This window comes from Coregonus lavaretus (genome assembly GCF_964263955.1).
Source record: "Coregonus lavaretus genome assembly, chromosome: 25".
NCBI lineage: Eukaryota > Metazoa > Chordata > Actinopteri > Salmoniformes > Salmonidae > Coregonus > Coregonus lavaretus.
In genome coordinates, this window is record NC_140012.1 from 6,735,497 (window position 1) to 6,796,444 (window position 60,948).

Here is a 60,948-nt window from a genome sequence, read left to right on the forward strand (position 1 = left end):
TCCAGAGGCCGGTCCGGTCCCCTGGTAGTGGCTCATCCACACTGCTTCACCCACCATGAGCTCAGGTAAATCCTGTAGTGATTTGTCGTAGATGAACTTGGACACCTGTCTTCTGTGACAAAGCTTCTTCAGCACGTCTGTCACCACACAGGGCTCCAGGAGAGTGTTGGCTACTGGCAGAGCTGCTTTTAAGCACCGAGCCATGAGGCGCTGGGCAGGGCTGCTATTCATGCCTTCTGTTGGGGTATTGCGCCACTGCAGGACCGCTTTCCAGGCAACCTTGCCCTATCTCAGACTTGTTTTGCAGAGGTTCTTCGCGATTTCGACTGCCGACTCTGCCTTCCCATTAGCTTTTGGGTGTCATGTCGATGAGGTGACACGCTTGAATTCCCATTCTGCAGCAAATTTCCAGAACTCAAAGTAGGATAATTGGGGTCCATTATCTGAGATTACCCTATCTGGCTGGCCATAGCAGGCAAACTGAGTCTCGCAGCGTTTGATCGTCGTCTCTGCTGAGATGTCAGGGAGGAGGTCAATCTCCCAGAATTCTGAGTAATGATCGACTAACAGAAGAAAGTCTTTACCACTGTGCTGGAAGAAATCAAGACTTGCTATCTGCCAGGGGGCACATCGGTAGCTCGTGGGACATTTTCTCTCTCTGTTGCTAAATGGCGTATTCATTGCAGATTGTGCATTTAATGAGTCTTTTATTTCACTCTGCATTCCTGGCCAATACAGTGTGTCATGTGCTTGTCTGCAACAGGCATCACCTCTAATGTGACTTGAGTGCACGTTCGCCAACATCTCAGGGCGCAGGGACCGGGGAATAACGACTCTCTTACCCTTGAATATCACTCAATTTTTTGAAAACTCTTCTTTGACTGGCCAATATTCTCTGATGGCTAGAGCAGTTTCTTCCTTACAGTCGGGCTAGCCCATCAGAATCACAGACCTCAATGCCTGGAGGTGCTTGTCCCTGTCTGTGTGCGGTCTGATTTGTAGAAGGCGCTGGTCAGCAACATTGAGGTAGTCTGCCTTGTTGATATGTTCAACATCCACTTGCTCTGTTTGTAAACTGCACACTGTGCGTTGTTCATGCATGGAGCGTGTGTGTGTTCCTGATGCAGTAGCCCTGCTGAGCGTGTCACTCGCATACATCTCCGGCCCTGGCTTATACACCACCTTGAGGTTGTAGTTTTGTAGGGCCAGTAGCATGCTTTGCAGGCGTTTCGGGGCGTTCAGGAGAGGCTTGCTGAATATAGCAATAAGGGGCTTGTGACCTGTCTCTGCGGTAATGTTGTCGCACCCGTACAGGTAGTGGTGGAAGCGTTGGCATGCAAAACAATGCTGAGGCACTCATTCTCTATCTGGGCATAATTCTGCTCTGTTGGAGTGAGTGTCCTAGAGGAGAATGCCACAGGCTTACCCTCCTGCATGAGGCAACAGCCCAGTCCATACTGGCTCGAGTCACTTTGAATCGTGACATGTTTTGACACATCATAGTATCGCAGTACAGGTGTCTGGGTGACCAGTTGCTTTATTTCCCTCACCGCTGCGTTGTGTTTTGGGAGCCAATGCCAGATGGCGTCCTTGTCTATAAGCCTCCTTAGTGGCTCACACACCTCAGAGAGCCGCGGCAGGAACTTGGCCAGGTAGGTGACGAATCCGACGAAGCGCTGCAGTGCCTTCACGTCAGATGGAGGGGGCATGTCCAAGACAGCCTTCACTTTCTCAGGATCCGCCTTCAATCCGGTGGAGGACAATATGTGCCCGTGAAAGCGGACCTCTGGCACTTTGAACAGAAGCTTTTTTTTATGTTTAGCCTTAGCTTGACCTGTCTGCATCTGTCCATCAAGGTCAGCAGCTTGGCGTCATGGTCACATTCTGCCTCCTCATCACTGTCCCCACAGCCCACTACAACGATGTAATCTGCTATGGGTTCCACACCACTGAGTCCCACCAGCAGCTTGTGCTGTTTCCGCTGATACACCTCTGGAGCCACGGAGACCCCAAACGGGATGCTTCCTGCCCCAGGGTATCCAAAAGGTGGTCATGTAGCTGCTGGGCTGGTCGAGCTTGCACTGCAGGAAGGCATCTCTGGCGTCCATGAGCATGAAAACTCTGGCCTTCGGGAGCTTGTAAAGAACATCCTCCAACATGGGTATAATGTAATGTGAACGTCGCAGAGCCCGGTTGAGGCGTTTAGGATCAATGCATATCTGTAGCTTGTCTGGTTTCTTTATGATAACCATATTACTTATCCAGTCTGTAGGCTCAGTGATGTGGCCATCTGCTTCGTATTTGTCAATCTGAGCCTTCGCAGCTGCTTTCATGGCCACTGGTACATTGCGGGATGCACACTGGACAGGCTGGTTTGCTGCGTCCAACTCAAAGTGAACTTCGCCGGGAACTGACTCGATCAGTGCGTTGAAGACATCATGTGATTTGCTTAGGAGTGTCTCTTTGCTCAGGGGCCCAGCCTGGACTTTGTCTATGTTAAGGTCTGCTGAGATGGTGAAGTTATTAAGCCCGAGGCACTCGCAAGTGGACCCTGACAGTAATGGCTGTTGACTAGCCTTTGGCACTCACTACCCCTATGCACTTGCTAGCATAGACATAATGCTCAGTGCTGTTGTTCTCACCATCTGTGTTTGTTTCAATGGAGTGCACTTTACCCTCCTTTCTCTTGCTTTTCATGCAGAACCTCACAAAGTGATTAGCTGTGCCACAGGATTTTCAAATTTTCTCATAGGCTGGACAGTGTTATTTTCCACGTCCATGAGAAATCTACGTATCTGCACATATTGGGGCTGTCTATTGCAGAGTTGGCTGTAGTATTATCATTAGCATTAGCCGTTGCAAATGGGAATTTCTTTACTATGCTGCCTTTCTAGCTCCATGGACCTTATCCGTATATCAGTAAGTTCTGCTGCACGGAAAGTCTCCACTGCCAAGACCAGCGTCAGGCCACGTTCTCTCAGCAAACTTCTGCGCGTGCCCTCATCAGCTATACCAAGCACTATCTTATCTCTGATCAGTTAATCTCTTAAAGCACTATATTCACATGTAGCTGCCTTTTCCCATAGCCTGGTGACAAAGCTTCAAAGGACTCCCTGTCCTCCTGTTTACAACAGCCGAAAACATAACACTTGTAGATAACATTCTTTGCTGGCTTAAAGTAATGTTCAAGAGCATCAAGAATAACTGTTGCGTTACCTTGCTGAGCTGCTGTTAGGTTCAGGTTGTGTTTGTATACGTGTCGGCATTCAGCTCCCATTATAGTCCTCAAAATGGCAGCCACTACATCATCATCCTTTTCCAGAAGTCCCGTGGCTTGTGCATAGTCCTCCCATTCACGTCTGAACGTATACCAGTTCGTGCTCCAATCTCCGCTGAGCTTCATAATGGTGGGAGGGGGAATTTTCACAGCCATGTCTATCCGATGCTAACAACACTGAAGCTAACTAGCAAACTCACTGTAGCTAAGGTGAAGCTTAACTGATCAGAGATAAGATAGTGCTTGGTATAGCATGAGGCCCCAAAACTCTGAACCAAACCAATGTGCTAAAAATCTTGATGATGAATGAGTTGCCATTTTTTTGTCTGTTTTTTATTTTATTTGTTAAAGACACCTTTATGACAACAGCACTATCATGCCATGAAAGTGAAATTCATGTTTTCTCTTCCAAAAAAAATCATAACTTTGTAGCTTTCGGCCCTGTGTAGCTCAGTTGGTAGAGCATGGCGCTTACAATGCCAGGGTTGTGGGTTCGATTCCCACGGGGGGCCAGTATGAAAATAATAAATAATATGCACTCACTACTGTAAGTCGCTCTGGATAAGAGCGTCTGCTAAATGACTCAAATGTAAATGTAAAATGTGAATTCCGGCAATATTTTACTCATGGACGCATGTTTTGTAAACCCGAACAGTTTGCTCTGATTTGCAGAAGTCATGAATAGTTATGCCACGTCTGACAGCATGTTTGGACGTTAAATGACGAGACAGTCATTGATGCGAGTAACCAGTCTTGTTCAGCACATTTGTATTTGTATTTATTATGGATCCCCATTAGCTGCTGCCAAGGCAGCAGCTACTCTTCATGGGGTCCAGCAAAATTAAGTAGGGACACTGTGTGCCCTTAGGCCCCTACTCCACCACTACCACATATCTACAGTACAAAATCCATGTGTACGTGTGTGTATAGTGCATATGTTATCGTGTGTGTGTATGCATGTGTCTATGTTTGTGTTGCTTCACAGTCCCCGCTCTTCAATTAGGTGTTTTTTAATCTGTTTTGTAAATCTAATTTTACTACTTCCATCAGTTACTTGATGTGGAATAGAGTTCCATGTAGTCATGGCTCTATGTAGTACTGTGCGCCTCCCATAGTCTGTTCTGGACTTGGGGACTGTGAAGAGACCTCTGGTGGAATGTCTTGTGGGGTATGCATGGGTGTCCGATAGTTCCAGTAGTTCAAACAGACAGCTCGGTGCATTCAACATGTCAATACCTCTCATAAATAGTGATGAAGTCAATCTCTCCTTTAAGCCAGGAGAGATTGACATGCATATTATTAATATTAGCTCTCTGTGTACATCCAAGGGCCAGCTGTGCTGCCCTCTTCTGCGGCAATTGCAATTTTTTTGTGGCACCTGACCACACGACTGAACAGTAGTCCAGGTGTGACAAAACTAGGGCCTGTAGGACTTGCCTTGTTGATAGTGCTGTTAAGAAGGTAGAGCTGCGCTTTATTATGGACATACAGTTGAAGTCGGAAGTTTACATACACTTAGGTTAGAGTAATTAAACGAGTTTTTCAACCACTCCACACATTTCTTGTTAACAAACTATCGTTTTGGCAAGTCGGTTTGGATATCTACTTTGTGCATGACACAAGTAATTTTTTCAACAATTGTTTACAGACAGATTATCTCACTTATAATTCACTGTATCACAATTCCAGTGGGTCAGAAGTTTAAATACACTAAGTTTAGTGTGCCTTTAAACAGAAAATGATGTCATGGCTTTAGAAGCTTCTGATATGCTAATTTACATCATTTGATAGACAACAATAATTTTTTCACCTCTTCTACACTCACTTTACGGAATTCAAAAATACAACGATTGTCTTTCATAATTTGGTCAGATATACTTGGATGTGTAGTGTCAGCAATTATTGCCTGCATGTCATGCCTACGTTTGATAATCTTGCCAATGAAAACCTAATTAAAGTAGTTGGTAATATCAGTTGGTTTTGTGATGCAATGAATGATGGAGCTGAGTTTGCCCCTTTTCCCAAAATTTCATTTAAGGTGCTCCAAAGCTTTTTACTATCATTCTTTATGTAATTTATCTTCGTTTCATAGTGTTGTTTCTTCTTCTTTTTATTCAGTTTAGTCACATGATTTCTCAATTTGCAATACGTTTGCCAATCGGTTGTGCAGCCAGACTTATTTGCCATTGCAATACATCCGCGTATACTGGTGTTGCAGTAATTAACATTTACCAGCAGATGGCATCAACGTGCCATCTTACACCCATAATAATTGGTATACACAAGTGAATGTCAGGACGTCAAAGTTAAGAGCGCAAAGAGTGTTGTGCGGGACAATGCCGCTTCAGCAATTAGGCTACATATCATACTAAGCAGTAGGCAGAACTTAACCGCAATCGTGATTAGGTCGGTCGGCGGAAATAAAAGTACAGGTTTGTCCCAGACAATACCTTTCAGATATAAAGAAAGGTCTGCAAAAAGTTGGCAGGATGCTAAAGTTGGCGGGAAAACGTCTTGGTTGAAAGGGATCCACAGACCAAAATCCCACTTATTTACCATGCCTGTATGTTTATACCAGCTTTTCCGTATATCTGAAAGGGGCACGGGGGTAAGAAACATGGAAAAATAAAAGCCACCTAAATACCTCGTCAGTATTTCTGCATTTTCACAGACCCTGTAACCAAAACATTTATGTGTGAATGGTTCTCTGCTTTTTTGCAGGTAAATTCATTAACACTTAAATTGTTTAACACCTCCCTAATTTGAAATGCAAACCGCCCCCATGGTTTAACAACACCTCCCCCCCCCCCAATTTGCTAGTTACCCACTGATATGTATAAAATGGATATTCCTGCAAATAAGTGTTAAATAAGAGGTGGTTTGAAAGGGGGTCAGATAAACATTGACTTATATATATATTTTTTACAGGTAACATACCACATCTTCTGTCTTAAATTGGTATAACACAAGGGGCTCAATTTTCGGCTGGCATTATTCCAGCGCAATAGTGGAGGTGCATAAAGATGGCGGCTCCCATGTACTTACCAAAAATTCATTTTTCTAAGTTAACCATATTGTACATAGCTCTCCGTTACTTTTTTTGTATGGTCATTAACAGAGTATACACAATCCCAATTTTAGCTTCAATACACAGGCATTTTGAAAAACCCCAAAAGTAGATTATGCTGATTTATTGGCACATTGAACCATATCACACACCATAGTTTAAAAACTCAGTGGATAGTTTTAAAACAATGACATCATATCTGAAAACTGCCATTTAATGCACGTTCGCCATTGTCAAATGCACGCTTGTTTGCAATTTCGACATGTTGAAGCTGGCGCTCTTGTATTTTCAAACCCTAGCGCCAGAATTGGTCATTTACCTGTTTTATATGAGTTCGCTTGCGCTGAGGTGGGAGGGGTGGCAATATCTGAGATGTGTCCTTAAAAATGTGTACCAAAGTGCCAATTTCAGTATGGGCTGGTGGGGATATTTAAGACCAACCGAAAGCGGGTCTGGTAATGGGTTGGTTGTGGCATAGATTTTGACAAGAGAAGCACAGCCTACCCAGCTGTGATGCACAGCGCCCATATGCACATGGAACAAGAGAGATGTGCTTTTTCCCTTTTCGTTTGATTTGATCAAAAACCAAGCATAGCCTCCCCTCCGCTCAACGAAGGCTGTTTTTTTTGTCCTGCCCAATGCATTCGCCAAGTATGCATGTGAGCTTTTATCTATGTAGGCTATTGTACATTACTTTAGCCAGCTCTTGTTATTATTTTGGATGTGTGTAAAAAAAAAACTCCATGTAGGCTACATGCCATCATGAAACTAGAGATAAGATCATCTGGTGACACTGGTATTTAGAAACATTTCAGTTATTTTCCTGTAACAATTGCTTGTTTTCTGTTTCGTTTGATAAAAAACAAACCCTTAGTAGGCTACCCTTACCATACTATAACGAAAGACATACTGCACCAGACAATGCGTCTGGTATCTTTCATATCCTGGCCATGCATTACCCACGTAGCCTATCCATAAAAGGTTTCTAAATGGTCTAATTGTGAGGCTTTTGCAATCATGCTTTTGCATTATTCACAATTCACATAGGTCTACCTGCAATGCATTGGCCTACTCCATTTGGCTTGGATCCATCCCCATTTCCAAAGAGTGCTTCTTGTCCAGTTACCAAAGACACGTTCCTCCAAACATATTCAAATGTTCAATCCTAATCAACGGTAGGCCTAGATTATATCTTGCTTTTTGAGAATGTGCCTCACACATACAGTACAATTTACGGACGCCTAGTATTTTTTATTTAAGGAGAAGTGTGATGCATAAAGGCCTAATTGAAGCCAATTACGAAAATGTCCAAACATATTGAGCAAACAATGGATGTGTTTTTCACTGTTGCTCTCACTCTTTACTGTAGCCTATGCTATTTAATAAACTGAAGTATCAATCCACAATGGACTAGGATGAGAATATTCCAACGCAAGACCGTCATTAACCTACAGAACTTGAGACAAACACATACAGTAATAAGCCATGGAACGCCTTGATTTGCCAATGAATGGCCAAGCCCTCGTCACACCTACAACTTGTTTATTCATTCAAACCCAGCCCTTTCGTGCCACCGCCAGCTATTGCGCCCATAATTCTGGCTGTGAAAATATTTCTGACACACCTACGGACCTATAGTGCTACCGCAATGCTTAGATTTACCATTGCGTTAGGTTTGTTATAATAGAACCCAAATTGACAAATGTCTATGTACTGCAAAATTGACCAGCCAAGGTACGCACGCACACACATGCACACACACACAAATAAAAAAAGCAGACCTTGTTCACACATGTGAATCCTGCTGTCAGTCTCACTCACTAATTAGCTCCCATTCTAAGGCACTGTCTCCTCACACACACACACACACACACACACACACACACACACACACACACACACACACACACACACACACACACACACACACACACACACACACACTGCTGTCTGTCAGCCTTCTAACTAAATAATCACTCACAGGGCTCTCTCTATCAGTTTCCTCTGTGTCTCCCACTCTCTCCTGGCATCTCGGAAGCGGCCCCTGACAGCTAGAGCGGCGCTGGCCTAGGATGAGTTGGGCTGAATGATGGCCAGAAACAGCGAGAAGAGGACCACTGAGCTGAGAGAGAGAGGAGAGTTACAGCTTTTCCCAGCCTCTCTCTCTCCTCTCACACACCTAGTGGAAGGGAGAATTATGGCCTTTTCCAGTCAAGTCAATGTTTTTGTGTGTTTGAGCATATGAAGGGTCTGAGTGTGTTTGTATATGTGTGTTGGAGTGTCAGTGTAGTATGTGTGAGTGTGTGGGTAGAGTCCAGTGAGTGTGCATAGAGCCAGTGCAAGAATGCCAATGGTAGCCATTTGATTAACTGTTCACCAGTCTTATGGCTTGGGGGTAGAAGCTGTTCAGATTTGTCCCAGATTTGGCGCTCTTGTACCACTTGCCGTGTGGTACCAGAGAGAACAGTCCATGATTTGGGTGGCTAGAGTCTTTTACAACTTTTAGGGCCTTCCTCTGACACCCCCTTGTATAGTGGTCCTGGATGGAAGGGAGCTCAGCCCCAGTGATGTACTGGGCCGTACGCACTACCCTCTGTAGCGCCTTACGATCGGATGCCAAGCAGTTGCCATACCTAGCGATGATGCAGCCAGTCAAGATGCTCTCAATGGTGCAGCTGTAGAATCTTTTGAGGATCTGAGGACCCATGCCAAATCTTTTCAGCCTCCTGAGGGGAAGAGGTGTTGTCGTGCCCTCTTCACGACTGTGTTGGTGTGTTTTGACCATGATAAGTCCTTAGTGATGTGGACATTGAGGAACTTGAAGCTGACCTCCTCCCTATAGGCTGTCTCATCATTGTCGGTGATCAGGCCTACCACCGTCGTGTCGTCAGCAAACTTAATGATGGTGTTGGAGTTGTGCACGGCCACGCAGTCGTGGGTGATCAGGGAGTACCGGAGGGGATTAAGCACGCACCACTGAGGGGCCCCCATGTTGCCTACCCTCACCACCTGGGGGCAGCCCATCAGGAAGTACAGGATACAGTTGCAGAGGGAGGTGTTTAATCCCAGGGTCCTTAGCTTAGTGATGAGCTTGGAGGGCACTATGGTGTTGAACGCTGATCTGTAGTCAATGAACAGCATTCTCACAAAGGTGTTCCTTTTGTCCAGGTGGGAAAGGGCAGTGTGAAGCCCAATAGAGATTGCGTCATCTGTGAATCTGATTGCGTAATCTGTGGATCTGTTGGGGCGGTATGCGAATTGGAGTGGGTCCAGGGTGTCTGGGATGATTATGTTGATGTGAGCCTTTCATAGCAACAGATGTGAGTGCTACGGGGCGATAGTCATTTAGACAGGTTACATTGGTGTTCTTGGACACAGGGTGGTATGCTTGAAACATAGTGGTGGTCTGCAAGAAACATGTAGGTATTACAGACTGGTTCAGGGACAGATTTAAAATGTCAGTTGGTCAGCACACCCTAGGGTTCTTATGCATTTACACAACTTTTCAGAATTGCTGATGGTGACACAGACACATTAGGAATGCATTGTACATATGCAAACATCATCTACCCACACACAGGGGCGGATTGGTCATCTGGCAATTCTGGCAAATGTCAGATGGGCTGGACAAATTCTTTTTTGGGTGAGCTGATCGAAATTGACACACACACAAATATTTTTTTATATAAAAAAAATGAAAAATGTGACATGGCCAGCGGGCCAAAGGAGAAAAAAACATAGATGTGCCAGCCCGGTTTTCTGATAGGCTGAGCTGAGGTCATGCAGCCAGGGTGTGGTCCTCTGTAGCTCAGCTGGTAGAGCACGGCGCTTGTAACGCCAAGGTAGTGGGTTCGATCCCCGGGACCACCCATACACAAAAATGTATGCACGCATGACTGTAAGTCGCTTTGGATAAAAGCGTCTGCTAAATGGCATATTATTATTATTATATTATTATTATTATGCACACTCACATTAAAAGTCAAACACGGCATCAGCAGAGAGACCTGCTCCGACTCTGTCATCAGTTAGACATCCAAGATCATAGATCGTAAAAAACAGAAAGGATGCCTATAAACATAGAAAGAGCATATTCTACATTGTCACCTCACTCAAAACGTAATATTTTTTGGGCAGCTACAACCATGATTTGGGCAAACTGTAAAGTGCATTATATATGATTCCTTTAATGAAAGTGTCTTCCTGCCCCTGTGCATGTGCCCTTGCTGGGGCCTGCTGCTGTGATAAGCTTGCCACTTTCAATCTCCCCCCATGCTCTCAAGAGAAAAATGATTTCTGATCAGATTAACATTTCAAAATGCAATTGTGGGAAAATCACAGCTCTGGAAGCTTCGTCCCCTTGTCCCTGTCGAAGAGAGGATGGTGTCAGTTTTCTGTAGGCATAATTGTTATTTCTCAACTCTTAATATTCAGCTCAATAGAAACTATTTTACAACCAAAATATTTGATATGGCTTTGAGATATGGAGCGGCGCGCGCATAAAATGCGCACCTGCCATTACGAGGGCATAGGTCTAATGGGTAGTAGCCTATAACTGCAACGTTTTTTTAGGACATTAAATGTACTGTTGGATGAATACATGGCTACTAGCGGTGGGTGTTATTTTTTTGCGTTAGCGATCTAGTTAATGTGTTTTGAGTTTGTACTTCCTCAGGTGTTGAACCCCAAATGAATTAGCCTATGATATTAGTTAGTGCACATAAAGATGTATGTAATTCATCTCTATTAAACAAAAAAGTCCTATTTCGACAGTAATATATAGCAACTATAGTGTAATTGTCAACCCAAAATTCATGACAATCTGGATCAGGTGCACATAAAGATATATTGAATCATGCATTCCTGCTAGGACGTGTTAGATTAAACAACTTATTTCTTGAATACCTCAGTATTTATTGTACCTCACTATGAATGACTGTATAAGATGATTACTCATGATTTGAGTCTGACCAAATCATGGACTGATGCCACCAACTGTAAAAGTTTGTGGCACCAGTGACACCAGGGGAAATGTTAGTCTGGAGCACTGTAATAGTAATGAACACTTAGTGTCACGCCCTGGCTCGGGGGACTCTCGTATGTTGAGCCAGGGTGTTAGTTTCTATGTTTTGTGTTGTAGGTTGTGGGTCTAGTTTTGCTTTTCTATGTTGGCCAGGGTGGCTCCCAATCAGAGACGGCTGTAGCTCGTTGTCTCTGATTGGGAGTCATACTTAGGTAGCCGTTTGGCACTCATTCATTGTGGTTTCTTGTTCTTATTTGGTTTGTGTTCAACCGTAGACATCACGTTATCGTCTGTTGTTTTGATCGTGTGATCATTCTCTAAATAAATATGTTCACCTTCAACGCTGCGCATTGGTCCTCCTCCTTAGACGATCGTGACAGAAGAAACCACCACAACTGGACCAAGCAGCGAGTCGAGGAGCCATCGCCAGGGAAATCCCTAGCAGATCTCCGTGGCAGCCTCGACTGGGTCAAGCCGAGTGAAGAGCAGAGAGAGTGGACTTGGGAACAATGGAGGAAGAGCTTCGACTGGGTCAAGCCCATTGAGGAGCTGAATAGCGGGAGTTGGAGACAGAAGAGCGAGAGTTGGGCGAGAACTATAGAGGCCTGGCCCACGGGGAGGAGAGACCCCCAGAACATTTTTAGGGGGGGGCTCACGACGTCGGGGCAGCAGGAGGCCGCGATAGAGCGGTCCAGCGGGTTGGCAGAGGAGGCCGCCAGGTTACGGGGGCCACTGGTCGAAGAGGGGATGGAAGGTGGAGAGGCACGGCGAGAGGTACTGGGGTGTGTTACCAGTCCGGTCCGGCCCGTTCCAGATCCCGGTGTAGGGCCAGTGGTGTGTGTCCCCAGTACGGTCCGGTCTGTTCCTGCTCCCTGCACCAAGTCAGTGGTGCGCTTCGTCAGCCCGGCTCGGCCCGTTCCTGCTCCCCGCACCAAGTTAGTGGTGCGCTTCGTCAGCCCGGCTCGGCCCGTTCCTGCTCCCCGCACCAAGTCAGTGGTGCGCTTCGTCAGCCCGGCTCGGCCCGTTCCTGCTCCCCGCACCAAGTCAGTGGTGCGCTTCGTCAGCCCGGCTCGGCCCGTTCCTACTCCCCGCACCAAGTCAGTGGTGCGTTTCGTCAGCCCGGCTCGGCCCGTCCTGCTCCCCGCACCAAGTCAGTGGTGCGCTTCGTCAGCCCGGCTCGGCCCGTTCCTGCTCCCCGCACCAAGTCAGTGGTGCGCTTCGTCAGCCCGGCTCGGCCCGTTCCTGCTCCCCGCACCAAGTCAGTGGTGCGTTTCGTCAGCCCGGTTTGGCCCGCTCCTGCTCCCCGCACCAAGTCAGGGGTGCGTTTCGTCAGCCCGGCTCGGGCCGTCCCTGCTCCCCACACCAAGCCAGTGGTGTGCGTCGTCAGTCCGGCACAGCCCGTGCCTGTTCCACTGGTGCCTGGTTCGGCACGGGTCAGCTGCTTCACACCGGAGCTAGAGCAATCCGCTCCACCAGTGTGCAGTCCAGCTCCGGTCAGCAGGGCCAGACCGGACCAGGGGTACTTTGGGGGGTTAGAGAGCGAGTGGGGATAATGCCCGGAGCCGGATCCGCCGCCTAGGCGGAGTGCCCACCCGGTCCCTCCCCTGTTGTGTTTGGTTGGCGCGGTCGGAGTCCGCGCCTTTAGGGGGGGGTACTGTCACGCCCTGGCTCGGGGGACTCTCGTATGTTGAGCCAGGGTGTTCGTTTCTATGTTTTGTGTTGTAGGTTGTGGGTCTAGTTTTGCTTTTCTATGTTGGCCAGGGTGGCTCCCAATCAGAGACGGCTGTAGCTCGTTGTCTCTGATTGGGAGTCATACTTAGGTAGCCGTTTGGCACTCATTCATTGTGGTTTCTTGTTCTTATTTGGTTTGTGTTCAACCGTAGACATCACGTTATCGTCTGTTGTTTTGATCGTGTGATCATTCTCTAAATAAATATGTTCACCTTCAACGCTGCGCATTGGTCCTCCTCCTTAGACGATCGTGACAGAAGAAACCACCACAACTGGACCAAGCAGCGAGTCGAGGAGCCATCGCCAGGGAAATCCCTAGCAGATCTCCGTGGCAGCCTCGACTGGGTCAAGCCGAGTGAAGAGCAGAGAGAGTGGACTTGGGAACAATGGAGGAAGAGCTTCGACTGGGTCAAGCCCATTGAGGAGCTGAATAGCGGGAGTTGGAGACAGAAGAGCGAGAGTTGGGCGAGAACTATAGAGGCCTGGCCCACGGGGAGGAGAGACCCCCAGAACATTTTTAGGGGGGGGCTCACGACGTCGGGGCAGCAGGAGGCCGCGATAGAGCGGTCCAGCGGGTTGGCAGAGGAGGCCGCCAGGTTACGGGGGCCACTGGTCGAAGAGGGGATGGAAGGTGGAGAGGCACGGCGAGAGGTACTGGGGTGTGTTACCAGTCCGGTCCGGCCCGTTCCAGATCCCGGTGTAGGGCCAGTGGTGTGTGTCCCCAGTACGGTCCGGTCTGTTCCTGCTCCCCGCACCAAGTCAGTGGTGCGCTTCGTCAGCCCGGCTCGGCCCGTTCCTGCTCCCCGCACCAAGTTAGTGGTGCGCTTCGTCAGCCCGGCTCGGCCCGTTCCTGCTCCCCGCACCAAGTCAGTGGTGCGCTTCGTCAGCCCGGCTCGGCCCGTTCCTGCTCCCCGCACCAAGTCAGTGGTGCGCTTCGTCAGCCCGGCTCGGCCCGTTCCTGCTCCCCGCACCAAGTCAGTGGTGCGTTTCGTCAGCCCGGCTCGGCCCGTCCTGCTCCCCGCACCAAGTCAGTGGTGCGCTTCGTCAGCCCGGCTCGGCCCGTTCCTGCTCCCCGCACCAAGTCAGTGGTGCGCTTCGTCAGCCCGGCTCGGCCCGTTCCTGCTCCCCGCACCAAGTCAGTGGTGCGTTTCGTCAGCCCGGTTTGGCCCGCTCCTGCTCCCCGCACCAAGTCAGGGGTGCGTTTCGTCAGCCCGGCTCGGGCCGTCCCTGCTCCCCACACCAAGCCAGTGGTGTGCGTCGTCAGTCCGGCACAGCCCGTGCCTGTTCCACTGGTGCCTGGTTCGGCACGGGTCAGCTGCTTCACGCCGGAGCTAGAGCAATCCGCTCCACCAGTGTGCAGTCCAGCTCCGGTCAGCAGGGCCAGACCGGACCAGGGGTACTTTGGGGGGTTAGAGAGCGAGTGGGGATAATGCCCGGAGCCGGATCCGCCGCCTAGGCGGAGTGCCCACCCGGTCCCTCCCCTGTTGTGTTTGGTTGGCGCGGTCGGAGTCCGCGCCTTTAGGGGGGGTACTGTCACGCCCTGGCTCGGGGGACTCTCGTATGTTGAGCCAGGGTGTTCGTTTCTATGTTTTGTGTTGTAGGTTGTGGGTCTAGTTTTGCTTTTCTATGTTGGCCAGGGTGGCTCCCAATCAGAGACGGCTGTAGCTCGTTGTCTCTGATTGGGAGTCATACTTAGGTAGCCGTTTGGCACTCATTCATTGTGGTTTCTTGTTCTTATTTGGTTTGTGTTCAACCGTAGACATCACGTTATCGTCTGTTGTTTTGATCGTGTGATCATTCTCTAAATAAATATGTTCACCTTCAACGCTGCGCATTGGTCCTCCTCCTTAGACGATCGTGACACTTAGGGTAGGTGTTGATTCAGGGGAACACTAATTAGCAATATAGCCTAAGCCGTTAGCATGGCTTTTATAACGTACAGTTGAAGTCGGAAGTTTACATACACCTTAGCCAAATACATTTAAACTCAGTTTTTCACAATTCCTGACATTTAATCCTAGTACAAATTCCCTGTCTTAGGTCAGTTAGGATCACCACTTTATTTTAAGAATGTGAAATGTCTGAATAATAGTAGAAATAATTATTTATTTCAGCTTTTATTTCTTTCATCACATACCTAGTGGGTCAGAAGTTTACATACACTCAATTAGTATTTGGTAGCATTGCCTTTAAATTGTTTAACTTGGGTCAAACGTTTTGGATAGCCTGCCACAAGCTTCCCACAATAAGCTGGGTGAATTTTGGCCCATTCCTCCTGACAGAGCTGGTGTAACTGAGTCAGGTTTGTAGGGCTCCTTGCTCGCACACGCTTTTTCAGTTCCGCCCACAAATGTTCTATAGGATTGAGGTCAGAGCTTTGTGATGGCCACTGTGGTGTCGAGACAACGATGCTGATATGCTGTGTAGACAAAAAATCCGCTGACACTGTACTTGATTATAAAGGTTTATTATATCAAAGGTTCCAGCGTCAATTTACAGATTTCTGCAGAAATCCGGAGAACAACTAACCCAATCTAAAAATGATTATTCTCTCAGTCCTTTGTTCAAACATGGTATTTATCCTATGTAACATAATATGGGTGTTTTGAATAGACCAATCCCTGGCTTCCACATATCCAAGTCTCCTCTGTTTCAGGGGGCCCCTATAGTAATGATTTCCAGATGTTTCAGCAAGGCAAAGTAAAGTTCATCTAACACACCATTTGCAAACGTCAGCCAAAATTATAAACTGTTCAGATACTACACCACTCCAATACCTTGACTTTGTTGCCCTTAAGCCATTTTGCCACAACTTTGGAAGTATGCTTGGGGTCATTGTCCATTTGGAAGACCCATTTGCGACCAAGCTTTAACTTCCTGACTGATGTCTTGAGATGTTGCTTCAATATATCTACATAATTTTCCTTCCTCATGATGCCATCTATTTTGTGAAGTGCACCAGTCCCTCCTCCAGCAAAGCCCCTCCACATCATGATGCTGCCACCCCCGTGCTTCACGGTTGGGATGGTGTTCTTCGGCTTGCAAGTTACCCCCTTTTTCCTCCAAACATAACGATGGTCATTATGGCCAAACAATTCTATATTTGTTTCATCAGACCAGAGGACATTTCTCCAAAAAGTACGATCTTTGTCCCCATGTGCAATTGCAAACCGTAGTCTGGCTTTTTTATGGCAGTTTTGGAGCAGTGGCTTCTTCCTTGCTGAGCGGCCTTTCAGGTTATGTCGATATAGGACTCGGTTTACTGTGGATATAGATACGTTTGTGCCTGTTTCCTCCAGCATCTTCACAAGGTTCTTTGCTGTTGTTCTAGGATTGATTTGCACTTTTCGCACCAAAGTACGTTCATCTCTAGGAGACAGAACGCGTCTCCTTCCTGAGCGGTATGACAGCTGCGTGGTCCCATGGTGTTTATACTTGCGTACTATTGTTTGTACAGATGAACGTGGTACCTTCAGGCGTTTGGAAATTGCTCCCAAGGATGAACCAGACTTGTGGAGGTCTACAATTTTTTTTCTGAGGTCTAGGCTGATTTCTTTTGATTTTCCCATGATGTCAAGCAAAGAGGCACTGAGTTTGAAGGTAGGCCTTGAAATACATCCACAGGTACACCTCCAATTGACTCAAATGATGTCAATTAGCCTATCAGAAGCTTCTAAAGCCATGACATCATTTTCTGGAATTTTCCAAGCTGTTTAAAGGCACGGTCAACTTAGTGTATGTAAACTTCTGACCCAGTAGAATTGTGATACAGTGAATTATAAGTGAAATAATCTGTCTGTAAACAATTGTTGGAAAAATTACTTGTGTCATGCACAAAGTAGATGTCCTAACCGATTTGCCAAAACTATAGTTTGTTAACAAGAAATTTATGGAGTGGTTGAAAAACAAGTTTTAATGACTCCAACCTAAGTGTATGTAAACTTCCGACTTCAACTGTATATGGCTTAAGCATACAGACAGGCAGACAGAGAAGCACAGAGTGAAAGAAGATGTTGAGACAGATAGATAGCACAACAAGTAGGCAAACAAAATGGCTAGAGCAGAGGCACAGTTTAGTGTTGAGTTGTATCTCCAGTGGTGTTTTTACAAATTGTATTTGTTTTAAACATGAGCTGGTTAAAAGAGAGGAGGAGGACCATGTCTCACCAGTCACTGGTACAGAAATGGTTGAGAAACGCTGTACTGTTCTGCCAATGTTATGTGTCAGCACTAGTGCCTGTGTCTAAGTAGGGTGTGTAGGGTGAGGGTATATGTGTGGGGCTGGGGTGTGTGTATGGCTGGTGGCCTGCACAGTGATGTGGGCTGGTTTGGATACAATGCCAGGATTCTTGTCCCAGTCCACCCCTGCCCACACACATACATATACTATATTTGTAAACACAAATTACTATACAGATGTGTAATTCAACACTTACAGAGTTGTGGGGAGCAGCAAGTGTGGTCCTCTGTAGCTCAGCTGGTAGAGCACGGCGCTTGTAACGCCAAGGTAGTGGGTTCAATCCCCGGGATCGAATACACACAACAACAAAAAAAATGTATGCACGCATGACTAAGTCGCTTTGGATAAAAGCGTCTGCTAAATGGCATATTATTATTACAATGTGTAGCTATCGTCCTGTTTTCTCTAATCTCCTCAAATTCAGTGTGTAGTTCATGTGGACTTGCTATCACCACCTAGGGGGAAAAGAAGACATATACAGTACCATATTAAAAAGACACATCTTCCACAACTGACTCTGATCACAAACAAGCCAAATAGAATTGTAGCTCCAAAACATACACATCACAAAGGAGAGTCATATAAGATTATTTATTGCAGGGCACTCCAACCCTGTTCCTGGAGAGCTACCATCCTGTTGGTTTTCGCTCCCACCCCAATCTAGCGCACCTGATTCTAATAATTAGCTGGTTGATAATCTGAATCAGGTTAGTTACAACTGGGGTTGGAATTAACCTACAGGAAGGTAGCTCTCCAGGAACAGGGTTGGCGAGCCCTGCTTTATTGTATCACATACCCTTCTGCCAGTACGATCTGCTAGTCTCCCCAGCTCATCAAGTCTGCAGTCTTTCCCCTCAATAGCCAACACTGCCACTGTCACCCTATGAGAGAAAGGGTTACTTAAGTGATTGCTTATAGTATTCAATAACTGAAAATAATTTATGTTAATACCTAAAAGACTATCAACATAGCCTGTATGAAAATGTCTTAATTCAAGGTAAAATAGCCATGCAGTCACCTGGCAAGACAAACATCAGTGGATGATCTGAAGATACTGATCAAAACAACTTCAGATTCACATCCAAATATTGGATGAATGCATCCAAATCTTGAATCCAAATCAGTGGAGGCTGGTGGGAGGAGCTATCGGAGAACGGGCTCATTGTAATGGCTGGAATGGAATAAATGGAGCGGTATCAAACATATGAAATCCACGTTTGACTGCACTCCATTAATTCCATAACAGCCATTACAATGAGCCTGTCCTCCTATAGCTCCTCCCACCAGTCTCCTCTGGTGCATATGAAATGTCACACAGAAAACACAGATTTAATACCTACAGCCAATGAATCTGCGAAAAACGCTATGTAAAGAGCATGAAAACACGATTTCATTAGATATCAACACGCAGAAATAGTAAATTATGTTAATGGAAAAAAATATTATACCTGATTGTTGAAGGTGATGAGTCCTACTCGCATGTGTGGTTGTCTCTCACCCAGCTTCTGAACACTCTGTAAGACTGCTTCCTGAACAAACTGGTTTAAAACCCACATTGGCATTATCATTAACAGCATCTACACAACCACAGACCATTATCAATTCTAGCAAAGCACATTACTGTGAATCTGCCAACAAATCTGTCACAAGTACAGCACATAGGCTGATCCCCTTCGTATTTAATTTACTGGTAGTGACTTCGATCGTCACAATATTTTTTATATTTGATCTTTTAACTAGGCAAGTCAGTTAAGAACAAGTTCTTATTTACAATGACGGCCTACACCGGCCAAACCCGGGCCAATTGTGCGCCGCCCTATGGGACTCTCAATCACGGCCGGTTGTGATACAGCCTGGAATCGAACCAGGGAGTCTGTAGTGACGCCTCAAGCACTGAGATGCAGTGCCTTAGACCGCTGCGCCACTCGGGAGCCCAATATCTCCCAAATGTAGCCACTTATGCCCATCAAAATAATCAAAGATGGTTGACCTGAAGACGTGATCTGTAGATTGGCTGTTTTCCTTCCAACAGCTGGGCCAACATAGAGAAAGAATTTCACTGCTCATCTTAATCTCCCAAAGAGGGTTGTAGTCAGTACATACTGTGGTCAGTATAAATGGTCAATACATACCCGGCTCTACGAGGGGGGAAAAGAGAGAGAGAGCGCGAATGCATTCGGAAAGTATTCAGACCCCTTGACTTTTTCCACATTTTGTTACGTTACAGACTTATTCTAAAATTGATTACATCGTTTTTCCCCCTCATCAATCTACACACAATACCCCATAATGACAGAGCAAAAACAGGGTTTTAGAAAAAAATTTAAAACGGAAATATCACATTTATATAAGTATTCAGACACTTTACTCAGTACTTTGTTGAAGAACCTTTGGCAGCGATTACAGCCTTGAGCATTCTTGGGTATAACGCTACGAGCTTGGCACACCTGTATTTGGGGAGTTTTTCCCATTCTTCTCTGCAGATCCTCGCTGCACAGCTATTTTCAGGTCTCTCCAGAGATGTTCGATTGGGTTCAAGTCCGGGCTCTGGCTGGGCCATTCAAGGACATTCAGAGACTTGTCGCGAAGCCACTCCTGCATTGCCTTGACTGTGTGCTTAGAGTTGTTGTCCTGTTGGAAGGTGAACCTTTGCCCCAGTCTGAGGTCCTTAGTGCTCTGGAGTAGGTTTTCATCAACAATCTCTCTGTACTTTGCTCTGTTCATCTTTCCCTCGATCCTGACTAGTCTCCCAGTCCCTGCTGCTGAAAAACATCCCCACAGCATGACACTGCCACCACCATGCTTCACCGTAGGGATGGTGCCAGGTTTCCTCCAGATGTGATGCTTGGCATTCAGGCCAAAGGTTTCATCAGACTGGAGAATCTGTTTCTCATGGTCTGAGTCCTTTAGGTGCCTTTTGGCAAACTCCAAGTGGGCTGTCATATGCCTTTTACTGAGGAGTGGCTTCCGTCTGGCCACTCTACCATAAAGGCCTGATTGGTGGAGTGCTGCAGAGATGGTTGTTCTTCTGGAAGGTTCTCCCATCACCACAGAGGAACTCTGGAGCTCTATCAGAGTGACCATTGGGTTCTTGGTCACCTCCCTTACCAAGGCCCTTCTCTCCCGATTGCTCAGTTTGGCCTGGCAGCCAGCTCTAGGAAGAGTCTTGGTGGTTCCAAACTTCTTCCATTTAAGAATTATGGAGGCCTTCAATGCTGCAGAAATGTTTTGGTACCCTTCCCCAGATCTGTGTCTCAATTTACCACAGGATGACCAATGGAAGCAGGATGCATCTGAGCTCAATTTCGAGTCTCATAGCAAAGGGTCTGAATACTTATGTATGCACACAGGAATCTGTTGAGCGTGAAACACTCAAACCGGTGCACACGGGAATCTGTTGGGCGTGAAACACTCAAACCAGTGTGCCTGGCACATACTACCATAACCTGTTCAAAGACACTTAAATATTTTGTCTTGCCCATTCACCCTCTGAATGGCACACATACACATTCCATGTGTCAATTGTCTCAAAGCTTAAAAATCATTCTTTAACCTATCTCCTCCCTTCCATCTACACTGATTGAAGTGGATTTAACGAGTGACATCAATAAGGGATCAAAGCTTTCACCTGGATTCACCTGGTCAGTCTATGTCATGAAAAGAGCAGGTGCTCCTAACGTTTTGAACACTCAGTGTACAGTACATCTGGCTGGTTTTTCTCTGCATCATCAAGACCGGACGGCAGACTCAGGTAAGGGGAAGGGTGGAGGGGTGTGTCTCTTTGTTAACAACAGCTGGTGTGTGATCTCTAATGTTAAGGAAGTCTTGAGTTTTTGTTCACCTTAGTTAGAATACCTCATGATAAGCTGCAGACCATACTATTTACCAAGAAAGTTTTCATCTACAGTGAGCTCCAAAAGTATTGGGACAGTGACACATTTTTGGATCTGTACTCCAGCACTTTGGAATTCAAATGATACAATGACTATGAGGTTAAAGTGCAGACTGTCAGCTTTAATTTGAGGGTATTTTCATACATATCGGGTGACAAATTAACTTATATGTGTATTAAAGTAGTCAAACGTTTGTGAATAATAATGAGTGAGAAAGTTACAGAGGCATATATATCATCCCCCCCCCACCCCCCCACCCCCCCCGCCCCAAAGATGCTAACCTCCCCTGTTATTGTAATGGTGAGAGGTTAGCGTGTCTTGGGGGTATGATATTTGTGCGACTGTAACTTTCTCACTCATCACTATTCACGATTCATTCAGGATTATCCGTAATTATGGTAACATCCACATTAATGTAGAAGTGTTTAGAAACATATTATATTCTTATTTACAATAAAAGCAACTCCAAAATGACACAATACATTCATTTTTATTTGGCACAAAATAATCTGAAACAAAACCAAAACAAACAGTAAATGTATCCAACAAGTTTGTAGAGTCACAAGTTTGATGTAATCATTGCGTGCTAGGAATATTGGACCAAATACTAAACTTTTGACTATTTTATACACATATAAGTGAATTTGCCCCAATACTTTTGGTCCCCTAAAATGGCGGGACTATGTATTAAACTGTTCACCCGATATGGATGAACATACCCTCAAATTAAAGCTGACAGTCTGCACTCTAACCTCATAGTCATTGTATCATTACAGAATGAAAAGAACAACACATTTGTCACTGTCCCAATGCTTTTGGAGTTCAGTGTATATTTTTCGTAACTGTCTATTTACCACCACAAACCGATGCTGGCACTAAGACCGCACTCATCGAGCTGTATAAACCCTTTTCCAGTACACGACACACTGACACCACCTACAGATGCGCGCGACTCTTGGCGGCAGTGAGAAAGCCATCGCCATCTGCGCCCATTCAACATAGCCTAGATTTACATTTTTATTACTTCTAAACAAAATTACTTTTTGGGGTTCTCATACGCTTACAATGATGTTTTGATTCTTGCTTGAACAGTCGCTAAGATTATATTTGGTTGAGATCTTTGCAAAATAACTATTTTGGATGCAGCAGTTGTTAGCAAGAATGCTAACGCTCATTGATATATGTTGTAGCAAAAGCTAGCCAAAGAGCCATTTTTCTGGTTGAAGTTGAAGTGTTTTTGAACTATAATGCAGTTGATTTGCGATAATGACACAAACATTATATCAAGCAGGACATTCATACGAGCCTTAAAAGGCAATTATCATCCAAAAGTAGTGTGAAATGCACTCATAAGCAACATGTAAAATTGGCTTTTTTTGCTGGCGTTCTGTAAGAACTCCCCCTTGTTCTGCCACCAACTTGCGCGCATCGCCCTCGTGCGGCAATGTTTGCAAACACAGAAAGGGGCCATAAGCAAACAAGAAAATGCACATTCAGTTGCTGCGTTTCTTGTGGTCAGTGATTTTAATGCGGGGAAACTGAAATCCTTTTACCTAATTTTTACCAGCATGTCACCTGTGCAAGTAGAGGCGGCAAAACTCTAGATCACCATTACTCCACACACAGAAATGCACACAAGGAGTCACGTGGAACTGCCGAAAAAGATGGCATCACCTTAGAGCGCTCCTAATACCCGCATGTAAATACTGAAATTCAATGGCATACACTTTCATTTTTCTCTTAATATATTGACTTGAAGTACAGTTTAATATAAAGATCCTTTACATTTTGAAACATCCCGCTAAAATGGCGTTTTTGGAATGTCAACACACGCTAAAAACCTGTTCAAGCCTAACACGCGGTATTCACAGAAGTCCACATCGACTAGCAAACAAACAGCAAGTCCTCCCGAATCCCCTCACCAAGACATGGATAAACACGTAAACCCAGAGAAATCAGTAAATCTAAAGGATCTATTTGAGCAAATGGGAAAGATGAACACGATTTTGTTGGATATTGCATCCAATGTCTCCACGATATAAACAACAACTACCGAGCTAAAGGAAAAAGTTGATACGATACAAGAGAGGATGGATGGGGCAGAGGGATGGATTTCGACAGTGAAGGATGCCATCTCCCGTCTGGAGAAGGGTAATGAGAATCACGAAAAAAAGCTGGACATATTGTGGAATCGTGTCGAAGAACTTGAGAACAGGAGTAGGAGAAATACGGTGAGACTGGTTCATCTGAAAGAGGGCAGTGAGGCTGGCGGTGGACTAATCTCGTGTGTGCAGAAAATCATCGCAGAAGGATTTGGATTTGACGACAGGCACGAATTCGAAATTGAACGAACCCATCGCAGTTTAACCATGCCGGACGAGAATGGGCCCCCCGAGAACTGTTCTCATCCGCTTCCTAAGATCTACAGCCCGGGACAAGGTACTTCAAGCGGCAAAAGAAAAGGGTGACGTTCAGTGGGAAGACCGTTGGTTGTCTTTTTTCCTGGACCTGTCCAAGGAACTGGCAATGAAGAGGAAGAAGTTTGCAACGGCGAAGAAACAACTACACAAGAAGAACGTCAGGCACACACTGGCATTCCCAGCGACCCTGCTCTTTACTTGGAAGGGAAAGAAAAAGATTTTCAAGGACAACATGGAGGCAGAGAGATTCTTGCTAGAGCAAGATGTTTAGCCTAGATAAAGAAGACAAGACAAGGTAAAAGACAAGTTGAATTGTATGCCGTTTACTATACAAATGAAGGTAACCTATATGTTTGCGGGACTCTGCGGAGTGTTGCTAATTTAGCCTTTCAAGCGCCTCACGGACCATAAGGAATTTTGCAGCATCAAAGACAGTCCTGTGATGATTGACTCATCGAGAAGCAACGTTACGTTCCTAGTTTTATTTTGGGATTGGTTTTCTACGTTTATTTACACAGTTTTATTGTACAGCTGGAGCATATATTGTGAAATGTTATATAATAATTCATTATAGTTGTCACGTGTGTTAAATGGGACACTTCACGCTCACAGGCTGTAACTACTCAGCGCAAATATGGCTAGTCGTTATGTAAACATAATCTCTTGGAACATAAATGGTTGTGGTAACCAAGTGAAGAGGAAAAAGATATTGACATGTTTAAAATCAAAACAGGCGGATATTGTGTTCATACAGGAATCCCATTAAACAGATACAGAGGCACTGAAATTTAGAGGAGGCTGGGTTGCAGAAGGTTATCATAGCTCATTTAATTCCAAACAAAATGGGGTGATTATTCTGATAAGCAAAATACTTAATTTTGTAATGTTGAAGCAACACTGATGAGTTTGTCAGTCATATCTGCATTGAGGCTCTTAGAAATGGGATTAAGGTAGTGTTATGCAATATACAGTGGGGGAAAAAAGTATTTAGTCAGCCACCAATTGTGCAAGTTCTCCCACTTAAAAAGATGAGAGAGGCCTGTAATTTTCATCATAGGTACACGTCAACTATGACAGACAAATTGAGAAAAATAAATCAAGAAAATCACATTGTAGGATTTTTAATGAATTTATTTGCAAATTATGGTGGAAAATAAGTATTTGGTCACCTACAAACAAGCAAGATTTCTGGCTCTCACAGACCTGTAACTTCTTCTTTAAGAGGCTCCTCTGTCCTCCACTCGTTACCTGTATTAATGGCACCTGTATGAACTTGTTATCAGTATAAAAGACACCTGTCCACAACCTCAAACAGTCACACTCCAAACTCCACTATGGCCAAGTGAGCCTACCAGACAAGCTAAATGCCTTCTATGCTAAATGCCTTCTGATCGTGGACTACAGGAAACGGAGGGGCGAGCACGCCCCCATCCACATCAATGAAGCTGTAGTGGAGCGAGTCGAGAGCTTCAAGTTCCACAGTTATGAGGAGGGCACGACAGCGCCTCTTAATGGCACCTGTTTGAACTTGTTATCAGTATAAAAGACACCTGTCCACAACCTCAAACAGTCACACTCCAAACTCCACTATGGCCAAGACCAAAGAGCTGTCAAAGGACACCAGAAACAAAATTGTAGACCTGCACCAGGCTGGGAAGACTGAATCTGCAATAGGTAAGCAGCTTGGTTTAAAGAAATCAACTGTGGGAGCAATTATTAGGAAATGGAAGACATACAAGACCACTGATAATCTCCCTCGATCTGGGGCTCCACGCAAGAGCTCACCCCGTGGGGTCAAAATGATCACAAGAACGGTGAGCAAAAATCCCAGAACCACACGGGGGGACCTAGTGAAAGACCTGCAGAGAGCTGGGACCAAAGTAACAAAGCCTACCATCAGTAACACACTACGCCGCCAGGGACTCAAATCCTGCAGTGCCAGACGTGTCCCCCTGCTTAAGCCAGTACATGTCCAGGCCCGTCTGAAGTTTGCTAGAGTGCATTTGGATGATCCAGAAGAGGATTGGGAGAATGTCATATGGTCAGATGAAACCAAAATATAACTTTTTGGTAAAAACTCAACTCGTCGTGTTTGGAGGACAAAGAATGCTGAGTTGCATCCAAAGAACACCATACCTACTGTGAAGCATGGGGGTGGAAACATCATGCTTTGGGGCTGTTTTTCTGCAAAGGGACCAGGACGACTGATCCGTGTAAAGGAAAGAATGAATGGGGCCATGTATCGTGAGATTTTGAGTGAAAACCTCCTTCCATCAGCAAGGGCATTGAAGATGAAACGTGGCTGGGTCTTTCAGCATGACAATGATCCCAAACACACCGCCCGGGCAACGAAGGAGTGGCTTCGTAAGAAGCATTTCAAGGTCCTGGAGTGGCCTAGCCAGTCTCCAGATCTCAACCCCATAGAAAATATTTGGAGGGAGTTGAAAGTCCGTGTTGCCCAGCGACAGCCCCAAAACATCACTGCTCTAGAGGAGATCTGCATGGAGGAATGGGCCAAAATACCAGCAACAGTGTGTGAAAACCTTGTGAAGACTTACAGAAAACGTTTGACCTGTGTCATTGCCAACAAAGGGTATATAACAAAGTATTGAGAAACTTTTGTTATTGACCAAATACTTATTTTCCACCGTAATTTGCAAATAAATTCATAAAAAATCCTACAATGTGATTTTCTGGATTTTTTTTTCTCATTTTGTCTGTAATAGTTGACGTGTACCTATGATGAAAATTACAGGCCTCTCTCATCTTTTTAAGTGGGAGAACTTGCACAATTGGTGGCTGACTAAATACTTTTTTTCCCCACTGTATATGATCCCAACAAGGAGGACCCTGATTCTTTTCATCAGGTCAATGTTATACTGGGAAATATGGCAGGGCAGATCGTCCTTGCTGGAGACTTTAACCAAGTGATGGACAATATGATTGATAGAAGTACATTTACAGTTAGCTCCATGCCAAAGGATAGACTTGCAATACATATGCTAGCAGAAGATATGGGCCTTACAGACGTATGCAGATTAGTCCATCCTAATGATAGAGAATATACTTTTTTCTCCCACTGTCATAAGACACACTCCAGAATAGATTTCTTCTTGATATCTAATTTCATGGTTAATAATGTGAATAATCGCAAGATTGGGCCCATTGCCCTCACAGATCATGCAGTTACATGTTAATGTAAACTCCGAAAATGTGAGGAAGGGTAGATTTAGACTAAACAACATGCTATTACATGATGAGATATTTAGCCAATCCCTAGCAGATGATCTTAGATCCTTTTTTGAGATCAACATAGGCTCAACTGAAAATATTTCCACAGTATGGGTAACCTCTAAAGCATATATTAGAGGGAAAATAAAAGCACATGCATCCAAAAAGAAGAGAGAAGGGGCTGAAGCAGTAAAAAGATTAGAAACAGAGATATGTGTCTTGGAAAGGGATTTGGCAAGACATTTCACAGATAGCACATTTCAAACTGCCTGCAAAATGAAATTTCAGTTGCACGAAATGTATAACAAAAAGGCAGAATAAGCACTGTTTAGACATAGAACCAGTTTTTATGAGGTAGGTGAGAAGACAGGCAGGCTACTAGCAAGACAACTAAAAATGCAGAACACTTCTAATGTAATTCCAGCAATTAAGAAGGGCAATAAGATGGTGACCTCATCCAAAAAGATAAACAGTGTGTTTCAACGTTTTTATGAAGATTTAAATACATCCTCCTGTTCAGAGAGCCCCATAGATATGGATACTTTTTTGTCTGGCATAGAATTACCTAGATTATCAGATAGCCATGTAGAGGACCTGGAGTGTACTATAACAGAAGAGGAGGTTAGAGCTGCCATTTTATCTATGAAAGAAGGGAAATCACCTGGTCTGGATGGCCTTTCTGTAGAATATTATAAAAAGTATATTGACATTCTTGTACCTGTATTGACAGTGGTTTACCAGGAGAGATACTACAGAACCTGGGAATTTTAGAGCTATCAGCCTCCTTAATGTGAATTGTAAGACTCTTACTAAGACTTTTGCGATACTCTTAGAGAAGGCACTACCTAACATCATACATAGTGACCGCTGCTGTCTCCTTAGATGCTGAGAAGGCATTTGATAGGGTAGAGTGGGCTTTTCTCTTAAGAACCCTAGAAAAATTTGGTTTTGGACCTGACTTTTGTAAATGGATAGGGGTCCTCTATTCCAATCTTAAAGAAACAGTACTTACGAATGGAATTATGTCTCCTTTTTTTAGTCTTTCTAGAGGCACAAGGCAGGGTTGCTCGCTCTCCCCGCTCCTGTTTTAGGAGAGGCTCTTGCAACAATGATAAGAACAGATCCAGAAATTAGGGGTGTACATGGAGGAGGAAAAGAACACAAGCTGCTTATGTATGCAGATTATATTCTACAGCTGGTCTCTGATCCTGTTCAGTCTGTATCACCATGACTTACTTGTATTGAATCATATTCTAGTATGTCAGGCTACAAAATTAATTGAAATATGTCGGAAACAATGCCAATTAATGCCATATGTTACTCTGGAACCGTTACCCCATTTAATTTCAAATGGGTTCCTACTGGGATGAAATATTTGGGTATTGGCCTTCCGAGTGGCACAGCGGTCTAAGGCACTGCTTCGCAGTACTTGAGGCGTCACTACAGACCCGGGTTTGATCCCGGGCTGTGTCGCAGCCGGCCGCGACCAGGACACCCATGAGGCGACACACAATTGGCCTAGCGTCGTCCGGTTTAGGGGTAGGTTTGGCCGTCCGGGATGTCCGCTCTAGCGACTCCTGTGGCGGGCCGGGCGCATGCACGCTGACATGGTTGCCAGTTGTACGGTGTTTCCTCCGACACATTGGTGCGGCTGGCTTCCGGGTTAAGTGAACAGTGTGTCAAAAAGCAGTGCGGCTTGGCAAGGTCGTGTTTCGGAGGACGCATTGCTCTCGACCTTTGCCTCTCCCAAGTCCGTACGGGAGTTGCAGCGATGGGACAAGACTGTAACTACCAATTTGATATCATGATATCATTTTTTTTTTTAAATACAAGTATTATTTGGGTATTAAGTTGAGCTCAAATTTGGCTGACCAACAATTCTCTGTGTTGGAAATGCCAAAAAGACACTGGGACATTTTTACACGCAATATGGGAATGTACATTAGTGCTACCTTTCTGGAAGGATGTTTTGAAATATCTGGAGGAATTGTTGCAGTTAACAATTCCAGTTTCACCGACAATATTTCTCTTGGGCGATAGAACACCTAATGTAACAAATGAGGAATTTGCACTGATCACTGTTGGTATCGTTACAGCAGCTAAAGTAATTCTTAGAATTTGGAAGGGTCATGCCACTCCTACTTTTTATTTGTTCGTTTGTTTGTGTAAAAAATAAAAAAATAAATACAACTTTAATAACAAAACAAAAAAGAAACGCATACAAGCCCTCCCTCGCCCTCCCTTTGGCAAATCAGACCATAACTCTAAACTCCTACTTCCTGCTTACAAGCAAAAACTCAAACAGGAAGTACCAGTGATGCGCTCAATACGGAAGTGGTCCGATGAAGTTGATGCTAAGCGACAGGACTGTTTCGCTAGCACAGATTGAAATATGTTTTGGGATTCATCCGATAAAATTGAGTTTACCACATCAGTCACTGGCTTCATTAATAAGTGCATCGACAATGTCGTCCCCACAGTGACCCTATGTACATACCCCTACCAGAAGCGATGGATTACAGGCAACATCCGCACTGAGCTAAAGGCTAGAGCTGCCGCTTTCAAAGAGATGGACATTAATCTGGACACTTATAAGAAATCCCGCTATGACCTCCTACAAGCCGTCAAACAGGCAAAGTGTCAATACAGGACTAAGATCGAATCCTACTACGCCGGCTCTGACGCTCAACGGATGTGGCAGGGCTTACAAACTATCACGGATTACAAAGGGAAACCCAGTCGCGAGCTGCCCAGCCACGTGAGCCTACCAGACAAGCTAAATGCCTTCTGATCGTGGACTACAGGAAACGGAGGGGCGAGCACCCCCCCATCCACATCAATGAAGCTGTAGTGGAGCGAGTCGAGAGCTTCAAGTTCCACAGTTATGAGGAGGGCACGACAGCGCCTCTTCCCCCTCAGGAGGCTGAAAATATTTGTCATGGGCCCTCAGATCCTCAAAAGGTTATACAGCTGCACCATTGAGAGCATCTTGGCTGGCTGCATCATTGCTTGGTTTGGCAACTGCAAGGCACCCGACTGCAAGGCGCTACAGAGGGTGGTGAGTACGGCCCAGTACATCACTGGGGCCGAGCTCCCTGCCATCTAGGACCGCTATACTAGGTGGTGTCAGAGGAAGGCCCAAAAAACTGTCAAAGAGTCCAGCCACCCAAACCATAGACTGTTCTCTCTGCTACCGCACGCAAGTGATACCAGTACACCAAGTCTGGAACGAACAGGACCCTGAACAACTTCTACCCCCAAGCCATAAAACTGCTAAACAAGGCTACTAAATAGCTAATCAAATGAATACCTGCATTGACCCTTATTTTTGCTAACTCTCTTGCACTGACTCTATGAACACACACTGGACTCTACCCCCACTCTCACACATACTTATACTGACACCCCAACACACACACACACGCACACTACATACACCCAAAAACACATAACATGTGCACACATGCTTACCTACTCCATACACACACACACACACACACACACACACTTTCACACTCATTAGTTACCACATACGCTGCTGCTACTGCTCCACATTCACTACTGCTACAGCTCAGTCTATTATCTATCCTGTTGCCTAATCACTGTTCCCCTATATGTACAATGCCTTCGGAAAGTTTTCAGACCCCTTGACTTTTTCCACATTTTGTTACGTTACAGCCTTCTTCTAAAATAGATTAAACAAAAAACATCCTCAGCAATCTATACACAATACCCCATAATGACAAAGCGAAAACAGGTTTTTATAAGTTTTATTAAAAACTTAAAACAGAAATACCTTATTTACAAAAGTATTCATACCCTTTGCTATGAGACTTGAAATTGAGCTCAGGTGCATCCTGTTTCCACTGATCATCCTTGAGATGTTTCTACAACTTGATTGGAGTCCACATTATTTGGAAAGGCAAACACCTGTCTATATAAGGTCCCACAGTTGACAGTGCATGTCAGAGCAAAAACCAACCCATGAGGTCGAAGGAATTGACCGTAGAGCGCTGAGGCACAGATCTGGGGAAGGGTACCAAAACATTTCTGCAGCATTGAAGGTCCCCAAGAACACAGTTGTCTCCATCATTCTTAAATGGAAAAAGTTTGGATCCACCAAGACTCTTCCTAGACTAGAGCTTGCCGCCCGGCCAAACTGAGCAATTGGGGGAGAAGGGCCTTGGTCAGGGAGGTGACCAAGAACCCAATGGTCACTCTGACAGAGCGCCGGAGTTCCTCTGTGGAGATGGTCGAACCTTCCAGAAGGACAACCATCTCTGCAGCACTCCACCAATCAGGCCTTTATGGTAGAGTGGCCAGACGGAAGCCACTCCTCAGTAAAAGGCACATGACAGCCCACTAGGAGTTTGTCAAAAGGCACCTAAAGACTCTTTAGCCTGAATGCCAAGCGTCACGTCTGGAGGAAACCATCCCTACGTTGAAGCATAGTGTTGGCAGAATCATGCTGTGGGGATGTTTTTCAGTGGCAAGGACTGGGAGACTAGTCAGGATCGAGGCAAAGATGAACGGAGCAAAGTACAGAGAGATCCTTGATGAAAACCTGCTCCAGAGCTCTCAGGACCTCAGACTGGGGTGAAGGTTCACCTTCCAACAGGACAACGACCCTAAGCACACAGCCAAGACAACGCAGGTGTCCTTGAGTGGCCCAGCCAGAGCCCCGGACTTAAACCTGATCGAACATCTCTGGAGAGACCTGAAAATAGCTGTGCAGCAACGCTCCCCATCCAACCTGACAGAGCTTGAGAGGATCTGCAGAGAAGAATGGGAGAAACTCCCCACATACAGGTGGGCCAAGGTTGTAGCGTCATATTGTTTTAAACAACAGACTATTCTGTCCTTCAAATGACGGTTGTACTTACGTGTGCAAAGCCTTTTAACCAGTGATGGTTAAACCATAAAAGTTACTCCCAGTCTGAAGTGTTTGGAGTGAGTGATGACGTCACTTATTCTATGTGTAGTTATGTAGAAATTAAGTGATAATGCCCAAGAAGCCGGTGTTTGGAGGATATATTGGCATGGGTGTTGTGAGGCCTGAGACGAAGATGAGGGCCGGCAAACCGTGCCAATATATCCTCCAAACAATGGCTTCGAGGGCATTATTACTTTTATACAACGGGTTACCAACAGATTGAAATAATGATTGACATATTTTCATTCAAAATGTTATATTGATGAATTTATTCATACTATTTCATCCTTCCACAAGATAGTCCCGACACAAATCTAGGGTTGCTACCCAACCCGGCTGGTCATTTGTTCTATCGGTTCGGTTGCCAGAGACGCGACCCAGTTGTTAAGTATTTTTGTTCTAATTCTATAGACAAGACCCAGTCATTCATTCTAAATGTTCCATTGCAATGATGGCTGGCAATGTTCTTATCGCTTGCTTGCTAGCTAGCCAACTTTGGCTAACATGGTCACGTCAAACAGTGCAGCCAGAATAACAGCGAAGTAGCTACATTTGCATTCGTTTAAGCTGTTTTCTAGGGATACATCCATAACAATGAGCTAATGATGTGTGATTTCGCCTGGCATTGAACATTTGCTCTCTCGCAAGGCCACTGTTCGGAAGAGATAGCCAACTACACAGCTAACACAATCACTTCAAACTGAAGCTGGAATGACAGCAAACTAGCTGCATTTTCGTGTTTTTCTATTGACATTTCTTCGTATACAGTATATCCATAAAAATGATGCTGATTCATGATTTCGACTGGCTGAGAAAAGCTGCCAGCCTGTCTGTCTCTTCCCGACACGTTCATTACCATAGGACAACTGGAGATCGAATTTCAATATTGAAACAATGTTGCAAATGTCGGAGAGACAGACAGCAAGGTTATTACAAACTCTGCTGTTGAAAACCAAATGCTAGTCTAAAAGAAATGGAAGATAATGTCTAGATGCTTTTTACAGTGTAGATCTATATAGTATATAAATTGCCTGGCTGAGCTGATGAGACAGTGGATTGCAGTCAGATGGAACAGAGTAAATAGGCATTTCAACGTCATAGATTTAGCCGGTGGTAACTTGTGGAATAGACACAAACTGGAATGTGGTTTTAAGCAATCAGCATCCAAGATTATACCCACCCATTGTATCCCATTGGTCCTGGGCTGGCGTGGTTACACGTGGTCTGCGGTTGTGAGGCCGTTGGACGTACTGCCAAATTCTCTAAAAATGACGTTGAAGGCGGCTTATGGTAGAGAAATGAACATTCAATTATCTGGCTACAGCTCTGGTGGACATTACTGCAGTCAGCATGCAAATCGCACACTCCCTCAAAACTCGAGACATCTGTGGTATTGTGTTGTGTGACAAAACTGCACTTGCTAAGGTGCCAAAAACCATTATTTTGACATGTCCTCGCAATTGTTTTTTGCTTCTAGGAAGATTTTAACCCACTTAACCCCAACATTTCTCAGTTTTCACCATCATTGAAATGTTGTTGCTTTGACAAATTATTATTATTTAATGTGATTATTTAATAAATTAATTTACATCTGTCTCTCATTTTAAACTCAACCCTATTACATGAACTGAACTCTTGTTATTTTTATTTATTTTTAGAAACATTGATAGTCAAATCATAATGTAAAAGCAGGTGTTTTGTGGTAGAAAACTGTGTCAAGCATAACACGATAGATAGACAGGCTATAAATGTTTTAACAGTAGAATATTTTGGGTGAAGCTTGAATTCAATTGACCCTCCCTGTTGCACACAACAAGCTTTCATTCACCCTGTCACAAGTGGATTATTGCTGATTTAAGATGAAATCGTTAACCCTGTTAAGGTCAACCCTGTTACTTACTTTGGCATTTATTAGGCACTTACCATAGCATTTTTTAAATTGACCTCTTGAGATGGGAAAACATGTTTGTTTTTTATGAAGTTGAACGTGTGCTCTTTGTGCCAGAATGTTAAAATTAGGTGAAATAAAATAAAATAATTGAGGGTATCAATGTTTAGATATTGGTAAAATTTTACATTGCATATTTCAGCATGATATTTATGATAACATTTCATGTTAATGGTTGTTTTGGTAAGATTTCAAAGTCAAATCCAAATTCAAAATCGTTTTTTGCACCAAAGTGGATTTGTCAATGAACACATGCACATTTTGTAAAATATGTTGCTGACATAACACTTGAGTGTGGGCGTGGCAGGATGACATCATCACTGCACAACAGCCTCAGAGTAATTAGCTGGGTAGAAGCCGTCCTTTCCTCCATCCAGCATCCCCCTGCACCAGCCCTGGTCATCCTCCTCCTCAACTTTCAGGAACACCTCACCTGGAATAATACAGGTATGGAAACAGACATGATTCAGGATGATATACTTGAGACATTGGACTGGCTAAAGGAACCGTCGTCTCTCAATGCTTTAGACATAATGCTGAATTGAACTGTGTTTTGAACTGATTGTGGTGCCAGGTCACCTGCTTTAAAGGACAGCTCATCACTTTCCTCTCCCACGTAGTCATACAGAGCTCGCACCTTCACTCCTCCAATCATCACTCTAGAGGGGCGTCATGCACCCCAAAAATATGATGGGGAAGGAAATACAAGAGTAAGTTGTATAATTTTGCATTTTTCAAACACCTGAAACACCTTTTATTATCTGGAGTCTACAGCCATAATCATTCTACAGCCATACCTCTTGAGCTGTGTCTATCCTCCTGACTGGTGGGAATTTTTTAAAAGAAACTAAATATGCTTCTCTGCTCAAATCTGGGTAAAATCTGGAAAGGAATGCGAGTCTTATTCAGTACATTTAGTAATTGCTTGCTTTTCTAATGTCTACCAACCTTGCCAGCAGGCATGCCAGCTAAGATCGTTAGACAAGCTAGCTACTCTAACTTGATTGATAGCCCGAAAAGGCTTCTTGTTAGCTAGTTATGAGGTTGGGAGATTGGGAACCTATCTGGGCTAGTTAAAGCCAACTTTATAAAATTGCTGGGTGGCTAGTAGTATTTCAGAGAAACAACAACATATGTAGAGAGTATACACTACCGGTCAAAAGTTTTAGAACACCTACTCATTCAAGGGTTTTTATTTATTTTTTACTATTTTCTACATTGTAGAATAATAGTGAAGACATCAAAACTATGAAATAACACATATGGAATCATGTAGTAACCAAGAAAGTGTTAAACAAATCAAAATATATTTTATATTTGAGATTCTTCAAATAGCCACCCTTTGCCTTGATGACAGCTTTGCACACTCTTGTGAATTTGGTTAGGTAACCCAAAATGTTAAAAATAAAATAGCATTTTTACTTTTCAAAACATTTCTTGTTTTCCCATTTTGTCAGGACATTCTGGTCGTGACAAGATAGGAAAACAAGTCCACACACATACACACACACACACACACACACACACACATACACACACAGCTTACGGTTTATCCTTCTGGACTTTGTCTCTTTTTTTATTCTTTGGCTTTTTCACAGGTGGGACCCATTCCTGATGATACAGATTAGCATTAGTGCTTCCTCCTCATTAACTCATTTCACACAACACATGGTATGTATACAGTAGTAATCGGAGCTCTATATATGGCTGGTAGTAATAAGCCTATCAACCCTAGCAAAGTTCAAAGGTCACTGTAATGAGTCACAGTTGTATACCTCAATCTTTGGCCAGTCAGTGGGCATGCCTGGGCCGTGGTTGTTCTTCCAACCCCTCAGATCGTCCGTCTCACTGATGGACATGAGGGTGTGGTGAAGCTCACTGTACACAGTCTTCACACTGACAAACATATAGAGACAGACAGAATGGGAGAGGATATTAATATACTGTATTAATATCCTCTTCCTCTCGATTCTTTAAAATGTAGATGTTGCAAAAGTGCGCATCAGCGACTTGTATGCAGCTTGTATGCGTGGAGGCCTGGAGATACTAAACGTGTTTATGTTAATTAACGTCCAATTACCGTGAGACCGGCAGACTTTTGCATGACAATAACCGGCTGACAATAGTTAATGACCACCACAGCCCTATCTACAGTGCCTTCGGAAAGTATTCATAACCCTTGACTTTTTCCACATTTTGTGACATTACAGTCTTATTCTAAAATGGATTCAATAAAAAAGTTATATATTAACTTAATATATAACTTAACAAAATGTGGAAAAAGTCAAGAGGTCTGAATACTTTCCGAATGCACTGTAGATAGGGCTGTGGTGGTCATTAACTTTTGTCAGCTGGTTATCGTCATGCAAAAGTCTGCCGGTCGAGATCGGTGTGGAAGAATTTGACTGGCCTGCACAGAGCCCTGACCTCAACCCCATCGAACACCTTTGCGATGAATTGGAACGCAGACTGCGAGCCAGGCCTAATCGGCCAACATCAGTGTCCGACCTCACTAATGCTCTTGTGGCTGAATGGAAGCAAGTCCCATCAGAAATGTTCCTAGTGGAAAGCCTTCCCAGAAGAGTAGAGGCTGTTATAGCAGCAAAGGGGGACCAACTCCATATTAATGCCCATGATTTTGGAATGAGATGTTCAATGAGCAGGTGTCCACACACTTTTGGTCATGTAGTGTATATGTTCCTTGTCTTAGGCTGCACATCTGTTCTCTCATCAAGTGATCATACAGTATTTTCACCCATCAGACTATTCTCAATATAATCTTGTCTTTACTAATATGTAAAATGAAATGGGCAGGAACAGGGACAGGGGAAAAAATACATGTCATCTGTATGCACTTGAATAGTGAATGGAGGCCGCGCGCTTTCCCGCCGGTCCGTTTTCAATGATGACTGGTCGGCTACTTAGGCTACTTTGGTTTAATAGCGGAGCATGTGCTTAATATGAGCAGCTGAGAAATAAATATAAGAACACTTATTTCACTCTACTTATCAACCACAGTTTGAGGAGCACGCTCTCGTTGCATGACAGGTGATATTCCGCCCAAACTCTGTATGCCATGGGCTCTGTCACGGTTTCGGCCGAGGCTGCTCCTCCTCCTGGTTCGGGCAGGCTTCGGCGGTCGTCGTCCCCGGAGTACTAGCTGCCACCGATCGATGTTTCATGTTCGTTTGGTTTTGTCTTTATGTTGTACACCTGTGTCTTGTTAGTCCTCGTTAGTGTCCTATTTAGTTCTCGTTGGTTGTGTTTGTCTTTGTGTGTGATTGCTCTTCTGTTTTCGTGTTGGAGCTACGTATTTCCCTCCAGTGTTTTGGAGAGGGTTTTCGCACATGTTAGTGCGCCGTTTGTTTGACGCCTGTGTGCGCCGTGATTTCGCCTTCGGGCTTATTGTGCTTATTTTCTACGTGATTATTGCACTAAAGTCTTTTGGACTGAGCTTCTGCGTCCTGCGCTTGATTCATGCACCACATCCACCTTCAGCACCCCTTGACAGAATCACACACCAGAATGGAATCAGCAGGATCTGCAGTTACGCCTGAGTCGCTCGAGGAGCATGTCCGCGGCCAAGATGACCAGATACGACAACTGGGGACCGCTCTACAGGACGTCATCAACACCTTGCACCGATGGGAGGCCAGCGGGGTACCCACGCCTCCACCTACCCTGCCAACCCCATCGGCCGGTCCACCAGTCCCAGGTCCGGAACCCAGGGGGATTCGGCTCTCGCTCCCGAGGGCGTATGACGGAACAGCTGCCGGGTGTCAGGGGTTCCTCCTGCAGGTGGAGCTCTACCTGGCCACTGTACACCCGGTGCCCTCGGGACACGAGAGCGTTTCCGCCCTCATCTCCTGTCTCACGGGCAAGGCGTTGGAGTGGGCTAACGCCGAGTGGAGGAAGATGGACGCCAACACCATCTCCTACGCCGAGTTCTCCCGTCGCTTTAAGGCCGTGTTCGACCATCCACCTGAGGGCAAAGCGGCGGAGGAGCGTCTAGTCCACTTGAGACAGGGGAGGAGGAGCGCACAGGCGTTTGCTCTAGAGTTCCGGACTCTAGCGGCGGACGCAGGGTGGAATGAACGGGCCCTCATCGACCATTTTCGATGTAGCCTACGGGAGGACGTTCAACGTGAGTTGGCCTGCAGGGATACCCATCTTACCTTCGACCAGTTGGTCGATATGTCCACCTGTCTGGACACCCTGCTGGCCACCCGTGGACGTCCCGAGGGGGGTCCGTCCATTCCGCCCTCCGGCACCTCCGAGCCGAGCCCTATGGAGCTCAGGGGTGCCGGCGCTAGAGAAAGGAGGAGGAGGAGCCCGAGGGGGCCTGTCTCCTGCACCAAGTGCGGTCGTGGAGGGCACACTGCGTTGGGGTCGGGGTTGATTAGGGAGATCACAGCGCCACTTAGGATGTGTGCGCAGGGGGGTCATGAAGAGACTATACAGCTGTATCTGATCGACTCTCCTGCGTACCCAGTGGTGCTGGGAATTCCCTGGTTAAGCACCCATAACCCTGCTATTTCGTGGCAACAGAGGGCTCTCGATGGGTGGTCTGCTCAGTGCGAGGGGCGATGTCTGGGTGTTTCCGTGGGGGCGACTTCGGTGGAGAGTCCAAACCAAGTGCCCGCACTGCACATTCCGCCTGAATATGGGGATTTAGCTCTCGTGTTTAGCAAGACTAGGGCGACGCAGTTGCCTCCTCATAGACAGGGGGATTGTGCGATTGATCTCCAGGCAGGAGCAGCGCTCCCACGGAGCCATGTGTATCCTTTGTCTCAAGAGGAGAGAAAAGCTATGGAGACTTACATAGCCGAATCTTTGAGACAGGGATACATTCGGCCCTCCACTTCTCCCGCCTCCTCGAGCTTCTTTTTTGTGAAAAAGAAAGATGGAGGGTTGCGCCCGTGCATTGATTACCGTGGTCTCAATCAGATTACTGTGAAATACAGTTATCCACTCCCTCTGATTGCGACCATGACGGAGTCATTGCATGGAGCGCGGTTTTTCACAAAACTGGATCTCAGGAGCGCGTATAACTTGGTGCGCATTAGGGAGGGCGACGAATGGAAGACAGCGTTTAGTACCACGTCAGGTCATTTCGAGTATCTTGTCATGCAATATGGGTTGATGAATGCTCCATCAGTCTTCCAATCCTTCGTAGATGACATTTTCCGGGATATGCAGGGACAAGGGGTGGTCGTGTACATTGATGATATTCTGGTGTACTCGTCTACCCGAGCCGAGCATGTAACCCTGGTGCGTCGTGTATTGAGGAGGCTGTTGGAGCACGACCTATATGTCAAGGCAGAGAAATGTCTGTTTTTCCAGGAGTCGGTCTCCTTTTTGGGTTATCGGTTGTCCGCGTCAGGGGTGAGAATGGAGGTGGATCGTGTGTCCGCTGTGCGTAATTGGCAAACCCCAACCACTGTAAAAGAGGTGCAGCAGTTCTTGGGCTTTGCGAATTACTACCGGAGGTTTATCCGGGGTTTTGGACAGGTGGCAGCTCCCATCACGTCCCTTCTGAAAGGGGGTCCGGTGCGCCTGCAGTGGTCAGCTGATGCGGACAGGGCCTTTGGGAGACTGAAGGACCTGTTTACGTCGGCTCCGGTGCTGGCGCATCCGGATCCCGCATTACCCTTTCAGGTTGAGGTGGACGCGTCTGAGGCAGGTATAGGGGCCGTTCTCTCTCAACGGTCCGGCTCGCCACCTAAACTCCGCCCCTGTGCTTTTTACTCTAAAAAGCTCAGCCCGGCGGAGCGTAACTATGACGTTGGGGACAGGGAGCTGTTAGCTGTAGTTCAAGCCCTTAAGGTGTGGAGGCATTGGCTTGAGGGGGCTCAACACCCTTTCCTCATTTTGACTGACCATCGGAACCTGGAGTACATCCAGGCAGCGAGGAGACTGAACCCTCGCCAGGCTCGATGGAGTATGTTTCTCACCAGGTTCGTATTTAAAATCACGTACATCCCTGGGTCCCAGAATGGTAAGGCAGATGCACTGTCCCGGCGGTATGACATGGAGGAGAGGTCCGTTGAGCCTACTCCCATACTACCGGAGTCTTGCCTTGTGGCACCGGTGGTGTGGGAGGTCGATGCCGAAATCGAGCGAGCGTTGCGTACCGACCCCAGCCCTCCACAGTGTCCTGAGGGTCGGAAGTACGTTCCGCTCGAGATTCGGGATCGACTCATTTACTGGGCTCACACGTCACCCTCCTCTGGACATCCGGGTATTGGCCGGACAGTGCATTGCCTTAGCACTAAAGACTGGTGGCCTACTTTGGCGAGGGATGTGAGGGTTTATGTCTCCTCCTGCTCGGTGTGCGCCCAGTGTAAGGCGCCCCGACATCTGCCCAGGGGTAAGTTACAACCCCTGCCCGTTCCACAACGACCATGGTCCCACCTCTCGGTGGATTTTGTGACAGACCTTCCCCTCTCTCAGGGGAATACCACCATCCTGGTCGTTGTGGACCGGTTCTCAAAGGCCTGTCGTCTTCTCCCTATGTCGGGTCTTCCTACTGCCCTAAAGACCGCTGAGGCCCTATTTACCCACGTCTTCCGGCATTACGGGGTACCCGAGGATATAGTGTCTGATCGAGGCCCCCAGTTTACCTCCCGTGTTTGGAGAGCGTTCATGGAGCATTTGGGGGTCTCGGTTAGCCTTACCTCAGGGTACCACCCGGAGAGTAACGGGCAGGTAGAACGTGTCAACCAGGATGTGGGTAGGTTTCTGAGGTCGTATTGCCAGGACCGGCCTGAGGAGTGGGCACGGTACATTCCCTGGGCCGAGATGGCCCAGAACTCTCTCCGCCACTCCTCTACCAACCTAACCCCCTTCCAATGTGTGTTAGGTTACCAGCCGGTTCTGGCACCGTGGCAGCAGAGCCAGATCGAGGCCCCTGCGGTGGATGATTGGATGAGGCGCTCGGAAGAGACGTGGAACGCTGCCCACGTCCACCTGCAGCGGGCCGTCCTTCGTCACAAGGCGAGCGCCGATCTCCACCGCAGTGAGGGGCCGGTGTACGCACCCGGAGATCGAGTCTGGCTCTCTACCAGAAACCTACCCCTCCGCCTGCCCTGCCGGAAGCTGGGTCTGCGGTTTGTGGGGCCCTTTAAAGTCCTGAGAAGATTGAACGAGGTGTGTTATAGGTTACATCTACCTGTTGAGTATAAGAATATTAACCCCTCGTTCCATGTGTCTCTTCTCAGGCCGGTGGTAGCTGGTCCACTCCAGGACAATGAGATAGGAGAGACTCCTCCGCCCCCACTGGACATCGAGGGGGCTCCGGCGTACACCGTTCGGTCCATCTTGGACTCCAGACGCCGGATGGGGGGTCTCCAGTATCTCGTGGAGTGGGAGGGGTACGGCCCGGAGGAGCGGTGCTGGGTGCCGCGGAGGGACATCCTAGACCCATCTCTCCTGTCGGAGTTCCACCGGGACCATCCCGTGCGCCCTGCTCCGCGTCCTCCTGGTCGTCCCCGAGGCCGGGGTCGGCGCACGGCTGGAGCCGCGCGTCAAGGGGGGGGTACTGTCACGGTTTCGGCCGAGGCTGCTCCTCCTCCTGGTTCGGGCAGGCTTCGGCGGTTGTCGTCCCCGGAGTACTAGCTGCCACCGATCGATGTTTCATGTTCGTTTGGTTTTGTCTTTATGTTGTACACCTGTGTCTTGTTAGTCCTCGTTAGTGTCCTATTTAGTTCTCGTTGGTTGTGTTTGTCTTTGTGTGTGATTGCTCTTCTGTTTTCGTGTTGGAGCTACGTATTTCCCTCCAGTGTTTTGGAGAGGGTTTTCGCACATGTTAGTGCGCCGTTTGTTTGACGCCTGTGTGCGCCGTGATTTCGCCTTCGGGCTTATTGTGCTTATTTTCTACATGATTATTGCACTAAAGTCTTTTGGACTGAGCTTCTGCGTCCTGCGCTTGATTCATGCACCACACCCACCTTCAGCACCCCTTGACAGGCTCTCCAACCCTGTTCCTGCAGCTACCCAGTGCTTAATATGGGAAACCAAGTGAAATCTGTTCGGGAACATCGATTGCCACAAAACATATTTCATTAAACTGTTGACAGCCCCTCTGCGGGCTCGAGAAAGGAATACAGGAGAGAGAGGAGGAGATGGAAACATATGGTGGTGAAATATTCTGTATAGATAAAGATAATGTGAATATAATTATGAAAATATAAAGAAATCCCTATTATTAGGCTATTCAAAATCTCCCTGCACAATCAATGAACCAACTGCATCGCCTAGGGCTGGCTATACATTCTCTCCCAGACTTGTTGATAGACATTTTGGAGCATAGCACAAGGTAACCAGTCCATCCAGCATGCATTGTTTTATGTTTTTCTGCCATGGGTAATATGCCTAGGCTAAGTATTGTATAACAGGCACAATCATAATTTTAATTCAGGGTTTTCTTTCGGGCTTGGGCTCATAATCCTATGCATATGCATAAACTATAATATGCATATGTGGGTTTTGAATTAATCATCACCTTAGAAAGGCTGTCCATTTCGTTGTGTTAGGCTTTGAAACAACATCTACAATGACCATGTTTTACACTCAGTTTCAACCTGCTGTTGAATTTCTTTCTTCAAATTGATCATCACAGTGATGTGAGTTTTAGTAGCATGTTACTGTTTGAATGATAAGTGTTTGATGGATGTGGTTTTCGATAGCATTTGCATTGATGTCAGAGTGGTTAGAGGGACAATAGAGCCCAGGCCATTAGGACCTTATGGTAGTTAACAAGTTGGGTACAACCAAAGCATGACCAGAGTGCATAAAAGGAGATTACTGTGACTCAACAGTCATGTGGAATTTTACTGCGGTCATGACTCATGACTGCCAGTGTGGCGATAATACAGTTGAAGTCAGAAGTTTACATACACTTAGGTTGGAGTCATTAAAACTTGTTTTTCAACCACTCCACAAAATTCTTGTTAACAAACTATAATTTTGGCAAGTCGTTAGGACATCTACTTTGTGCATGACACAAGTAATTTTTCCAACAATTGTTTACAGACAGATAATTTCACTTATAATTCACTGTATCACAATTCCAGTGGGTCAGAAGTTTACATACACTAAGTTGACGGTGCCTTTAAACAGCTTGGAAAATTCCAGAAAAATGATGTCATGGCTTTAGAAGCTTCTGATAGGCTAATTGACATAATTTGAGTAAATTGGAGGTGTACCTGTGGATGTATTTAAAGGCCTACCTTCAAACTCAGTGCCTCTTTGCTTGACCTCATGGGAAATTCCAAAGAAATCAGCCAAGACCTCAGAAAAAAAATTTGTAGACCTCCACAAGTCTGGTTCATCCTTGGGAGCAATATCCAAGGCCCGAATGTACCACGTTCATCTGTACAAACAATAGTACGCAAGTATAAACGCCATGGGACCATGCAGCCGTCATACCGCTCAGGAAGGAGACGCGTTCTCTCTCCTAGAGATGAACGTACTTTGGTTCGAAAAGTGCAAATCAGTCCCAGAACAACAGCAAAGGACCTTGTGAAGATGCTGGAGGAAACAGGTACGAAAGTATCTATATCCACAGTAAAACGAGTCCTATATCGACATAACCTGAAAGGCCATAATGACCAAATAAAATAAAATACAATTTTATTTGCCACATGCGCCGAATACAACAGGTGTAGACATTACAGTGAAATGCTTACTTACAAGCCCTTAACCAAAAATGCAGTTTTTTAAAGAAAAACTAAAATAAAAAAATTTGTTAAGTAAAAAAAGAAAAGCAAATAACTAAAGAGCAGCAGTAAAATAAAATAACAGTAGGGAGGCTATGTACAGGGGGGTACCGGTCAGTGGCGGCTGGTGAAAAATATTCTCGGTGGGGCTGTGCCATACTTTTTTTTTCCTGTAACCATCGCGATATATTTTAACACAAACTGCAGGAAAGCAGTGCTCAGTGAAACATTCAGTAATTATTTAATGCCAATATTAAAAAGTTGAGGCATTCTTACACAAAAACATATTACACAAACCCAAGCCTTTCATTTGCATTTAAAGTGAACTTTTCACCATTGGTAGTAAACAGGCAACGCAACAGGCATGCTGTCAGAACAGAGTGGAAAGTGGACAATAACATGAAATTATTATAAAGTTTATAGGAAATCTTACACTGTATAAAAAGATGTATAATATAGAAATGGATATCAAGTGGTTGAACTCAAACCTTTGACTGGAAGAATAGCATACAGTATTTTATGATCATACTAAATGTGACTAATTGTTAATGTGCTCCAGAACTGCAACAATTAATTGATACAAAACAACATATATACAGTAATATTAGCAAAGACACTATTAAGACTTTCTAGAGTACCATATATAACTGGATTTGTTATGCTAAGGTCAACTATATACAAAGAAACATGCGGCCAGAGCTGCTCTGTGTGTGTGTGTCTGTCATCTTATTTGTACAGGAATTTTATATATATATATATAGACAGACAGACAGACAGACAGACAGACAGATAGTGTGTATATACACACAAACTATGTCTAGTAACTGCTTTTAACCTGTGATGTACATAATTAACTGATGTTATTACGTTTTAATGCAACATAATTTTGGTCTGCTGTGTACTTAAAAATAATGTTAATCTTCAATAACAACTAGGCCTCTTCTAGAAATTGACCTGGTGGACACCTGAATAATTATTACAAACTGTGTAGTACTTTCCTGCATTATTATCAACGTCTGATTGTGTCTTCTCTTTCCTTTTAAAATACTAAAACAAATATAATTGTGACGGCTCTATGATAATCACTCACTTTGATGACCAGACACATTTAGGCTTTTAAACTGTTGTAAGTGAACTATTCATCTTTCTAACAACATCTTTATCAGCCAATAGTAAATATAGTTATTTACCTGATTGTTAGCATGCTGTCTGTGAACCTCTGGACAAGTGCTTTAATGAAGACAGGGTCGATGTTCCTCTTCTGCAGCTGGCTGAAAAGCATGTCCACATTTGGCATGATCTTGTGGAACAGTGCCAGGAAAAAACAGAAAGCCTCGTCTTCGAGCATCCTCACAAAGCCCCCCGCCTCTCTGACAGTCGGGGCATCAAAGTTCCCAGAGTCTCTGATGGTCTGGAAACACGTTAGTGGGTGGAAACGTCAGTCGTCTCGTCAGCTTGAATGGCGATAAAATCAGCACTCTTTACTTCCTCCAGGATGTAATCCTTAAGCACTGACAGCATACATTCCAACAGCTTGTTCTGTATCGTCTTTGACGTGCCCTTAAAAACGGTAGCTGTCTTCAGGTGCTCCTCCAGCACACTGTCGAGGGAGGCAACAAAATCCACTAAGCCCCGGAAAATGCCGGGGTTGTCCGAGGAGTCAGTCTCCTCGTGCCCACGCAAGGCCAACTCAAAAGCCCCACAGAACTTCACACAATCGATAATTTTGGATAGAATGTGCCTGTTTTTATCCACCTCCTCATTGTGTTTCCTCACCGCAATCCTGTGGCCGTCATCCAGCTGCGTAGCAATGTTCACCCTTCCTAATACAGCTAGCTTTACAGAGTTGTCCATGTGTGCCCTGGTGTTCTCATGTTTCTTTACCTTCTCTGACAGGTGCTTCATATCCCTCACTCCGGTACCTGTCCATGCTGAATCTGACCCCGTCCGGCCCGTCGTTTTAAAAAGCAAGCACGGAAAGCAAAATAAAGCATTAGCATCAGTGCACCCAGCTAGCCAAGCCTTCCTGGTGTACCAGCTACGGGAGAAGCCGCGCATATACTGCTTCCCTTTCTCGCTAGCCTGCTGTCTGATTGAGAGGTCAGGTTGATCTGGGCCCAGCTCTTTCACCCGAACTTTCTCTGACAAAGTTCTCCTCTCAAACGGATCTTGGAGGAGAGATTTCACCGAGTTAGGGTTGGGTCTTGGAGGAGTAACGTTTGCGCTCACCATTGTCGTCTAGTAAAAATGGCGCCACTGGAGCCCGGTCCTTATTTTATCAGGGGCGAGCTTGGGGCGATAAAATAATCGCCCTCCTTGGATTCGAATTAAAATCGCTGATTAGCTACATTTTATGTCATACATTCATATCTTAAATTAGCAATTGGCTTAACTGCTACGTAGACCCGCCTCCTCGGGGCACTTTCTGTATCGCCCAGAGCTGACGAGGCGTTTGACAGGCAGAGGAAAGGTTGCGAATATGATTTTCTATCATATCTTACACATATTACTGTGTGCATTCCATATTTCAAACACACAAATATTGACATACTGATGTTTTTATTATTATTATTATTATTTTTATTTATTTTTTATTTTATTTTTTTAAATAATTTTATTTAAGGGGGCGGCGCCCTAGCGCCCTCTATCGGCCAGCCGCCACTGGTACCGGTACAGAGCAATGTGCGGGGGCACCGGCTAGTTGAGGTAATTGAGGTAATATATACATGTGGGTAGAGTTAAAGTGACTATGCATAAATAATAAACAGAGTAGCAGCAGCGTAAAAGAGGGGGATGGGGTGGGGTAGTGCAAATAGTCCGGGTAGCCATGATTAGCTGTTCAGGAGTCTTATGGCTTGGGAGTAGAAGCTGTTGAGAAGCCTTTTGGACCTAGACTACCGCACGCTTGCCGTGCGGTAGCAGAGAGAACAGTCTATGACTAGGGTGGCCTTCCTCTGACACTGCCTGGTATACATTTACATTTTAGTCATTTAGCAGACGCTCTTATCCAGAGCGACTTACAGTTAAGTGAGTGCATACATTTTCATACTGGGCCCCCGTGGGAAACGAACCCACAACCCTGGCGTTGCAAGCGCCATGCTCTACCAACTGAGCTACAGGGGACTGGATGGCAGGAAGCTTGGCCCCAGTGATATACTGGGCCGTACGTACTACCCTCTGTAGTGCCTTGCGGTCGGAGGCCGAGCAGTTGCCATACCAGGCGGTGATGCAACCAGTCAGGATGCTCTCGATGGTGCAGCTGTATAACTTTTTGAGGATCTGAGGACCCATGCCAAATCTTTTCAGTCTCCTGGGGGGGAATAGGCTTTGTCGTGCCCTCTTCACGACTGTCTTGGTGTGTTTGGACCATGATAGTTCATTGGTGGATGTGGCCACTACAGCCCCGTCGATGAGAATGGGAGCATGCTCAGTCCTCTTTTTTTTTCCTGTAGTCCACAATCATCTCCTTTGTCTTGGTCACGTTGAGGGAGAGGTTGTTATCCTGGCACCACACGGCCAGATCTCTGACCTCCTCCCTATAGGCTGTCTCATCGTTGTCGGTGATCAGGCCTACCACTGTTGTGTCGTCGGCAAACTTAATGATGGTGTTGGAGTCGTGCCTGGCCATGCAGTCATGGGTGAACAGGGAGTACAGGAGGGGACTGAGCACGCACCCCTGAGGGGCCCCCGTGTTGAGGATCAGCGTGGCAGATGTGTTGTTACCTACCCTTACCACCTGGGGGCGGCCCGTCAGGAAGTCCAGGATCCAGTTGCAGAGGGAGGTGTTTAGTCCCAGGGTCCTTAGCTTTGTGATGAGCTTTGAGGGCTCCTGGCCCGGGTATCCTGGATGGATATTGACCTCATTCCGTCAGTAGAGGATGCCTGGAGGATGCCTGGTTGTTCTTTAAAAGTGCTTTCCTCTCAATTTTAAATAAGCATGCCCCATTCAAAAGATTCAGAACTAAGAACAGATATAGCCCCTGGTTCTCCTCAGACTTGACCACACTTGACCAGCACAAAAACATCCTGTGGCGTACTGCATTAGCATCGAACAGCCCCCGCGATATGCAACTTTTTAGGGAAGTCAGGAACCAATATACACAATCAGTTAGGAAAGCAAAGGCTAGCTTTTTCAAACAGAAATTTGCATCCTGTAGCACTAACTCCAAAAAGTTTTGGGACACTGTAAAGTCCATGGAAAATAAGAGCACCTCCTCCCAACTGCCCACTGCACTGAGGCTAGGAAACACTGTTACCACCGATAAATCTACAATAATCGAAAATTTCAACAAGCATTTTGCTACGGCTGGCCATGCTTTCCACCTGGCTACCACTACCCCGGACACCAGCTCTGCACCCTCCGCTGCAACTTGCCCATGCCCCCCCCCCCCCCGCTTCTCCTTCACACAAATTCAGACAGCTGATGTTCTGAAAGAGCTGAAAAATCTGGACCCCTACAAATCAGCTGGGTTTAGACAATCTGGACCCTTTCTAAAATTAGCCGCCAAAATTGTCACAACCCCTATTACTAGCCTGTTCAACCTCTCTTTCGTAACGTCTGAGATCCCCAGAGATTGGAAAGCTGCTGCGGTCATCCCCCTCTTCAAAGGGGGTGACACTCTAGATCCAAACTGTTATAGACCTATATCCATCCTGCCCTGCCTTTCGAAAGTATTTGAAAGTCAAGTTAACAAACAGATCACCGACCATTTCGAATCCCACCGTACCTTCTCCGCTATGCAATCCGGTTTCCGAGCTGGTCATGGGTGCACCTCAGCCACGCTCAAGGTCCTAAACGATATTATAAACGCGATCGATAAAAGACAGTACTGCGCAGCCGTCTTCATCGACCTGGCCAAGGCTTTCCACTCTGTCAACCACCGCATTCTTATTGGCAGACTAAATAGCCTTGGTTTCTCTAATGACTGCCTCACCTGGTTCACCAACTACTTCTCAGATAGAGTTCAATGTGTCAAATCGGAGGGCCTGTTGTCTGGACCTCTGGCCGTCTCTATGGGGGTGTCACAGGGTTCAATTCTCGGGGCGACTCTATTCTCTGTGTATATCAATGATGTCGCTCTTGCTGCTGGTGACGCTCGGATCCACCTCTATGCGGACGACACCATTTTGTATACATCTGGCCCTTCACTGGACACTGTGTTAACAAACCTGCAAACGAGCTTCAACGCCATACAACACACCTTCCGTAGCCTCCAACTGGTCTTAAACACTAGTAAAACTAAATGCATGCTCTTCAACCGAACGCTGCTTGCACCCGCCCACCCGACTAGAATCACTACTCTCGGCGGGTCTGACCTAGAGTATGTGGACAACTACAAATACCTAGGTGTCTGGTTAGACTGTAAACTCTCCTTCCAGACTCACATTAAGCATCTCCAATCAAAAGTTAGATCTAGAATCAGCTTCCTATTTCGCAACAAAGCCTCCTTCACTCATGCTGCCAAACATGCCCTTGTAAAACTGACTATCCTACCGATCCTTGACTTCGGCGATGTCATTTACAAAATAGCCTCCAACACTCTACTCAGCAAATTGGATGTAGTCTATCACAGTGCCATCCGTTTTGTCACCAAAGCCCCATATACTACCCACCATTATGACCTGTACGCTCTTGTTGGCTGGCCCTCACTACATATTCGTCGCCAAACCCACTGGCTCCAGGTCATCTATAAATCACTGCTAGGCAAATCCCTGTCTTATCTTAGCTCACTGGTCACCATAGCAACACCCACCCGTAGTCTGCGCTCCAGCAGGTATATCTCACTGGTCATCCCCAAAGCCAACACCTCCTTTGGCCGCCATTCCTTCCAGTTCTCTGCTGCCAATGACTGGAACGAACTGCAAAAATCTCTGAAGCTGGAGACTCTTATCTGCCTCACTAACTTTAAGCGTCAGTTGTCAGAGCAGCTTACCGATCACTGCACCTGTACACAGCCTTTCTGAAATTAGCCCACCCAAGTACCTCATCCCCATATTGTTATTTATTTTGCTAATTTGCACCCCAGTATCTCTATTTTCACATTATCTTTTGCACATCTATCATTCCAGTGTTATACGAAATTGTAACTATTTTGCATTATGGCCTATTTATTGCCTTACCTCCATAACTTACTACATTCGCACACACTGTATATATATTTTCAGTTGTAGTTTTGACTTTATGTTTTGTTTACCCCATATGTAACTCTGTGTTGTTGTTTTTATCGCACTGCTTTGCTTTATCTTGGCTAGGTCACAGTTATAAATGAGAACTTGTTCTCAACTGGCTTACCTGGTTAAATAAAGGTGAAATAAAAAAATAAAAAATAAAAAGGGCACAATGAACGCTGAGCTGTAGTTATGTTTGGAGGAAAAAAGGGGGTGGCTTGCAAGCCGACGAACACCATCCCAACCGTGAAGCACGGGGGTGGAAGCATCATGCTGTGGGGGTGCTTTGCTGCAGGAGGGACTGGTGCACTTAAAAAAATAGATGGCATCATGAGGAAGGAAAATTATGTGGATATATTGAAGCAACATCTCAAGACATCAGTCGGGAAGTTAAAGCTTGGTCGCAAATGTGTCTTCCAAATGGACAATGACCCCAAGCATACTTCCAAAGTTGTGGCAAAATGGCTTAAGTACAACAAAGTCAAGGTAATGGAGTGGCCATCACAAAGCCCTGACCTCAATCCTATAGAAAATGTGTGGGCAGAACTGAAAAAGCATGTGCGAGCAAAGAGGCCTACAAACCTCTGACCCACTGGGAATTTTTACTAGGATTAAATGTCAGGAATTGTAAAAAACAGAGTTTAAATATATTTGGCTAAGGTGTATGTAAACTTCCGACTTCAACTGTACAGTCTCCGCAACAGCCCTAACTGTACACATAGATCACAGTCATTTCACAAACATACACAGGCATGCACACACGCACCCACGCAAGTGAGGAGAAGACAGAGAAGGAGGGGGCTCCTGTACCTCTCATTGTTGGTAATGTCCAGGTGTCTGTGGATGGACATGAAGGCCTGTTTGAGGAAGCTGATCCTCTTCCTCTCCTCCTCCTGCGATTGATCAAAAATGGCCTCCATCTCCTCCATGTAGTGAGGCGTGTAGGACGTTAGATCCTCCAACACCTTCTCATATTTCTTGCAGACCTTTCATCAGAGCATTCATACCATCAAAACAGGTCTTGACAACAAAGACTGTGTAAGCTTGCCTATATCAATTCAAATTATTTACTACTGGATAAACAAAGATGGCGCATACCAATAACATGGAAGGCGGTTACTGTGGTGGTTACAATAACACATTTTTGACACTGCCATAATAAGAAACAGTATGTGGGGGAAAATGGAGTAAACCATATGGGGGCATGGGATTAGGAAAGTGCAAAATGTCCATATCTGGCTAGTAGAGCATCCCACACTCTCTTAGATGAATGAATATACATTTAGCAGTTGTGAGTTCGTAGCCTTTGAGTTTTCCTCACTTTGTCTTTCTCCTCACTGGCCTTCTCCCGAGCGTCTTGGATCTTCTTCAGTTTCTCAGGACTCAGCTCTGTGTTCTGCTTGGCTTGCGTCTCTCTGTCTATGGCTACCTGTTCCTTATGGCAGGCCTTATGGTACACACCGCAGGCTTTATCCAGCTACGACATACAGGAACAAAAATATGCAAAACAAAGTTAAAACACTTTGTATGACCTGCTTCCATGAACATGACATTAGTCATCAGACCTGGGTTAAAATACTTTTTTAATTGTTTCAAATACTTTTAGCTTTTGCTTTAGCCTGACTGGAGTGCCAAGTGGGTGGGGTTTGCACATTTGGGACTTTTTAATTGGTTCCAATGCAACAGGCATCTCAATCCAACACAGCTAAAGTATTTGAAATGATTTCAAATAGTATTTGAATGCAGTTCGGCTACTCATAGCCATGGGTCCTCAGATCCTCAAAAAATTATACAGCTGCACCATCGAGAGCATCCTGACTGGTTGCATCACCGCCTGGTATGGCAACTGCTTGGCCTCCGACCGCAAGGCACTACAGAGGGTAGTGCGTACGGCCCAGTACATCACTGGGGCCAAGCTTCCTGCCATCCAGGACCTCTATACCAGGCGGTGTCAGAGGAAAGCCCTCAAAATTGTCAAAGACTCCAGCCACCCTAGTCATAGACTGTTCTCTCTGCTACCGCACGGCAAGCGGTACCGGAGTGCCAAGTCTAGGTCCAAAAGACTTCTCAACAGCTTCTACCCCCAAGCCATAAGACTCCTGAACAGCTAATCATGGCTACCCGGACTATTTGCACTGCCCCCCCACCCCATCCTTTTACGCTGCTGCTACTCGGTAAATTTTTATGCATGGTCACTTTAACTCTGCCCACATGTACATATTACTTCAACTACCTCAACTAGCCGGTGCCCCCGCACATTGACTCTGCACCGGTACCCCCCTGTATATATAGCCTCCCTACTGTTATTTTATTTTACTTCTGCTCTTTTTTTTCTCAACACTTTTGTTGTTGTTGTTTTATAAATGCACTGTTGGTTAAGGGCTGTAAGTAAGCATTTCACTGTAACGTCTGCACCTGTTGTATTCGGCGCATGTGGCCAATAAAATTTGATTTGATTTGATTTGAGGTTAAAAGAACAACTCCCTTAGGAGTAATCCAATCACTATAATAGGGTGTGCCTTATACAGTAGGCTACATAAAATATATTTTGAGGGTTCAGGAATGTATCACCTAGATTCTAATCTTACCAGCAATGGTGAGCCTTGCATGCTACTTCTATAGAGAACCAGTTAGTCCTATAGTTCACGTTCTCGTAATCAATCAATAGAGATGTGAACATCTATAGTACAATCCCCCCAACACACACACAAGCCCATTTGGTCAGTTCATAAAGATGTTATGTACACCTAACATATAGGTTTTGTAACCTTTCCCAGCCTCTTGGCCCAAGGTTTCTGAGCGCGTGCAAACCCTGTCTCGTTTTCGTGGGTCTCACGGAATCCACAGAATATATTTTTTGGGAAGGTCTCCTTCTGCCAGCTCTTCATCCTATTCCCTTCCTCTGTATGGAGAGACTGGGAGATAGAGGAATGGAGGATGGATAGACGCTCAGCGGAAGAGAAGAAACACTGCCACGCCCTCATGAGGGAGCCATAGAGGGGCCCTAGGGTGAGAGAGACGAGAAAGGGAAAGACAAAAAGAGAGAGAGGGAAAGACAAAAAGAGAGAGGTAAGACTTACCTGATTAGGGAATAGTAACTAATTCGACTGATTATAAAAAGACCAGGTAGGAGGAATGGGGATAGTGTACTTGTTCATAGTTTTGATAGGAGTTTATAATGAGCACTATAGTATCGTAGTGCAGTACTGAAGTCCTACTTGTCCTATACTTACGGGAGTCTACTACGGCCTTCCACTTGCTGCTCCACTCACTGAGTTGCTGGGCGTAGTGCTTCTCTACTTTAGCCCTCTCAAGGAAACAGGCCATGATATCGTTACATGCCTGGAAGGACTGGTCAGTGCGACGGGCGGTTCGCTCATAGTTCCCTGGCTGGGGAGGAAGAGGGGGAGAGAGGAATGGTGGAGAGAGGAATTGATCAGGAGGAAGAGGGAAACTGTAGAAAGGGGTATTGCTATAGAATTGACTCTTCAGTTATGAGAACGCATACACTATATATACAAAAGTATGTGGACACCCCTTCAAATTAGTGGATTCAGCTATTTCAGCCACACTCGTTGCTGACAGGTGCATAACATCTGGCAGTCCGACGGAATAATCTGGGTTTGGCAGATGCCAGGAGAACGCTACCTGCCTGAAAGCATAGTGCCAAGTGTAACGTTTGGTGGAGGAGGAATAATGGTCTGGGTCTGTTTTTCATGGTTCGGGCTAGGCCCCTTAGTTCCAGTGAAGGGAAATATTTACGCTACAGTATACAATGACGTTCTAGATGATTCTGTGCTTTCAACTTTGTGGCAACAGTTTGGGGAAGGCCCTTTCCTGTTTCAGCATGACAATGCCCCTGTGCACAAAGCGAGGTCCATTCAGAAATGTTTTGTTGATCGGTGTGGAAGAACTTGACTGGACTGCACAGAGCCCAGACCTCAACCCCATCGAACACCTTTGGGATGAATTGGAACGCCGACTGCGAGCCAGGCCTAATCGCCCAACATTAGTGCCCGACCTCACGAATGCTCTTGTGGCTGAATGGAAGCAAGTCCCTGCAGCAATGTTCCAACATCTAGTGGAAAGCCTTCCCAGAAGAGTGGAGGCTGTTATAGCAGCAAAGGGGGGACCAACTCCATATTAATGCCCATGATTTTGGAAACAGGTGTCCACATACTTTTGGTCATGTCGTGTAGATAATCAGTAGCCTCAAACTATTGTAAAATGTTGATCTTTTTATCTGTAACTTCCTCCTCACCATCCAGAAACTCTGCATCCTGGTGTCCTCGGGGGGTTCTCTAGGGAGCGTCAACATTTTTGGCGACGTCTTTGAAGAAGAAAGGGAAAGATCATGAACAACATCCTACAGTGCTTTCACAGAGATTGCATCATTACATGAAGTATATCAACAGATATATAATTACACAATTGACATCTATCTTTTAAATATAAACACTTAGCTCATAAATCTGAAATGTGCATGCCAGTGACCATTCTTAATGACATTTTTAGGCTTGATGACATAATTAGTAAACACAGAATTTACTCAAATTAAATATGATTAGGAATATACAGAATCTCATTGAAATGGAAAATGCAACAAAAAACAACTGACTCCTACAGTGTGCCTACAGTGCTGGAACCAGCTGCGACTTGATGAGACATTATTAGGGGTTCACAGCGAAGCCGTGAAACCTATTGCTATTCTCTGCATGGTCAAAAAACTCAAGCCTAGATTGGTAACTTTTTTTCCTAATTTGGCACACAGAAACGTTGTCAAAAAGAATGGCACCGATTGGCATATAGGTGGCGCTGTTATAAGCAGTCTCAGTTAAACCCTCATATCCGTCGCCCCATTTGACCTAGAGACTTTAAACTTTGTATGTAGGTGTCTTTCCTCATGCTGAACAAATTTGCCTCAAGGACCCATAAGGTATACATACAGTGCAATCGAAAAGAATTCAGACCCCTTCACTTTTTCCACATTTTGTTACATTACAGCCTTATTCATCAATCGACACACAACACCCCATAATGAAAGTAAAAACAGGTTTTTAGAACTTTCTGCAAATGTAAAATATATATATATATATATATATATAACATTAACATAAGTATTCAGACCCTTTACTCAGTACTTTGTTGAAGCACCTTTGGCAGCGATTAAAGCCTTGAGTCTTCTTGGGTATGACGCTACAAGCTTGGCACACCTGTATTTGGGGAGTTTCTCCCATTCGTCTCTGCAGATCCTCTCAAGCTCTGTCAGGTTGGATTGGGAGGGTCGCTGCACAGCTATTTTCAGGTCTCTCCAGAGATGTTCGATCGAGTTCAAGTCCGGGCTATGGCTGGGCCACTCAAGGACATTCAGAGACTTGTCCCGAAGCCACTCCTGCGTTGTCTTGGCTGTGGGCTTAGGGTCATTGTCCTGTTGGAAGGTGAACCTTCGCCCCAGTCTGAGGTCCTGAGCGCTCTGGAGCAGGTTTTCATCAAGGATCTCTCTGTACTTTGCGCCGTTCATCTTTCCCTCGATCCTGACTAGTCTCCCAGTCCCTGCCACTGAAAAACATCCCCACAGCATGATGCTGCCACCACCATGCTTCACCGTAGGGATGGTGCCAGGTTTCCTCCAGACGTGACGCTTGGCATTCAGGCCAAAGCGTTCAATCTTGGTTTCATCAGACCAGAGCATCTTGTTTCTCATGGTTGGAGAGTCTTTAGGTGGCTTTTGGAAAACTCCAAGCGGGCTGTCATGTGCCTTTTTACTGAGGAGTGGCTTCCGTCTGACCACTCTACCATAAAGACCTGATTGGTGGAGTGCTGCAGAGATGGTTGTCCTTCTGGAAGGTTCTCCCATCTCCACAGAGGAACTCTGGAGCTCTGTCAGAGTGACCATTGGGTTCTTGGTCACCAGTGTCACCAACAAAACACCCACACACCATAACACCTACTCCTCCATGCTTTATGGTGGGAACTACACATGCAGAGATAATCCGCTCACCCATACAGCGTCTCACAAAGACACGGCGGTTGGAACCAAAAATCTCCAATATGGACTCCAGATCAAAGGACACATTTCCACCAGTCTAATGTCCATTGCTCGTGTTTCTTGGCCCAAGCAAGTCTCTTCTTCTTATTGGTGTCCTGTAGTAGTGGTTTCTTTGCAGCAATTAGACCACGAAGGCCTGATTCACAGTCTCCTCTGAACAGTTGATGTTGAGATGAGTCTGTTACTTGAACTCTGTGAAGCATTTATTTCGGCTGCAATTTCTGAGGCTGGTAACTCTAATGAACTTATCCTCTGCAGCAGAGATAACTCTGGGTCTTCCATTCCTGTGGCGGCCCTCATGAGAGCCAGTTTCATCATAGCGCTTGATGGTTTTTGCGACTGCACTTGAAGAAATGTTCAAAGTTTTTGAAATGTTCCATATTGACTGACGTTCATGTCTTAAAGTAATGATGGACTGTCGTTTCTCTTTGATTATTTGAGCTGTTCCTGCCATAATATGGACTTGGTCCTTTACCAAATAGGGCTATCTTCTGTACACCCCCCTACCCTACCTTGTCACAACACAACTGATTGGCTCAAACGCATTAAAAAGGAAATTAACTTTTAAGAAGGCACACTTGTAATTTAAATGCATTCCAGGTGACTACCTCATGAAGCTGGTTGAGAGAATGCCAAGAGTGTGCAAAGCTGTCATCAAGGCAAAGGGTGGCTATTTGAAGAATCTCAAATATGGAATATATTTTGATTTGTTTAACACTTTTTTGGTTACTAAATTATTCCATATGTGTTATTTCATAGTTGTGATGTCTTCACTATTATTCTACAATAAAGAAAATAGTAAAAATAAAGAAAAACCCTTGAATGAGTAGGTGTGTCCAAACTTTTGACTGGTACTGTATATATATACACTGTTCAAATAAATAAAGGGAACACTTAAACAACACAATGTAACTCCAAGTCAATCACACTTCTGTGAAATCAAACTGTCCACTTAGGAAGCAACACTGATTGACAATACATTTCACATGCTGTTGAAATGCAATTAGCAAGACACCCCCAATAAAGGAATGGTTCTGCAAGTGGTGACCACAGACCACTTCTCAGTTCCTATGCTTCCTGGCTGATGTTTTGGTCACTTTTGAATGCTGGCGGTGCTTTCACTCTAGTGGTAGCATGAGACGGAGTCTACAACCCACACAAGTGGCTCAGGTAGTGCAGCTCATCCAGGATGGCACATCAATGCGAGCTGTGGCAAGAAGGTTTGCTGTGTCTGTCAGCGTAGTGTCCAGAGCATGGAGGCGCTACCAGGAGACAGGCCAGTACATCAGGAGACGTGGAGGAGGCCGTAGGAGGGCAACAACCCAGCAGCAGGACCGCTACCTCCGCCTTTGTGCAAGGAGGAGCAGGAGGAGCACTGCCAGAGCCCTGCAAAATGACCTTCAGCAGGCCTCAAATGTGCATGTCTGCTCAAACGGTCAGAAACAGACTCCATGAGGGTGGTATGAGGGCCCGACGTCCACAGGTGGGGGTTGTGCTTACAGCCCAACACCGTGCAGGACGTTTGGCATTTGCCAGAGAACACCAAGATTGGCAAATTCGCCACTGGCGCCCTGTGCTCTTCACAGATGAAAGCAGGTTCACACTGAGCACATGTGACAGACGTGACAGTCTGGAGACACCGTGGAGAACGTTCTGCTGCCTGCAACATCCTCCAACATGACCGGTTTGGCGGTGGGTCAGTCATGGTGTGGGGTGGCATTTCTTTGGGGGGCCGCACAGCCCTCCATGTGCTCGCCAGAGGTAGCCTGACTGCCATTAGGTACCGAGATGAGATCCTCAGACCCCTTGTGAGACCATATGCTGGTGCGGTTGGCCCTGGGTTCCTCCTAATGCAAGACAATGCTAGACCTCATGTGGCTGGAGTGTGTCAGCAGTTCCTGCAAGAGGAAGGCATTGATGCTATGGACTGGCCCGCCCGTTCCCCAGACCTGAATCCAATTGAGCACATCTGGGACATCATGTCTCGCTCCATCCACCAACGCCACGTTGCACCACAGACTGTCCAGGAGTTGGCGGATGCTTTAGTCCAGGTCTGGGAGGAGATCCCTCAGGAGACCATCCGCCACCTCATCAGGAGCATGCCCAGGCGTTGTAGGGAGGTCATACAGGCACGTGGAGGCCACACACACTACTGAGCCTCATTTTGACTTGTTTTAAGGACATTACATCAAAGTTGGATCAGCCTGTAGTGTGGTTTTCCACATTAATTTTGAGGGTGACTCCAAATCCAGACCTCCATGGGTTGATAAATTTGATTTCCATTGATAATTTTTGTGTGATTTTGTTGTCAGCACATTCAACTATGTAAAGAAAAAAGTATTTAATAAGATTATTTCATTCATTCAGATCTAGGATGTGTTGTTTAAGTGTTCCCTTTATTTTTTTGAGCAGTGTATATGTATATATATATATATAAACTCAATACATTAAGCCAATCTAGAGCACTAGACTAAACTTCACTTGCATCATCCTTGTGGTAATGAGAGATAAACATGGTAATGCTTTCGCTGATTGCACAGAAAAGGATGATAGGTCCTACATGATAGAGTGCTTGCTTTGTTATCCAACTGATATGGTGTCTTTTCTGTCATCCTGTGAACCCTGTTCATTGCTGCTCGCAGCTATAGTTCATACATTACATTGCTTACATCTATGCTATATCGGAACCTATCGTGAGTATGGGGAGTGTCATTCCGAGACTGAATTTATAGGTTGGAATCTAACAGCAGGAATTGAACACCCCAGCTCTGACATTCTTTCTGCTGCTGTCCCAAAATAAACAGGAGGGAAAGGTCATCTTTCCCTGGCTCTGACTAACAGCCTCCCTATTAGCTGAGCCATCTTCTCCTCTCACTTACAGTATGTCCCTTTAACATGGAAAACATGACAACAAAGTGCGAGGGGAGAAAGCTTGGGTTTGGAAAACAAATAATACTGTAGTCAAAGTTTTTTTTGAAATTAACACATGAGGTTATGTCAGTATAAGAGGTTTTCTGATCAGTACAATATAATACAGATCCATACACAAACACACAAGCACTCAGAGACACTTACAATGCCTATTTTTGTCTCCATAACACATTGGCACTTTATTGTTGGAGTGATCATTTCCTCTGTGTGAAACGGAGTATCAATTGGCTAGTTTGTCTTTGCTCCGTTTCACACACTGAACAGTTAGACAATAATTCCAATAAAAAGACATTCAAGTTGTGTTCAAATAATTGAAATGATAAAGTCCTCATTCAAACATGACAAAATAAAAACCATGCCTGGGAGAAATCATCACTTACACGTCTCTCTCTGAATCACTAGTGACTACTCAAGTTAGTTAGTTCTTGGGCCATTCAGACTTTCTCTCAGTCTCTCTTTTCTCTCCGTGTCTCTTCTACAAAACATGCTCCTCACTCACTGACACAATTTTCCCTGGCACTTACAGTTACACACACCAGTGTGATCTGAAAGAGTGAGTCACCAAGGCAAAGCCAACAAAAGTAAGACAAAGACTGTGAATTTGCATGAAAAACAATGATTGATTGGCAAGAGGAAAAATAAAGAGAATTCTTACCTTTCACTCTTCCGCTGTTGGCGGTGCTGTTCTAGCCTAATACTTATTCCACTGTTGGTCAACTTTCTCTTGCTGTTTTCTGAAGTTTTATCCAAGTCTTCCCCTATTCACTCACTCTCCCCCATCCCTCCTTTTTTTCTTCTCGTAGTTTCCTTGACACTCTCAGTGTCAGATGATTTGTTTAGTCTACCCCTTCTTGCTCTCTCACTTTCCCTCTCTACAACTCCTACTGTATAGTCTATTACAAAAACTAACTTCCTCCTCCTCCTTTCCTGCCCTCCCTCTCTCTCTCAATATGGTGCTAAAGAACTGTAGTGTCGACACGTTAAGTAGGCCCAAGAGTATGCTAAGTTTATTTCGACCCTCTACACAGCGTTGTGTCAATGTGGCACTGCATCATGGGATCTTATTAGTGTGTGTGTAAGGAGCAGCCCTGTGAAATGTCACATTCACCCTGGGCACCTTTGCAACACTCCATTCTCTGATGTGACGGAATTTGTCATAACTGCCAAAGAGACTATGCCACATACTCCCAGACCACATAATGCGCATGCTGCCACACTGCTTGCATGCAAAGTGAGGGTTGGGGTTTCCCTGATGCAATGGGTCCTGGAAACACACTGCATCAGAACCTGTCCAAGTATGTCAAGGAATGACTTCTCATTGACCCCTAGCTGGTTTCTCAGTTTTCCTCCCTGACTACCCACTTCTTAAAGACCCACCTTACCTCCTACAGTGTATGATTACAACAGATGAATCCAAGTACTTAGTGGCCTCGTTTCCTCATTCTGCCAGATCTGAAGTAATCCTGAACATGAGAACAATATGCTGTAAGGCCCCTGGTGGGCTGGGAGGAGGAGAAGCTGCCAAATGAGTCAATCATAACAGAACAGTCTAGATTGGATCTTTATGTGAACCTAGAAACCTTTGATTCAGAGAGGGAAAAAATATCAAGACAGTTCAATAGTTTATTCAGCATTTATTTCAACACCTTAGTTATAACTCTTATCATATTTTATCAGTATATTTCTGTACTTCATTTTAAACAAAATTTCATAAATACCTCTTATTTCTGCATACATTTGCTCATACTGTATATATTCATCATATTCATTATATGTTTATATTACTAGTCCTAAAATACTCTTTAAATCATAGAACATAATGCTTTCTACACTACCGCTCAATCATTTCCATTGGAAGGTTCTTGAATGACAACAACCTTAAAGAATGTGAGTTGTTGTGCATTAGTTTCACAGGAATGATAAAGTAGGTAATGGTCGGACTAGTAGAGCAGTACAGAAAGCATTTACCGGAAATAATAAATAAAGAGAACGAAACAAAACAAGTAGCTTCACATACTTTCTCACACTATTTGGAAGACAAGAGATTCTGTAGTGTTTAGAATGTTTACATATACCTAATCATTAATATAATAATTATTGTTAAATTATACTATAATTGATGTTATTACTGTCATCATCATAATCATTATATTATATAGGCCAGGGATGGGCAAACTGCCGGCCGCCCCCTTTTGCAGGCCTGCGGATCAATACAAAAAAATTATATAAATAATAATAATATGTTTGGGGGGGGGGGCTGAGTCAGGGTTTTGCTTTTGTTAGGTCAGTCACAGACAGTCACTCAATTAGCCCATGTC

At 45.3% G+C, this 60,948-nt stretch overlaps 1 protein-coding gene across 1 annotated transcript; it reads right to left on the reverse strand.

Moving 5' to 3' along the window:
* Window positions 1-34,080: 34,080 nt before the first annotated feature.
* On the reverse strand, window positions 34,081-53,974 carry LOC311100517 (protein kinase C and casein kinase substrate in neurons protein 1-like; the record flags this gene model as incomplete). Its single annotated transcript, XM_084141436.1, has 9 exons — window positions 53,912-53,974; window positions 52,884-53,040; window positions 52,419-52,654; window positions 50,972-51,127; window positions 50,461-50,636; window positions 35,539-35,659; window positions 35,310-35,374; window positions 34,343-34,422; window positions 34,081-34,196 (listed from the first exon to the last, which is right to left on the reverse strand). The coding sequence occupies exons 1-9, from the start codon at window positions 53,966-53,968 to the stop codon at window positions 34,081-34,083; spliced, it is 1,164 nt and encodes a 387-aa protein (XP_083997562.1). The 5' UTR covers window positions 53,969-53,974.
* Window positions 53,975-60,948: the final 6,974 nt, after the last annotated feature.